The sequence below is a fragment of the Haliotis rufescens genome, unplaced genomic scaffold, assembly GCF_023055435.1.
Source record: "Haliotis rufescens isolate VD_foot unplaced genomic scaffold, xgHalRufe1.0.p SCAF_31, whole genome shotgun sequence".
Taxonomy (NCBI): domain Eukaryota; kingdom Metazoa; phylum Mollusca; class Gastropoda; order Lepetellida; family Haliotidae; genus Haliotis; species Haliotis rufescens.
Genome location: NW_025964013.1, coordinates 6,060,856 through 6,123,290, shown reverse-complemented (window position 1 = coordinate 6,123,290; position 62,435 = coordinate 6,060,856). Strand labels below are relative to the sequence as shown.

Genomic DNA, 62,435 nt, shown 5'->3' with positions numbered 1-62,435 from the left:
TGTGGAGTGTTTTGACTGAGACAGCTGTGTGGAGTGTTTTGTCTGAGACAGCTGTAGTGAGTGTCTTGCCTGAGACAGCTGTAGTGAGTGTCTTGTATGAGACAGTTGTAGTGAGTGTTTTGACTGAGACAGCTGTAGTGAGTGTTTTGACTGAGACAGCTGTAGTGAGTATTTTGTCTGAGACAGCTGTAGTGAGCGTCTTGCCTGAGACAGCTGTAGTGAGTGTCTTGTCTGAGACAGTTGTAGTGAGTGTTTTGACTGAGACAGCTGTAGTGAGTGTTTTGACTGAGACAGCTGTAGTGAGTGTCTTGTCTGAGACAGCTGTAGTGAGTGTCTTGCCTGAGACAGTTGTAGTGAGTGTCTTGTCTGAGACAACTGTGTGGAGTGTTTTGACTGAGACAGCTGTAGTGAGTGTTTTGACTGAGACAGCTGTAGTGAGAAGTCAGTCGGACACCTACCCAGGCTACCCAGCGGTCCTAGGTGCTGTCACATTGGCATTGGCCGATGAGGCCTGTGTGGACGCAGCGTGGGGTGCCATTACATCCGGGGCACTCAAGGGCGCAGACCCTGTCCTCGACACATACGTTAATGGGGAGACACCCACTCTGGGCTTCTGAAACCGGTAGGGAGCTCATTTAACACCAACGTAAGAAGACACACAACTGATCAAACCTCCACGGATCCCAGCCCCGTCTACCTACTGTCCCTGTTGTGCCAGATAATGTTGCTATTTCAATATGAAACTAATCAAATTATACGGAAACATTCGTTCGTAAACCATAAGATCACTTGTTCGCATGCTTTCAAAGACAAATAATTTAACTTTGACTGTTCTGGAGCATGCTCAACAATCCTGCTAAGCAAAGGACAAGTAGGGATAAGGTCTCCTCTTTTTCAACTGAAAACGTCATACTTGATTATTTACAAAAATCTTTGAAATAGTGGTACTAAAACGTACAAATGGACTATACTTTCTTCTGGGATGATAAACGATATAAAAGAATGGCAAAAAATATTGAAAACGGCCGATGCTATTTTAATTTAAAGAGAAAATATTTTCAGAAAATCAACTTGGGTCAAAGATTTCCATGTTCAAATACTATAAAAAATATTCCTAAAAGCCTCTTTAATCAACCTAGTCGAGCCGTTTCAGTCTCTTCTTGGTGTCCATAACATGCAAGTGTTAAATACCAAAATGTATAATCCTTATAACATATATATCTCTGGTAACTTTTCATGGCAATACGTCACTACAGACGTGTAATAATCTTTGACGCGACGTTAAAACCCATTTCCCCTCACCTCATAACAAATTCTGATTCATAACATTTGCTCATTATTTTAATAATTCAAATCGTAAAAAGACCCTTATAACATCTTGTATGATGGGTTAGCCTTTCAAATACCGTTGTTACATATTGGCTGGCTGTAGCCATCCCATAAGTACTATAGAATAAGGTATTCGTCATTGTTATACATTGTATCAGTACATATGAACAATGTATACAACAGCTGTGCAGAAAACACATTAAACGAGCATAGATACATAAATCTCTTATTGTCTAAATAGAAGGAGACACGGACTCACCAACGGCACCAAGGACAAAGAGGGACGCCAGAGCGAGGAAAAAGATAGCCTTCATGTCGAAATCTGCAGTGCTGTGCAGATCCCACGGAGACACCTTTATATGGTTGCAGCGTGGTATCTCAGTAAGTCAGCCTATCCCAGGTCGTCCAATTAACACATAAGTCTAAATTGCGTACTCTGCAATTTTTAACTGTAGTATCTTAGGAAAACTTCTTTGAAGGTAACATTCACCGATATGATCTCTCGATGGAAGAGATTAGCATTTAACGATTAAAGGCCACTCAAAGATGAATTATTTGTTTTAAATTCAAATCGACTTTCTACAAATTACAACATCAATGTTTTCGAGGATTGAAATATTTCGTTCTTTTCTTTTTGCAGATGCTAATGTCCCACGTGACTTCCTGTCCCAGACACAATCATGTACAGGTCGCCATGATGTGTAGCGCTTACTCACAGGCGCTTATTCAGTTTACCGGGGTGTCCTTGTACAAAGCAATCTCAGCGCTTAGGTGATCGTAGCTCCCGTACCTTAACATAGAATTACGACAGTCGTAGCGCTAAGGATGTTTTAAACAACGGTACCCGGGACCGTCATAGGTAGGCATGAACGTGGGAATGCCTACGTGATGTACGTTGTGTCACTCCCATGCCAATCGGAATGTCATGTGTGTGTGTGTTTGTCTTCAAACAGACGTTCACGTTGATCCATAGAATGATGATGCCATGCCTACGTGATGTACGTCATGTTGCCAGGCACACGCAGTGTTTCACGCGTGTTGTCAGGCAAAACGTGGTGTCATGTGTGTGTGTGTGTGTGTGTGTGTGTGTGTGTGTGTGTGTGTGTGTGTGTGTGTGTGTGTGACTACAAACATTGATTTAGTATTGAGATGGATAGAGAAAGATCGATAGACATACGTGACGTTTGCACACGTGATGTACTTCGTGTCGCGATGTGAACGTCAAGTACTTTGTGTGTTGCCATGCAAACGTAGTGTCATGTGTGTGTGTGTCTTCAAATTATTATTATTATTTAATGATACCGAGGTGTTGACACTCGTGTAGGTCTACAGACGTACTGTGACACGTGTTTTCATGTACACGTGATGTTTGACGTGGTGTACTACGTGTCTCTATTTATATATTTATATATCTATTTATTTTATTTTGAGACGTACCATGGTGGTGTCACGCGTAGACGTATGCCTCCAAGAGACCTAGGGGAGGGTGTGGGTTCTTTGTTTCGATTGTTGGGTTGGCAAAGCAAAGGATGAAAGTTGTCTTTTGGGTGAGATGGGTGGCCCTGATAAGGGCCGTTTTTAGGGAAGAAAAACTTTTCTGCTGCTGTCCAAGAAGAATCGTCATGTCCAATCTTATTGCAAGACAAGGATCGTCGAAGCGGTACTTGTTGCCATCTGGGTATACCATCTTTGTATACCATCTGGGTGCCCTACGTGGCACCACTTGTGGGTCCAACAAATAAAATAAAATAATTCTTGAACGGGAACTTGAACGGGAACTTGAACAGGAACTTGAACGGGAACTTGAACAGGAACGCAGGAAACGGGAAATGTCCTCCTAGACAGCCGGCCGTGCTACGTCATTCGTGTTCTTCTGATTCACCGTCTCCTCGCAGAGATAGTGTAGCTGTAGCTTCTTCTTGTGTTTCACCAGGCCGGTTAGTCTGAGGTAGTCACAGTGTGGGGACCACCTGTGATGTTCCACCCAAGGATCGTCGTGGGGCGCCCATCGTCTCAGCCGCACCCCACATTGTAAACAGTACACGCCATCGGCACCCCCTGTGTAGGCAAAGCCCGCATGGGCCATCTCTTCAGCAGTCTGATTCATTTGCGTAGGCCACGTCTCAAACGAAGCGAGCCTTCTTTCAAACCGTAGATAATAGGGCAATGGCGTGTTACAGAGCGGTGACATCGCATCATCAGCATCCGTAAATAAATTTTACAAGTGACACTGGCCCACTCGAATCCACTCTTGTTTTATAGGAGAAGAATCAGATCGAAAATCGCCGCTTCCTGGTTGGTCCAAAACGCAACGCACTGATTGGTTCATTCCGGTGCCTGGCCTGCACCTCGGTTTTCTAAAACGACTCGACCCTTGTGTTTCTTTTCCATAGGAAATGGATTTTACCATGGGAGAGAAAGCATAACTCGGCTCGGGTGCTGTCTTCTGATTGGTTGGTGCTGTCTTCTGATTGGTCGACAACCCAAGCCTCGGATTGGTCAGATGTCGATCCTGTTTTGAGGAAGGGTTGTCAATAAATCAGACGTTCAGTCCATCTCCGCATCGCTATCATGACGAGCAACCAAAGTACGCCCTATCGTTTGGAGAGGAAAGATACCACACGCTCCAGACGATTAAGAACTGCTAATCATACGTATTGTTTGACTTTCAACCCAGACTACTTGGACACCGTACCACCGGACTGTGTTCCCATGGAACTGCCAGCTTTATTTGACACAGTGATCGATGACTTTTATCAACAGATCTCAGGCCAGAAGGGAGATCGTATTGGTCTAGGTATCGATCATCCCGCTTTGAACACCCCCATACGGATTCCCTTTCATCGCTTTGAAGATCTCCATGGGCTAAATATTTTGCATGCTGTGGAAAAAGTCCAACAGTCCAACAAAGCCCTGAACATCGATGCCACCATGGTTGTGACTTTAGTACACGTAGCAGATCCCGACAAGCTAGGATCAGGCAGTGGCCACCTCCGGCTGTAAAACGTGATTGGACTCGAAACCTTTTTAACACGCAAAAGGGGCATTGTACGGATCAAGAACAAAGATCATTCCTGTTTGGCACGGGCCCTGGTGGTGGCACAGCATTATGCCCAGAAGCCCCACCCTCTGACCCCAGAATGGTCCGCCCAGCGAAAGAGACTGACGAGAACGGATCGCGTCGACGTTCAAGGCATATGGGCACGGGACTTGTTTCGACGCCTTGGCCTGTCTGAAGGTCCCTGTCAGGGCCTGGACGACCTAGCACGCGTGGGACGCGCCTTGGCCCACCTGAATTATCAACTGAAAGTCTACAGTCAAGAGGTGGACCAGAGATTGTTGTACAAGTGTGATGAGATTCCACCCCATGCCACCGTGCTGCATGTATACCATCATGATCAGCACTACGATGTCATCATTTCCATGCCAGCTTTTTATGCCTCTATCCATTACTGCAAACACTGCGACCAACGTTACGACCATCCCGAAAAACACCCCTGCACCAAGCAATACCGCTGCCACCGCTGCCTCCACTCTAGCTATTGCGGACCCAAGGAAGAGCACGGGATCCCTTGCTTGACATGTCAACGTTGGTTCCCAAATCAACAGTGTTAAACACGACATCTCCAGTCACCGTCAGAGGGAAAACCCAGCGCCTGTCAATCGATTCACAGGTGTCCGACCTGTTTTCAGCTGGTCCGCGTCTTGGAGTCCCCCATGGCTCACCACGAGTGCTCAGATGAAGAACATCCCTGCTTGGTGTGCCGAGAACCCATGACCCCAGACCATCGCTGTTACATGACGCGTCTCCGTGAAGAAAACGAGGCTGAGGAGGGAGAGGAAGAGGGAGAGGAAGAAGGGGAAGAGGGGGAAGAGGAACAACATCACCTACGAGACAATGTCCAATGCGTCTTCTATGATTTTGAATGCATGCAAGACACGGGGGAACACATTCCAAATTTGTGTGTGGTGCAGTTGGGATGTGGACGGTGCATCAGTGAAGTGAGCAAGGACTTGTGCGAACACTGTCCATGGAGAGAAGAAGGGTATGGTCCCAGCCGTGAGATCGTGTTTCGAGGCCCCACCACGCGACATGATGTGTGTGTGTGGTTGACCACGCTGGAACCAGGAGGAAGAGGAGGACAGCACACGCAAGGGGACAACAGCCCAGCTGGGGAAAAGAAAACGTGATGGAACCCCCTCAAGAAACCACTCTTCAAAACGTCAACGACATTCATCACCCCAGCAGGAGGAAGAGGAAGAGGTGAAGGGGTAAGATGTCATGGAAGTGGAGAAAACAAAGAAGCCAAAGAACAAGAACACCGCCACCAATTTACACTTGATCCTGAAGGGCCTGTCCCCTCTCCTGGTGAAACTCCCCACCAAGATTCGAAATGGTCAACAAATTTTGCAGGTGACCCTCCGACGGTTGTGTTTCGAAGACAGTTTAAATTTCATACCTTACCCCCTGAAAGCATTTCCAAAGAGCTTTGGGCTGAAAGAACTGAAGAAAGGGTATTTTCAATACCGAAGCCAACCAGTCCTACAGAGGTCCCTATCCACCAGCCGTTATGTACGATACCGATGGCATGTCTCCCGCAGAACGCACAGCTTTCCTCCAGTGGCATACCCAAAAAGTGCAAGAAGGAGCTTTGTTCGACTTACAAGGAGAACTTTTAGCCTACTGCCAGAGCGATGTGGACATTTTTAGACGGGGATGCGCCGACTTCAGAACGCCATCAACTCGGTTGGCATGGATCCCTTTGTAGAGGTGATGACAGCTGCTGCGTTCACCATGAAATCCTTCCGAAAACACGACCTGAAACCCAATACCATCGCTATTCTTCCACCTCAAGGCTACCAACCCAAAAGAAACTATTCCCAGGCCTGTATGCACTGGCTCCATTATCTGATGGAAACGGACCCCCATCTGCATCTCCAGCACGCCAGGAATGGAGGTGAAAAAGAGTTCAGGTGTGGAGAGGGTCAACATCCGTACAGGCACCATCTACGAATTCCTGGGCTGTTTCTGGCATGGGTGCCAGGCCTGTCACAAGACCCAACGTGGAGAACCTCATCCCGTCCTGGGCACGTCGTTGGGAGCCCGTTATATCGACACCCACTACCGCTTGAGTCTCTTGAGTCAACACCCTGAGGTGAAACGGATCGTCACCCTGTGGGAGCACGAGTTTACAAAAATGCAACAGGAGGACTCCACTCTGCGAGCTTTCTTGCAGGGGCCCCACTGTATCCACGTCCCTGGGCCGCTCAACCCCCTTGCGACGCCTTCTATGGAGGACGCATCAATGCCACGCGATTATGCTACGAAGCCCAAGAAGGTGAAACCATCAAGTTCATCGATATTTGTTCCCTTTATCCTTACATTTGTAAGACCGTAGCGTTTCCCACGGAACACCCGACCCTTCTCCATCAACTGTTCTGTCCTTCGTGCCGTACGTGTGCCCATATCCGGTCAGACTCCCCCTGCAAGCACACGGATGAAGAGAGGTCATGGGTGGGCACGTACGCCACTGTAGAACTCCAGGAAGCCGTGAAGAAGTATGACTACCAGGTGCTTCAGATCTACGACGTTTGGCATTTTGACACCTTTGCACAGCATGACCCCGACACCCAGCAAGTAGGACTCTTTGACACTTATATCCATCGTCATTTCAAGGAGAAGCTCGAAGCCAGCGGATACCCTGAAGGATGTACGATCACGATGCTTACATCCAGGAGATCTACGACAAAGAAGGCATTCGGTTGGACAAGGATCACATCGAAAAAAATCCAGGACGTCGCACGATTTCCAAAATGCAACTGAATTCGCTCTGGGGCAAGTTTGGACAACGGACAGTACTTTGCCTTGTGGAGGAATGAACCCAATACCATCGAGGATGTCACCATTGTCAACGAACACATGGTGGAAGTGACCTATGCACAGCAGAAAGAATTCCAAACCCCTCATTCTCATTTCAATGTCGCCATCGCTGCTTGGGTCACGGCCCAGCACGTCTCAAGCTGTACGAGACCCTTGCCCTGGTGGGTCGCAGGGTCTTGTACTTTGACACGGACAGCGTCATTTACATTCATCGACCCCACGACGCGAATCCAGAGCTGGGTCATTCGTTGGGTGAGTTTACAGATGAACTGGACGGAAACACCATCAAGACGTTTGTGTCAGGAGGCCCCAAAAACTATGGCTATGGGTTAATGAACCCCAGACCCAATGGAACGCCCACGACCTGCATTGTGCGAGGGTTCACATTGAATTACAGAAACCAACAACATCTCAACTTTGACACCATGAAAGGACTGATACTGGGCCAACAGGCTGGGAAAGAGGGAGAAAAAATCAGTTTGGATTACCCTCATCACATCATTCGAAAAGGACCTCGGTACGAAAACGCTCTTGTGACCCGACCCACCCAAAAAGACTATCGTACCGTGTACGACAAGCGACGTCTTGTCTACGACGAAACCACAGGGCTGCCTGTAGACACGCTCCCTTTGGGTACAGAGACGACTTTCTATAAATTTGTCATGCCATTGTGGTGTTACAACGGATCGAAACTGTATCGACATGGACACCTACAGAAAAAACGGATCGAAATCTGACCAATCAGAAGCCTTGGTTGTCGACCAATCAGAGGCCGCGCTCAGGCCATGGTGGGCTCTGATTGGTCGAACCGAGGTTGTGCTTTCTCTCTCACGCTACAAGCCTAACCCTATGGAAAAGAAACACAAGGGTCGTTCCAGTTTGGAAAAATTGAGACTCAGACCACACACCGGAACGGACCAATCAGAAAGCAGGACGTCCGTGCTTTTTAATACGGCCAACGCTCTCCGGTCATCACTTTTCACTGAACGGACCTAGTCCCTCTGATTGATGTTCCTCACGTTGTGTTGGCTGTTGGCGTTTTATCTGGAAGAAACACGTGTTTGGAGAGAGTACCTTCAAGTGTTGACACACATCCGTGAAGACTTGGAAAGAAAAAACAACGAACAGAAATTCCGGACAACATCATGTCGAAACAGTTGAATGCCAAGACACGGAGCGACATGAGTGGTCAAGCGAGTGGAGATGAGAACGGTGACATGACTGCTGAACTATGGGGTGAAGTGTACGACATGTTGTGTGCCAAGATAAAGGCAGACGACGTGTTCGCCAAGATACGTTCAAAGATGAAGAAACTGACTGAACCCAAGAAGTAGCACTGAAGAAGACGATAAAGAAGATCCAGAAAAAAACCCCAGCAAACCAGCAGCAGCAGCAGCAGCATCCACCACCACCACCACAGCAGCTGTTGTCACCACGGCAGCAGCAACACCCACCACCACCCTCACAATAGCACCAGTCACCACCACCACTACAGCAGCAACAACAGCAGCGGCAACAGACACCGAAACGAAGGGGACATCCTTTTTTAAACCTGCAACACCTGCAACACCTGCAAAAAGACGATCACGGAAGAAATTATCTCTGAAGATCTCTCATCAAGAACAGCTGTAAGTACCATGCTCTTCTTTGTCTCAGTCATTCTTGATGTGATGATGATGTTGATGTTGATCATGATGTTGATGATGAATATGACTATTCACATGATTGACTCTGTCCTATGATTGACAGGACCCCAGATGTCAGTTCAGCCCAGTCCGTGCTAGAACAGTGGTGGGAACAAACCCTTCGGGAGCCCACCTATTCACCGAATGCACCTGTGACGATGACGACCCGTGACAGTGATGATCATGAAGCGCTCAAGCTGGCAACTCTCCCTTCCATGGATCTGGACACGCTCCCCCTGCTTGATGCTTCTTGGTCACCAGCATCACCGGAAGATGTTCATGTCTTCTCCTCAGGTATGCCCATGGTTTGCGACGATGACAACGTTGACCAGGATCCTTATGGAGAAGCTCAACTCACTCCCCTACAACGTGAATGTAGTGCTTGCCGACACAACAACATGTTAAGATACATAAGCTGCAACAGTGGCCAAGTGATGTGTCATGTCTGTTTCAGGGAGGCCATAGACTGTACTTGTTTTACTGATGGGCCTCTCACATGTTCGGGACCTGTTTGGGACAGTATGATGGAGGGCCACATCTTATGGTGATCCTCATCTTCACTCGAAGAGCTTTACAACACGTAAGCTGCAACAGTGGTCAAGTGATGTGTCATGTCTGTTTCAGGGAGGCCATAGACTGTACGTGTTTAACTGATGGACCTCTCACATGTTTGATTGAGGACCACATCTTAGGGTGATCCATCTTCACTCGAAGAGCTTGAAGATAGAAGAGCTTGAAGATAGAAGAGCTTGAAGATGGAAGAGGAAACGTTGTCGTGTTGTTGTTGTTGTTGTTGTTGTAGGGACATGCAAAGCACTCCCTCCTCCATTGTCTTTTCGTATTTCTAATGTATCTGGTTGTCATTGTTCATTATTAAACAGTGAATGATTGAACTGACTCTTTGTGTTTTGATTGATCTCAACTCCAATAGACTGCCGAACCGAGGGTAGAGGTTGAGTTGAGATGTCGTCTACGTTGTCTGTCTGTCTGTCTGTCTGTGCGTCTGTCATGTCAGTGCACATGCTCGTTGTAAAAGAGAAAGATAAAAGTAAGGAATAAAAAATAGATAAAAGAGAAAGGCCATGCTTGAAAGATCAGCTGCCTGGTGTCAGTCATTCCAGTACACATCACCACTACCACCGTGTGTCATGTCATGTGTCATGTCATGTATCATGCCGTGTGTCAGTCAGCCCAAACACAGGATGACGTCACGTGATGAGGTGGATGAGGAGGAGGAGGTGGAGGCTAAGGTTATGACCTTCCGTTGAAGGGGGTAGGGTGGAGAGTATCATAAAAGCAGGCGAACCCTCAGACCTTCTTTCAGTGAAGTCACAGTCATCATGGAGCAAAGACGTTCTATGAATGCCATGTCATCCTCCCGAGATGTCGTCACGGATACCGAGTGGGTGTCTGAAAAGGCGGGAGAACAAGAAGCGAGAAAACGCCCACTCTTTATGGACGACACACTCTTGATGGACGACACATGGCGACTCAGTGACATTCTGGAGAGACCTTTTCCTTCTTACACCTTTTGTCATCCTTCTCATCCCAACTATGATTCATTTCAAGAACGTCTGAGGTCTTTTCAAACGTGGCCTAAACAGATGACCAAGACCCCTTATGACATGGCCATGGCTGGCTATTTCTATCCAGGACGAGGTGACCGTGTTATCTGTTATTGCTGCGGTGTGACACTCTGCCAATGGGAAGCCACAGACCAACCCTGGAAAGAACATCTGAAGCACGCCAAAGTCCCCTGCGAATACTTGTGTGTGTTTTGTCCTGATGGAGAAGTGAACGAAAAATACAGACGTTTGGTGTCCCAAGAAGCACGGAAGAGAAGAGTCGAGTGTCTTGTTCACCCCAAGTGACAAAGTTTCTTTTTTTTCAAAGTGTACAGACGTTCATACCCTCGTGGTCACCCTCGTGGTCACCCCCGTGGTCACCCCTCGTGTTCACAAAAATCACAGGGATGTCCCCCCTCATCCTGTGACTTTTGTTTTGTTGTGTTGGTTCATGTGATCAGGGGAATTAAAAAAAAGTTGAACCAATAGTAGTGTTATGTTGTCTGTAGGATGAAGAAAAAAACAAAACAGGATCGAAATGCACACCTCGATAAAAACAGGATCGAAATCGGACCAATCCAAAGCCTGTGTTGTCGACCAATCAGAGACCGCGCTCGGACCATGCTTGGCTCTGATTGGCCGAACTGGGGTTGTGCTTTCTCTCCCATGGTAAAATCCATTTCCTATGGAAAAGAAACACAGGGGTCGGTCCGTTTTGGAAAACCGAGGTGTAGGCCAGGCACCAGAACGAACCAATCGGGGGTGCTGCCTGGGGAACCAATCAGGAAGCAGGGTGTCAGTGGCTTTCCTATAAAACAAAACAAGAGCGAAGCCACTCACACACTGCATTCTATGAAACCAACCATGCCAGTTCGATACAGTTGTATGAAGTGCCAGACCGACAGTCACAGTTACCTGTACTGCCCTGAAGTGACATGCCTCCAGTGTCACGCTCAAGGTCACCGTCACTATGTCTGTCCGAAGATGAACAGTCAAGAGAAGCAGAACCTGGGCCCCTGTTACAACTGTCAAGTCATGGGTCATTTCGCTGCAGATTGCCCAGAACCCAGTCGAAAGAAGACACCCCAGCGCCCCTGTTACAACTGCCAAGTCGTGGGTCATTTCGCTGCAGATTTCCCAGAACCTAGTCGAAAGAAAACGTCAGCAACACCGTCCACGTCGACACCCGTGGCATCCGTGGCACCCATGGCACCCGTGACACCCATGACACAAGTGCTTCATCTCATAGAAGACATGCATGCCGATGTCCTCGACCTAAAAGAATGCCTCACACAACTCGGTGAAGGCATCACACCTCGTCTAGAGAAAAGAAAACGGAACAGAAGCCCCTCAAGAAAACACGCTTCAAAGCGCCGACGACACCTTCAGTCCGAGGATGAGATGGAAGTAGAGGATGAAGAAGATAGATCATCTGAACAAAGTGACTAACGCATAGGCCATGCTGCTCCACTGTTTTTTTTCCAGTTTCCCATCGTTTCCAGTTTTTCCAGTGTTCCAGTTTTCCAGTGTTCCAGTGTTCCTGCCTTTTCCTGTCGTTTCCAGTTTCCAGTTTGTTTTCCAACGGCCCTTTTCAGGGCCACCCATCTCTCCCGAAAGAATGCTTTCATCCTTTGCTTTGACGACCCTCAAACCCCCAAACCATGAACCCGCCTCCTCCTCCCCTCCCTTCCTCCCTCCCTCCACCACCACCACCACCGCCTTTTCTATGTTTAGAACAACAACAACAACAAAACTCTTTTCTTGTTCACCTTTTACAAACCGCTTCCCTGGTTTTTTTCCCCTTCCCTCCCTCCTCCTCCCCCGGAAAACGGATGCAACGTCCTCTTGGAGGTGCGCACGCCACCGGACACGGAGGCGACGCCCTCTTGGAGGTGCGCTAGACACCGGACACGGATGCGACGCCATCTTGGATGCGCACGCCACCGGAAACGGATGGGCCTCCATCTTAGATGCGCGCGCAGGTCCCATCATGCCCTGATGGGCCCTGACCAATCAGAAGCCAGGAGCGGTCCTGTACCGCTGTACACAACTACTCCCGGGTGTTCGGACTCGGTGACTTGATTGGGAGCTTTGCGGCGTTCTCCGACATGCACTTGATTGTCTGGTTGAGATTCAGTTGTTTACAGGCCGCCGTCGTGTGGCTGGAGTATTGCTGAGTGCGGCACGAGCCAACAGACAAAAAATACTTGAGTGGCGGGTGCTACCGGTACAACTGGACACACTAACCCTTTATGCGAACACCTGGTGTCAAATTGATTTTCAGGGATACATTCATATTATTTTCATCACTGTTTTGCATATTTCGGCAGATATTGAGACTACACATGGTGCACTACGTGTGTAACCCACCTACATTCAGTGCACTGCTCGTGTAACCCATCTGTACTTGATGCACGTGCACGTGTAACCCACCTACACTCAGTGCACTGCACGTGTTACCTATCTGTACTTGATGCACGTGCACGTGTAACCCATCTGTACTTGATGCACGTGCACGTGTAACCAACCTACAATCAGTGCACTGCAGTGTAACCCATCTGAACTTGATGCACTGCACATGTAACTCATTTGTGCTTTGTGCGCTGCACGTGTAACCTATCTACAATTAGTGCACTGCACGTGTAACAAATCTGTACTTGATGCAATGCACGTGTAACTCATCTGTACTTGGTGCACTGTACGTGTAACCCATCTGAACTTGGTGCACTGCACATGAAACCCAATCGACTTGGTGTACTTCAAGTGAAAGATACCTACACTCACTGCACTGCACGTGTAACCCATCTGTATTTGATGTACTGCACCTGAAACCCATCTGTACCTGATGTACTGCACGTGTAACTCATCTGAACTAAGTGCACTGCACATGAAACCCATCTGAACTTGGTGCACTACTAGTGAAACCAACCTACAATTGGTGCACTGCATGTGTAACACATTTGTACTTGGTGCACTGCACTTGTCACCCATCTATACGTGATTTACTGCATGAGTAACCCATCGACACTTGATGCACGGGCACTATTAACCATTAAGACCCTAGGTACACTGAACGTGTCGCCCTGATGAAAATTGTCACAGAAGCAACACTACACATATTTACATCAGAGACGTGGATTTATTCTGTGTACATTCGTACATCAAATATTCACTTTGTCTGCCGGCACCATCAGAGAAAACGTACCTGAAAATAGAGAACAGTTTATGACAACTTAAGCGCGATAGCTTGACGATACACAACTCTTGCCTGATGGTACAACGTTCTTGTCTGATGGTATGACTATAAATAGTTCTAGCCTGGTGGTGTGACGATACATAGTTCTAGTCTGATGGTGTGACAATACATAGTTCTAGTCTGATGGTGTGACGATACATAGTTCTAGTCTGATGGTGTGACGATACATAGTTCTAGCCTGATGGAATGACGATACATTGTTCTAGTCTGATGGTGTGACGATACATTGTTCTAGTCTGATGGTGTGACGATACATTGTTATAGTCTGATGGTGTGACGATACATAGTTCTAGTCTGATGGTGTGGCGATACATAGTTCTAGTCTGATGGTGTGACGATACATAGTTCTAGCCTGATGGAGTGACGATATATAGTTCTAATCTGATGGTGTGACGATACATAGTTCCAGTCTGATGGTGTGATGATACATAGTTCTAATCTGATGGTGTGACGATACATAGTTCTAGTCTGATGGTGTGACGATACATAGTTCCAGTCTGATGGTGTGACGATACATAGTTCTAGTCTGATGGTGTGACGATACATAGTTCTAATCTGATGGTGTGACGATACATAGTTCTAGTCTGATGGTGTGACGATACATAGTTCCAGTCTGATGGTGTGACGATACATAGTTCAAGTCTGATGGTGTGACGATACAGCGTTCTAGTCTGATGGTGTGACGATACATAGTCCCAGCCTGATGGTGTGACGATACACAGTTCTTACCTGATGGTGTGACGATACATAGTTCTAACTTGATGGTTTGACTGTACAACGTGAGTGTTTTGTCTGTGACCACCGTGGGAGTGTTTCGTTGGAGACAGCTGTTGTGGGTGTGTTGTCTGAGACAGCTGTTGTGAGTGTTTTGTCTGAGACAACTGTGTGGAGTGTTTTGTCTGAGACAGCTGTTGTGAGTATTTTGTCTGAGACAGCTGTTGTGAGTGTTTTGTCTGAGACAACTGTGTGGAGTGTTTTCTTTGAGACAGCTGTGTGGAGTGTTTTGTCTGAGACAGCTGTTGTGAGTGTTTTCTTTGAGACAGCCGTATTCATGTTAAACTGCGGCATGGTATCTCAGTGTGCTAGCACTATAAATCGGCATAAGTCCGGACTAGTACAAGCAGCCACACACACACGCGCGTGCATGCACGTCGCTATATAAGTGCAATAATCTTGGACGCCACGTTAAATCCCAATTCACCTCACCTGAGGCAGCTGTAGTGACTATTTTGTCTGAGACAGCTGTGTGGAGTGTTTTGTCTGAGACAGTTGTAGTGAGTGTCTTGCCTGAGACAGCTGTTGTGAGTGTTTTGACTGAGACAGCTGTGTGGAGTGTTTTGTCTGAGACAGCTGTGTTGAGTGTTTTGTCTGAGACAGCTGTGTGGAGTGTTTTCTTTGAGACAGCTGTTGTGAGTGTCTTGGCTGAGACAGCTGTGTGGAGTGTTTTGTCTGAGACAGCTGTGTGGAGTGTTTTGTCTGAGACAGCTGTGTGGAGTGTTTTGTCTGAGACAGTTGTGTGGAGTGTCTTGCCTGAGACAGCTGTGTGGAGTGTTTTGACTGAGACAGTTGTGTGGAGTGTTTTGTCTGAGACAGCTGTGTGGAGTGTTTTGACTGAGACAGCTGTTGTGAGTGTTTTGTCTGAGACAGCTGTGTTGAGTGTTTTGTCTGAGACAGTTGTAGTGAGTGTCTTGCCTGAGACAGCTGTAGTGAGAAGTCAGTCGGACACCTACCCAGGCTACCCAGCGGTCCTAGGTGCTGTCACATTGGCATTGGCCGAGGAGGACTGTTATGACGCAGCGTGGGGTGCCACTACATCCGGGGCACTCAAGGGCGCAGACCCTGTCCTCGACACATACGGTAATGAGGCCACACCCAGTCTGGGCTTCTGAAACCGGTAGGGAGCTCATTTAACACCAACGTAAGAAGACACACAACTGATCAAACCTCCACGGACCCCAGCACCGTCTACCTACTGTCCCTGTTGTGCCAGATAATGTTGCTATTTCAATATGAAACTAATTAAATCATACGGAAACATTCGTTCGTAAACCATAAGATCCCTTGTTCGCATGCTTTCAAAGACAAATAATTCAACTTTGACTGTTCTGGAGCATGCTCAACAATCCTGCTAAGCAAAGGACAAGTAGGGATAAGGTCTCCTCTTTTTCAACTGAAAACGTCATACTTGATTATTTACAGAAATCTTTGAAATAGTGGTACTAAAACGTACAAATGGACTTTACTTTCTTCTGGGATGATAAACAATATAAAAGAATGGCAAAAATAATTGAAAACGGCCAATGTTATTTAAATTTAAAGAGAAAATATTTTCAGAAAATCAACTTGGGTCAAAGATTTCCATGTTCAAATACTATAAAAAATATTCCTAAAAGCCTCTTTAATCAACCTAGTCGAGCCGTGTCAGTCTCTTCTTGGTGTCCATAACATGCAAGTGTTAAATACCAAAATGTATAATCCTTATAACATATATATCTCTGGTAACTTTTCATGGCAATACGTCACTACAGATGTGTAATAATCTTTGACGCGACGTTAAAACCCATTTCCCCTCACCTCATAACAAATTCTGATTCCAAACATTTGCTCATTATTTTAATAATTCAAATCGTAAAAAGACCCTTATAACATCTTGTATGATGGGTTAGCCTTTCAAATACCGTTGTTACGTGTTCGCTTGCTGTAGCCATCCCATAAGTACTATAGAATAAGGTATTCGTCATTGTTATACATTGTATCAGTACATATGAACAATGTATACAACAACTGTGCAGAAAACAAATTAAACGAACATAGATACATAAATCTCTTATTGTCTAAATAGAAGGAGACACGGACTCACCAACGGCACCAAGGACAAAGAGGGACGCCAGAGCGAGGAAAAAGGTAGCCTTCATGTCGAAATCTGCAGTGCTGTGCAGATCCCACGGAGACACCTTTATATGGTTGCAGCGTGGTATCTCAGTAAGTCAGCCTATCCCAGGTCGTCCAATTAACACATAAGTCTAAATTGCGTACTCTGCAATTTTTAACTGTAGTATCTTAGAAAAACTTCTTTGAAGGTAACATTCACCGACATGATCTCTCGATGGAAGAGATTAGCATTTAACGATTAAAGGCCACACAAAGATGAATTATTTGTTTTAAATTCAAATCGACTTTCTACAAATTACAACATCAATGTTTTCGAGGATTGAAATATTTCGTTCTTTTCTTTTTGCAGATGCTAATGTCCCACGTGACTTCCTGTCCCAGACACAATCATGTACAGGTCGCCATGATGTGTAGCGCTTACTCACAGGCGCTTATTCAGTTTACCGGGGTGTCCTTGTACAAAGCAATCTCAGCGCTTAGGTGATCGTAGCTCCCGTACCTTAACATAGAATTACGACAGTCGTAGTGCTAAGGATGTTTTAAACAACGGTACCCAGGTGTTCGGACTCGGTGACTTGATTGGGAGCGTGGCGGCGTACTCCGACATGCACTGGATTGTCTGGTTGAGATTCAGTTGTTTACAGGCCGCCGTCGTGTGGCTGGAGTATTGCTGAATGCGGTACAACTGGACACGCTAACCCTTTTTGCGAACACCTGGTGTCATATTGATTTTCAGGGAAACATTCATATTATTTTCATCACTGTTTTGCATTTTTCGGCAGATATTGAGACTACACATGGTGCACTACGTGTGTAACCCACCTACATTCATTGCACTGCCCGGGTAACCCATCTGAACTTGGTGCACTGCACATGAAACCCAATCGACTTGGTGTACTTCAAGTGAAAGATACCTACACTCACTGCACTGCACGTGTAACCCATCTGCATTTGATGTACTGCACCTGAAACCCATCTGTACCTAATGTACTGCACGTGGAACTCATCTGAACTAAGTGCACTGCACATGAAACCCATCTGAACTTGGTGCACTACTAGTGAAACCCAACTATTCGCAGTGCACTGCACGTGTCACCCATCTGTACGTGATTTACTGCATGGGTAACCAACCTACAATTGGTGCACTGCATGTGTCACACATTTGTACTTGGTGCACTGCACGTGTCACCCATCTGTACGTGATTTACTGCATGAGTAACCCATCGACACTTGATGCACGGGCACTATTAACCATTAAGACCCTAGGTACACTGAACGTGTCGCCCTGATGAAAATTGTCACAGAAGCAACACTACACATATTTACATCAGAGACGTGGATTTATTCTGTGTACATTCGTACATCAAATATTCACTTTGTCTGCCGGCACCATCAGAGAAAACATACCTGAAAATAGAGAACAGTTTATGACAACTCAAGCGTGGTAGTTTGACGATACACAACTCTTGCCTGATGGTACAACGTTCTTGTCTGATGGTATGACAATACATAGTTCTAGTCTGATGGTGTGACGATACATAGTTCTAGTCTGATGGTGTGACAATACATAGTTCTAGTCTGATAGTGTGACGATACATAGTTCTAGTCTGATGGTGTGACGATACATAGTTCTAGCCTGATGGAATGACGATACATAGTTCTAGTCTGATGGTGTGACGATACATAGTTCTAGTCTGATGGTGTGACGATACATTGTTATAGTGAGATGGTGTGACGATACATAGTTCTAGTCTGATGGTGTGACGATACATAGTTCTAGTCTGATGGTGTGACGATACATTGTTATAGTCAGATGGTGTGACGATACATAGTTCTAGTCTGATGGTGTGACGATACATAATTCTAGTCTGATGGTGTGACGATACATAGTTCTAGCCTGATGGAGTGACGATACATAGTTCTAGTCTGATGGTGTGACGAAACATAGTTCCAGTCTGATGGTGTGACGATACATTGTTATAGTGAGATGGTGTGACGATACATAGTTCTAGTCTGATGGTGTGACGATACATAGTTCTAGTCTGATGGTGTGACGATACATTGTTATAGTCAGATGGTGTGACGATACATAGTTCTAGTCTGATGGTGTGACGATACATAGTTCTAGTCTGATGGTGTGACGATACATAGTTCTAGCCTGATGGAGTGACGATACATAGTTCTAGTCTGATGGTGTGACGAAACATAGTTCCAGTCTGATGGTGTGACGATACATAGTTCTAGTCTGATGGTGTGACGATACATAGTTCTAGTCTGATGGTGTGACGATACATAGTTCTAGTCTGATGGTGTGACGATACATACTTCCAGCCTGATGGTGTGACGATACATAGTTCTAACTTGATGGTTTGACTGTACAACGTGAGTGTTTTGTCTGTGACCACCGTGGGAGTGTTTTCTTTGAGACAGCTGTTGTGAGTGTTTTGTTTGAGACAGTTGTAGTGAGTGTCTTGCCTGAGACAGCTGTGTGGAGTGTTTTGTCTGAGACGGCTGTGTGGAGTGTTTTGTCTGAGACAGCTGTGTGGAGTGTTTTGTCTGAGACAGCTGTGTGGAGTGTTTTGTCTGAGACAGTTGTAGTGAGTGTTTTGTCTGAGACAGCTGTAGTGAGTGTCTTGCCTGAGACAGCTGTTGTGAGTGATTTTTCTGAGACAGCTGTGTGGAGTGTTTTGTCTGAGACAGCTGTGTGGAGTGTTTTGTCTGAGACAGTTGTAGTGAGTGTTTTGTCTGAGACAGCTGTAGTGAGTGTCTTGTCTGAGACAGCTGTAGTGAGTGTTTTGTCTGAGACAGCTGTGTGGAGTGTTTTGTCTGAGACAGTTGTAGTGAGTGTTTTGTCTGACACAGTTGTAGTGAGTGTTTTGTCTGAGACAGCTGTGTGGAGTGTTTTGTCTGAGACAGTTGTAGTGAGTGTTTTGTCTGAGACAGCTGTGTGGAGTGTTTTGTCTGAGACAGCTGTTGTGAGTGATTTGTCTGAGACAGCTGCGTTGAGTGTTTTGTCTGAGACAGTTGTAGTGAGTGTTTTGTCTGAGACAGCTGTAGTGAGTGTTTTGACTGAGACAGCTGTAGTGAGAAGTCAGTCGGACACCTACCCAGGCTACCCAGCGGTCCTAGGTGCTGTCACATTGGCATTGGCCGATGAGGCCTGTGTGGACGCAGCGTGGGGTGCCATTACATCCGGGGCACTCAAGGGCGCAGACCCTGTCCTCGACACATACGTTAATGATGCCACACCCAGTCTGGGCTTCTGAAACCGGAAGGGAGCTCATTTAACACCAACGTAAGAAGACACACAACTGATCAAACCTCCACGGATCCCAGCACCGTCTACCTACTGTCCCTTTTGTACCAGATAATGTTGCTATTTCAATATGAAACTAATTAAATCATACGGAAACATTCGTTCGTAAACCATAAGATCCCTTGTTCGCATGCTTTCAAAGACAAATAACTCAACTTTGACTGTTCTGGAGCATGCTCAACAATCCTGCTAAGCAAAGGACAAGTAGGGATAAGGTCTCCTCTTTTTCAACTGAAAACGTCATACTTGATTATTTACAGAAATCTTTGAAATAGTGGTACTAAAACGTACAAATGGACTATACTTTCTTCTGGGATGATAAACAATATAAAAGAATGGCAAAAATAATTGAAAACGGCCGATGTTATTTAAATTTTAAAGAGAAAAAATCTTCAGAAAATCACCTAGGGTCAAAGATTTCCATGTTCAAATACTATAAAAAAACGATTCCTAAAAGCCTCTTAAATCAACCTAGTCGAGCCGTTTCAGTCTCTTCTTGGTGTCCATGACATGCAAGTGTTAAATACAAAAATGTATAATCCTTATAACATATATATCTCTGGGGTAACTTTTCATGGCACTACGTCACTACAGAAGGGGCCTGAAGTTAGCAGCGGATTCGTTATTCGTTATTCGTTTTTCGAATAACGAAAAACAAGCCAGCACCGGGTTCGTTATTCAAAGGCTGTATATTAAACTACAGTAATGTGGTCAAATACACTGAAACTCATTTAATATATGACAGCAGGTTCGTCTTACATCATCATTCAAAAGCTGTTTAGTTATTCAGTACTTTTGAATAACGAAAAACAAACCAGCACCGGGTTCGTTATTCAGACTTGGTATAACAAATACATTGTATAAGATACCGTATTTCCAGTGGGTTCGTTAATCGTTTTTCGAATAACGAAAAACAAGCCAGCACCGGGTTCGTTATTCAAAGGCTGTATATTAAACAACTACAGTAGTGTGTTCAAATACCGGGTTCGTTATTTAGTTTATGTCCAACAATTCTATTAAATATAAGATAGTCTATGGTCAATCTCCCAACAACTGTTAAGCTATTCAATACTTTTGAATAAGGAAAACTAACCAGCACCGGGTTCGTTATTCAGTTCATGTCCAAGAAAACATATAAATAAATGGAATAAAGAATCTGCTATTGTTTTTATTTATGAACGTATTTACAATAAAGACTTAAATTGTGGGAAACCCTTTGCAGAAGTAGCCCTGATTAAATATTGACTGTATTTAAGGTCAAATTAACAAATATAGGAAAATCTAATTGTATAATGAGTGTGGCCTCTGCACGTAGACCCTGCCACTGTATCTGCAACCACACCACCTATATCCGTTCCCACAGAAAAAAACCGCTTCTGGTCAGTGTCCATCATCACCCACTATAGAACAGAGTCTTACAATGTATCTATGTTTTCATTATTACATGACTGGTCAGTAAATGGTGATGACATATCACACAACTGCAGTAAGATGTCTTACTACTCTCCGAATGTCTGATACTATGACATTAGATTTGTTTGGGTTTGTAACTTTGATCGTTGACTACGACCTGGAATGGATCCCATGATTGTATTCATCATATAGGTGACACGTTAACCTCACGTTTGTTTGCACAGTTCTAGACAATTATTTGCATAGTGCAGTAAACTTAGATTATTGTTCAGTAGAGTTCAAGACTTCAGTAAACATAACTGTACATTGTCTGTTTAGATACATTGCTATTAAGTATTATAGCAGTCAGATAGATCAGTTTTGCATTGTGACGTATATAACTTTATAACAAATTTAACTATAGAATGAACATAACTGCAATCTTACGAAAGACATTTTATAGAAAATACTGTCTGGGTAACACACTACATTTAACTGTAATGAAAATTATCATACAAGAGTGTAAGTGGTATTATAACCCTTTCCTACAAACAAATTGAATACAGTTTGATCTATCCCCTTTTAGTTCGTTATTATTCATCCATAAACTGCCGGAAAGAATCCGACTGAATAGTGTTTTTGACAAAAGATGAGTGGTGCTGTTTAGATTCCAGTTGGTGGACAGCACTTAGTAACTAAAAACTGCTTGAACAGAAATAAGACTACCTCACATTCGTCAATTTGTTGGATATGAACTGAAAACTAAAATGCTGCAGTTTAATTTTTCGTTATTCAAAAGTACTGAATAACTAAACAGCTTTTTGATGATGATGTAAGACGAACCTGCTGTCATATATTAAATGAGTTTCAGTGTATTTGACCACATTTCTGTAGTTTAATATACAGCCTTTGAATAACGAACCCAGTGCTGGTTTGTTTTTCGTTATTCGAAAAACGAATAACGAATAACGAACCCGCTGCTAACTTCAGGCCCCTACTACAGACGTGTAATAATCTTTGACGCGACGTTAAAACCCATTTCCTCTCACCTCATAACAAATTCTGATTCCAAACATTTGCTCATTATTTCAATAATTCAAATCGTAAAAAGACCCTTATAACATCTTGTATGATGGGTTAGCCTTTCAAATACCGTTGTTACATATTGGCTGTCTGTAGCCATCCCATAAGTACTATAGAATAAGGTATTCGTCATTGTTATACATTGTATCAGTACATATGAACAATGTATACAACAACTGCAGAAAACAAATTAAACGAGCATAGATACATAAATCTCTTATTGTCTAAATAAAAGGAGACACGGACTCACCAACGGCACCAAGGACAAAGAGGGACGCCAGAGCGAGGAAAAAGATAGCCTTCATGTCGAAATCTGCAGTGCTGTGCAGATCCCACGGAGACACCTTTATATGGTTGCAGCGTGGTATCTCAGTAAGTCAGCCTATCCCAGGTCGTCCAATTAACACATAAGTCTAAATTGCGTACTCTGCAATTTTTAACTGTAGTATCTTAGAAAAACTTCTTTGAAGGTAACATTCACCGACATGATCTCTCGATGGAAGAGATTAGCATTTAACGATTAAAGGCCACACAAAGATGAATTATTTGTTTTAAATTCAAATCGACTTTCTACAAATTACAACATCAATGTTTTCGAGGATTGAAATATTTCGTTCTTTTCTTTTTGCAGATGCTAATGTCCCACGTGACTTCCTGTCCCAGACACAATCATGTACAGGTCGCCATGATGTGTAGCGCTTACTCACAGGCGCTTATTCAGTTTACCGGGGTGTCCTTGTACAAAGCAATCTCAGCGCTTAGGTGATCGTAGCTCCCGTACCTTAACATAGAATTACGACAGTCGTAGTGCTAAGGATGTTTTGAACAACGGTACCCAGGTGTTCGGACTCGGTGACTTGATTGGGAGCGTGGCGGCGTACTCCGACATGCACTGGATTGTCTGGTTGAGATTCAGTTGTTTACAGGCCGCCGTCGTGTGGCTGGAGTATTGCTGAGTGCGGTACAACTGGACACGCTAACCCTTTTTGCGAACACCTGGTGTCATATTGATTTTCAGGGAAACATTCATATTATTTTCATCACTGTTTTGCATTTTTCGGCAGATATTGAGACTACACATGGTGCACTACGTGTGTAACCCACCTACATTCAATGCACTGCCCGTGAAACCGATCTGTACTTGATGCACGTGCACGTGTAACCCACCTACACTCAGTGCACTGCACGTGTGACCTATTTGTACTTGATGTACGTGCACGTGTAACCCATCTGTACTTGATGCACGTGCACGTGCAACCCACCTACACTTAGTGCACTGCAAGTGTTAGAAATCTGTACTTGACGCTCGTGCACGTGTAACCCATCTGTACTTGATGCACGTGCACGTGTAACCCATCTACAATCAGTGCATTGCAGTGTAACCCATGTGTACTTGATGCACTGCCCGTGCAACTCATTTGTACTTTGTGCACTGCACGTGTAACCTATCTACAATTAGTGCACTGAACGTGTAACAAATCTGTACTTGATGCAATGCATGTGTAACTCATCTGTACTTGGTGCACTGTACGTGTAACCCATCTGAACTTAGTGCACTGCACATGAAACCCAATCAACTTGTTGTTCTTCAAGTGAAAGATACCTACACTCACTGCACTGCACGTGTAACCCATCTGTATTTGATGTACTGCACCTGAAACCCATCTGTACCTGATGTACTGCACGTGTAACTCATCTGAACTAAGTGCACTGCACATGAAACCCATCTGAACTTAGTGCACTGCACATGAAACCCATCTGAACTTAGTGAACTACAAGGGAAACCAAACTATTCGCAGTGCACTGCACGTGTCACCCATCTATACTTGATGCACTGCACGTGTAACCAACCTACAATTGGTGCACTGCACGTGTAACACATTTGTACTTGGTGCACTGCACGTGTCACCCATCTGTACGTGATTTACTGCATGTGTAACCCACCTATACTTGATGCACGTGCACTATTAACCATTAAGACATTAGGTGCACTGAACGTGTCGCCCTGATAAAAATTGTCACAGAAGCAACACTACACATATTTGCATCAGAGACATGGATTTATTCTGTGTACATTCGTACATCAAATATTCACTTTGTCTGCCGGCACCATCAGAGAAAACGTACCTGAAAATAGAGAACAGTTTATGACAACTTAAGCGCGATAGCTTGACGATACAAAACTCTTGCCTGATGGTACAACATTCTAGTCTGATGGCATGACAATAAATAGTTCTAGTCTGATGGTGTGACGATACATAGTTCTAGTCTGATGGTGTGACGATACATAGTTCTAGTCTGATGGTGTGACGATACATAGTTCTAGTCTGATGGTGTGACGATACATAGTTCTAGTCTGATGGTATGACGAAACATAGTTCTAGTCTGATGGTGTGACGATACATAGATCTACTCTGATGGTGTGACGATATATAGTTCTAGTCTGATGGTGTGACGATACATTGTTCTAGTCTGATGGTGTGACGATACATAGTTCTAGTCTGATGGTGTGACGATACACAGACTGTTTTGTCTGAGACAGCTTAAGAGAGTGTTTTGTCTGAGACAGCTGTAGGGAGTGTTTTGTCTGACACACCTGTGTCGAGTGTTTTGTCTGAGACAGGTGTAGGGGGTGTTTTGTCTGAGACAGGTGTAGGGGGTGTTTTATCTGAGAAGTCAGTCGGACACCTACCCAGGCTAGAGGCCCTAGCTGGTGTTACACTCGCAGTGGCCGAGGAAGCCGGTGTGTGCGCAATGTGGTGTGCCATTACATCCGGGACACTCGAGAGAGCAGATCCTGTCCTCGACACACACTGTGATGGGGCCACACCCAGTCTGGGCTTCTGAAACCGATAACAGTCATGTAGAAAGCTCATATAACACCAACGTCAGGAGGCACACAACTGATCAAAACTCCACCTGTCCCAGCTCAGTCAACTGTACCTGTCGTGGCCGATAATATTTTCTATTTCAATGTGCAACAAACTTAAGCATACGGAAACATTCGTTCGTAAACCATAAGATCCCTTGTTCGCATGCTTTCAAAGACAAATAACTCAACTTTGACTGTTCTGGAGCATGCTCAACAATCCTGCTAAGCAAAGGACAAGTTGGGATAAGGTCTCCTCTTTTTCAACTGAATACATCATACTTGATTATTTACAGAAAACTTTGGTATTAAAACGTGCAAATGGACTACACTTTCTTTTCGGATGATGAACGATATAAAACAACGGCTCAAATAATTGAAATCGGAAGATGTTATTTAAATTTAAAGAGACAATGTCCTAAGAAAATCAACTTGGGTCGAAGATTTCCATAAATACATAAATATCTTATTGTTGTCTAAATAGAAGGAGACACGGGCTCACCAACGGCACCAAGGACAAAGAGGGACGCCAGAGCGAGGAAAAAGATAGCCTTCATGTTGAATCTGTAATGCTGTGACCCCGCGGAGACACCTTTTATAGGGCTGTAGCGTACGAAAGCCTGATGGTGCCAACCTGGTTGCATTAAAAAAAAAAAATCGAAATTGTGGTTATTTCAATTATTTTCTTCAAATTCGAGTTCTTTCTCTTGTCTTCGTGTTTTTTCTCGTTACTGCGATTATATTCTCGTTATTGTATTATTTTCTCGAAATAACGAATTTTTTCTTGTTATTTCAAGTTCATCTCAAAACCTCGAATTTGGAATTTTTTTTTCTCGTAATATCGAATATTTTCTCGTTATATTGATTATTTTCTCGTTGCTTTGAGGTGTTTTTTTATCGTTACTTTGATTTTATTTTCTCGTAGTTTTGATTATTTTCTCGTGCTTTAAAGTTCACTTCAGAAACTCGAAATTTCTTTTTTTTATTTCGTCATTTCATTATGTTTTCGAAATAATGTTTTTTATTCTCGTTACTTCGATTGTTTTCTCGTTATTACAAGTTATTTCAAAAGATCAAAATTTCGACTTTTGTCTTGTTACTTCGGATATTATCTCGAAATTAGAATTTTTTCTCTCGTTACTTTGACTATTTTCTCTTTATTTCAAGTTTATCTCAAAAACTCGAAATTTCGAGCTCTTTCTCTTTACTTTACTTACAGTTTTTTCTCGTTATTTCGTTTGTTTGTTCGTGATTGAATTATTTTCTCGTTGCTTCGAGTTCTTTTGATCGTGATTTCGATTATATTTTCTTGCTTTCAAATTTATTTCAAAAACTCGAAATTTTTCACTTCAATTATTTTCTCGAAATTGTATTTTTTCTGGTTACTTTGATTATTTTCTCGTTATTTCAATTATTTTTCGAGTTGAGAAAAAATTTGAGTAAAAACGAGTAATGAGAAAATACTTAAAATTTTTTTTAAATAATTGAAATAGCAAAAAAAAATCGAAATAACGAGAAAATAATCGAAGCAGTGACAAAATAATTGAAATTTCGAGTTTTTGAAATATACTTGAAATAACGAACGAGAAAATAATCGAAATTACGAAAATATAATCGCAGTAACGAGATATATACAAAGTGGCACCATTAAGTTTTCGTAGTGTCGTGTTATCTAAGGAAGTCAGCCGATCCCAGCACCTCCAATTAGCTCCACATGTTTTTCAACTGACCTTAGAATATCCTTGGATAAGAGTTTGAAGGTAACATTCAACTGAAATTATCTCTCGATGGAAGGGATAAGCTTTAAAAGGTCACTCAAACAGGAATTATTTGTTTTAATTCTAGGTCGACTTGTAACAAATTACGTCAATGTTTTTGAAGATTGAAATATTTCGTTCTTTTCTTTTTGCAGATGCTAATATCCCACACGACTTCCTGTCCCAGACACAGTTATATATTGGTCGCCGTTATAGGAAGCGCGTACAGGCGTTTTCTTTAATTTGTCGGGACTTGGTTGATAGCGTGGCGTCCGATGGTGTCGGCCATTGCTCATTTTAGCAATCACCTGATTGTTTGACTCAACTGTTTACAGGCCGCCGTCATGTGGCTGGAGCATTGCGCAGTGCGGCACTTGGCAACAAACAAACACTTTAGTGTTAACCACCACGTAAAACAACAAACAATTATTTTTTTTCATAATCTTTATCACAATAATAATATTTAAAAATAAGGTTTTATTTCTTTTTCCCGAGTGTGAAGCCCATTTCTGGTGTCCCCCGCCGTGATATTGCTGGAATATTGCTAAAAGCGGCGTAAAACCAAACTCACTCACTCACTCTTTTGTCGAGCCTTAGAAAACTGAGGGGGAAAAGAAAGTATACCGATTTTGTTTCTTATGTAATTGTTAAATTGGATTATGTCTATATAACCATCACGCATTCCTGCAATAGTTTGTAAAAAGCAGTCTGTTGCTTATTAATGCTGTTTCAAAACTAAATTGGTTCAATGAAAACTGAGATAAGAAATGAATTTGCAACCACGTGACCCCTACCATGTATAAAATGTTATAAATTTGTGCCACAAAAAGCGAATTTATTTACCTTCACAGATAAGATGTATAAAGTACCTATCAGCGGTTGCGTTTTGTGCGAAAAAATCTTTTCTGGTTTTTTAAAGTAAAAAAATATAACCATGAAGAGTCGCTATTACATCCCGCCTGCTTACCATCACCTAATTGCTAAATCCCTATGTCCATCCAATTAATCCACTGGCTTCCATCATCTCTATCAGTCTGCTTGCTGACTCTGTGTCCATTAGTCATCCACTGGCTTCCAATTATCTTAATCAGCTCTCTGTGTCTATCAATCAATTTACTGTATAAACTCTGATGTTAATAAGTATATATACCTATATTGTTTAGCACTATTTATCACTTGCTTGATAAAGGTGTTAGGATCTACACCGAAACGTCGCACTAATTGTAATAAAGAAGTTGTTCATCCATAGAACTCGTCTTACTTCAGTCGCTATATGGCTGAAATAATGCCGATGCGATGTTAACTCACTCACTTTGAATGCTGACTAAGCGCCAGAACAATTCACTTTTTGGGATATAATATCGCTAACTTAACACATTTTCAACTGAAAATCAAACATTTACTCTGCAAAAAAACACACACACGCATAAGTAGTAAAATCGTAAATATCTGACAGAGACATGCACACAAAGTTAATACCAAAAATGAATGGTCATTTCTGCATGGATTGGGATTGATATGCGTGGAAAGAATAAGGTACTGGGATATCAGCCCGGACATTGAGGAACGTGCTTTACGTGCTGAATGTATTCGCGCGAAATGACCAGTTAAAGGGGTCATTTTGACGGATCTGCATCATCGGCTGCGACGGTTTCAAGGTCACAGAGTATGGCCACAACTGCGATGGAGACAAGCTTGGTTCAGTGACGAGTCACGTTTTATGCGTCTCCATGCGGATGGTAGACGTAGTGTTCATAGCGTGGAACGTTATGCACGAAACTGAAAACCGGGAAGTGGACAGATTTGGTGGTGGTAGTGTGATGATGTGGGCAGACATCGCCTACACTGGTAGAACAGACTTTGTGCAAGTTCTTGGGACTTTAACGGCACAACGTTACACGGATGAGATTCTTCGGCCACACATCCTTCCCATTATGTAACAAGCGAACGTCGTTTTCCAACAAGACAACGCTCGACCTTACACGGCAAGACTGACAACAGCATTTTCAGGAATCACAACATCCAGGTCCTGCTATAACCCTTCAGGTCTCCAGACTTAAACCCAATCGAACATTTATAGGATGCACTGGGTCAACGCCTGCGAGCACGTCAGCAACAACAGTTTGCACAAGCACTGCAGGCAGAGTGGGAGAACATTCCCAAGGCCACAATTCGGGATCTGATTCCTTCCATTGGACGACGATGCCAGTCAGGTTAGGACTTGAATGGTGGCTATACCAGATATTGAAAACAGAAGACCTTTACCTTGGAAATCTACTGTTCCATGTGTTCCACATGGAGCCAAGGTCAATGACAATGATGTGAGCCAATTTTGAACAATCGATTACCAACTGTTGATTATTTAAATGATATATAAAATATAAATTCACTTTTGCGTTTCTTTTTTGCAGAGTATATGATAAAATAAACTGAGAATTTTAGTTCTTTTGCTGCACAGTATATATTTGGTTAGTTTTACACAATACAAGTACAATGGGTTAAAATCCGATCAAAAAGTTACCAATGGTGTTAAACGCGACTTGATATCACAGTATACATACAATTAATGAAATACCTGGCTTTGACAGGTTGATACTTCACTGCGATATTAATCGAGGTATTGCAGACGGTTGATCTTCTAAAGAGTATGCAATAGACACCGACATATAGTTTGTTGGTTTATTTGTTGTTTATATCCGCACCCTGCAATATTCCAGCTATATGACGGCGGTCTGTAAATAATCGAGTCTTGACCAGGCAATCCAGTCATTGACATCATGAGCATCGATCCACGCAATTGGGATCGATGGCATGCATCCACCAAGTCAGCGAGCCTGACCACCCGATCCCGTTAGTCGCACCTTACGACAAGCACAGTCGCCTCTTATGGCAAGCATTGGTTGCTGAAGATCTATTCTACCCCGGTCACCAATCTCCAACATTGTCATGTCTTTGGCATGTTCTCTAGGTGTTCGACGGTAACCATCTTTCAATATCAGTATACAGAGACTCTCTCTATAAATAATACTGCTTGCCATGAATACATGTCGGTTTCTCTTGCATACTCTCTAGACCAACCATCTTTTATTATTACTATATACATGTCGGGACCCGTGAAGATCCGGGGTAGAATAGGTCTTCAGCAACCAATGTTTGCCGTAGAAGGCGACTGTGCTTGTCGTAAGAGGCGACTAATGGGATCGGGTGGTCAGGCTCGCTGACTTGGTTGATGCATGTCATCGTATCCCAACTGCATGGATCGATGCTCATGATATCAATCACTGGATTGTCTGGTCCAGACTCGATTATTTACAGACCGCCGTCATATAGCTGGAATAGGATGGATCTGTTGATGTACAGGAAGCTTCCGGTTATTGACATAGTGACGTGGTGCCCGGATGAAGGCTTGAAGTCGATTCTGAACCAGTCTGGACGTACATTTTGACAAGTAAAGTAAAACTGACGCATGTATAGGTCGTTATACAAATCATAGAGACATCTGATATCAACCAAATGTGGCTTAAGTCGGAGAGATTACTCAAATCTTTCGATTGTTCGAAGTAGTCTTTCTACACACTGACACTATTAGATTCACAATGGTCTAGTAGCTTGGACTTCATGAGAATCGTTATCGCTTATCTACACCACACACACGTAGTCCAATGAGACGGCACACCCGCTGCATAGATAGTTATATATATATATACAGAAGTAAATCAACTATATGTTGAGAAAACAACACATGGAGAGTTGGTGTGAGATGTCTGATAACGACTGGCTGGGATAGGTGCATGTGAATGAGTTGTTTCTGCTTTCCATTTTTGACCCAACACCACTACCTGATGTGTGGTATTAAGTTTAGTTATACACCACCCACCACCACCATTATTATTATTATTATTTGGGGCGTTGGGGTAGCCCAGTGGTTAAAGCGTTTGCTCGTCACGCCGAAGACCCGGGTTCGATGTGGGTACACTGTGTGTGGAGCCCACTAAAAGCGGCGTAAAACCATACTCACTCACTTACCCGTTATCACTATTCACACATCATCACCCCCCCCCCCCACACACACACACACACACCCACAACCCCACACCACCCCCACACACACGACCCCACCATCCCCACCACACACCCACACCACCACCACCACCGCCACACCCACACCACCCACACACACATCCACACACCTCAACCCCACCACCCACACACACCCACACACACCCACACACACACACACACACACACACACACACACACACGCCACCACCACCACCACCACCACCATCCGTGGACATCCGTCCGGGTTAAAATTGGTCTTCAGCAGGTGGTCAGCATCGCTGGTCAGGTGGTCAAAGATGGCTGTCTTGGCTGATGTATGTCATTGTATCCAAATTGCGTATAACGATGCTTCAGATGTTAGTCACTGGATTGTCTGGTCCAGAATCGACTATTTACAGGCCGCCGTCATATAGCTGGAATATTACCGAGTGCGGGGTAATAACAAACACACACGTGACAGTACCCCCTCCCTCTATCGCCTACTGTGTTGTGTTTCCGCAAAGCGGATTTACTAAACTGAACAAAACAGTGCATTGTGAATATTTGGGGGGATATGTTTTGTAGTGAAGACTCGGCACACAATTTCATATTTTACATATAAAAATAGTTCATGAACTTTTTTAATCAGTGTAGTTCTATCTGTGTAATATCTGGCCGTCCAATAAATGTCAGTGAACTATGGCACATTATGTGTAGATAACGTTAGGGTTCAGTACAAGTTTAACCGATTTATGTGATTTTCCCAGGTGTTGTTTGATCGTCATGAAGGCAGTTCTACTTGTGTTTGTCTGTCTGCTGGTGGCAGCACAGGTTGCCTGTAAGTATGTGGGTGGGGTATGGGTGGTAGGTGAGGTGAGGTGAAATGGGGTTTAATATGATTCCTATAACTGCCTGTTATTTACTCTTTAAAAAAGTAGGGGATCACGAAATATAATGTTAATACCAAGTATTAGAACAAAGATAAGTGTTGACGACTAACATCCTATGCAAGAACGTTATGTTTGAAATACTTAACACCAAGACACGTCCTATAATTTGTACGTGCCTCACGCAAAGCGCCAAACACGTGCATAGGGCGTCATTCCTGATTTTGACACTTTCAAGGAAGGTCGATTAATCACTGTGAATAATTAATTCTGTGAATCTTATTGATAGTGCTTAGCATACCGTTGTGATTTACTTGATTTTGTTCATTGTTTGTGTATGAACTGGCGATCTGACGTCCGCACGGGGCGTCTACGGGGTATTGGCGTGCTGGAAACTGGCAGAAGTCAGCGTGCAGTGGCCAATACGTTCCATGTGTCACAATCTGTGATTAACAGACTATGGAACAGGTACAAACACATGCAAAATGTTAAGGATCGACCCTCTTCGGGGCGTCCCAGGTCAACAACAAGAGTACGGGATCGGTAGATCCGAAACTAGGCTCTACGAAATCAAGCTCAAAAGGCGAATCAAACTGCTGCAAACGTTCTTCAGGCTTCTGGAGTACGAGTTACGGGTCAGACGATTAGAAATCGTGACATGAAGCTAATCTCCATGCTCGTCCGCCACGTGTTGTGCAGTCCCTTACAAGTCGACATATTGCCAACATACGTCGACACTGGTGTAATCGTCGCTGGCCACGCGCCAAGGTTTCAGATGAGTCCCGATTCATTTTGTACTTCCTTGACAGACGTGGTCGTGTTTGGCCAAATCAATTTGAGAAATCATGACAGATTGGGCGGTGGATCGGTTATGGTGTGGGGTGGCATCTCTGTGACTGACCGAACCCCACTTCTTATAGTGCAGGGACGGTCACTGGACAGTGCTGTCGGGACAACATACTAACACCCTTTGCTGTCCCGTTTGCAAGGCGTGTGAGTCGACGTTTTGCCTTTCAGGAGCTCACAGTGCACAAATCGTCAGTGCTTACATCGAGCAGCACACCTTCCAAAGAAGGCCATGGCCACACGATAGCGAGACGTGTGCGTCAAAGTCAAAGGTCGCCGACCACGTTGGCTGAACTTGGCAAAGACTTAGAAAGACTGTTCCACAGTATGCCTCGTCGAGGTAATGAATGTTTGACAAATCGTGGCGGTATTACGCACTACTGATCCAAGAACGCCAACTTTGACATTTCCCGTCTTACCCCAATCGCCTTTCAACATCGTTGGCGGTCATAACACCAGAGTGAGTGAGTGAATATGGTTTTACGCCGCTTTTAGCAATATTCCAGCAATATAACAGCGAGGGACACCAGAAATGGGCCTCACACATTGTACCCATGTCGGGAATCGAACCCGGGTCTTCCGCGTGACGAGCGAACAATTGAACCACTAGGCTACCCGACCGCCCCCATAACACCAGAATATATATATATATTACAACTTTGGAAATATTTATTTATTTCCGAGTATCCCTTGCCTTTTTCGAAGATTATATTTACGACTGCATTTTTCCTATCTGGTTGCATGAACCCTTCGATAAAAAAACAATAAATATTTTAAAAAGTAACTCATGGTTGCTCTTACTTTTCTCTTGGCCATTTTAAAAATTGAATTTCCGTGGCAGTTCTGCAATATGTTCCTATATGACGGAAACGGGGGGCGAATCAGGTTTTGTACTGATATACACTCTTCAAAAAAAGAAACGCACAGGTAGTACGTAGTTCATTGAACCTGACTACACAAAAAAATCCGGTTTATAAATTGGATATATGTTATATGAAAATGTTGATGGCCTGATATTCGACAAACGGTCCGTCAAAACGCAGCGATTGTCGATTTGAATGTCTTAAACGGTATTGTTTTCACACTTGTTCAGAAATGCCATGGAGGAAAACAATAAAGCAAAATGCGCGTGCAAGTTATGGCATTCGTAACTCGTGGTAGTGGCTATAAAAAGGCAAGCATAAGCCAATAAGTTGTCATTCAATTGTCAACATTGTTCAATTTTGAAAATGCCGAGACTCAGCGCTGCCGATCGGAACATTGCCATAGGACGTATCCAAAGAGGGGAAACGCAGTCTTCGGTTGCACGCCACTTCAACGTCCACCCCAGCACCATTTGCCGCCTTTGGGACCGATACGCACAGTTCAATTCCACTGCAGACCGCCCGAGAACCGGCCGACCAAAAGTTACCACCCCTGCACAGAATCGCTACATTCGACTGTTCCACCTACGCCATAACAATGCCACAGCTACGGAGACTGCTGGACGCATCCCTGGTTTGAGGAGGATATCGGACCAGACTGTCAGGAACCATCTTCGCGAGGCTTCGCTTATCATCCCTGTTTTGGGGGCACGGGTGGCCCAGTCGTCTAAGGCGCCGCGATTCGCTGTGCAGAGTTGCGGTCCCTTGGGCACGCCAGAAACCTATGATTGTGGGTTCGAATCCCGGTTCGCCCCAATTATGTTTCTAGGTTTGTCAGCACCATACCCGTGCTCGTGGGTTTCACCGAAGTGGTAAACGTCTGAGACCTGCATCACTTCGGGCTGTCCTCCCACATTAAGCTGACACGCCGTGATATAACTGGAATACTGTTAAAAGCGGCGTTAAACCCAACTCACTCACTCACTCACTCATCCCTGTTTTGCAACAGATCCATCGACAGCGACACTTGCGTTGGTGCCATACCTTACAGCCTTCGAATTTGAGAAACTGGAGATGAGTGTGGTTTAGCGACGAATCACGATTTCTTCTTCACCGGCGAGATGGAAGACAACGTGTTTATCGTCGCCGAATTGAGCGTTTTGCCCCACATTGTGTACGTGAATTCGACAGTGAATTCGGTGGCGGTAGTGCCATGGTGTGAGGGGCCATATCCTACACCACGAGATCTGACTTGGTTGTGGTTCAGGGAAATTTGACAGCAGATCGCTACATGAATCAAATTCTTCAACCTCACCTTCTTCCAATCATTGACCGCCAGAGGGAGCTGTTTCAACAGGACAACGCTCCACCGCACACAGCTCGTGTCACTGTCGACTACCTTCATAATGCCAACATCAACGGTTTGTCCTGGCCGTCGAGATCTCCAGATCTCAACCCAATCGAACACCTCGGTGATGAACTCGAACGTCAACGTCAGAACACGCCGCAGACACTCCCACATCTGGCCAACGCGTTACAAGCAGAATGGAGCAGAATTCCGCAGGACAGAATTCGTACACTTATCCAGTCAGTGCCGAGGAGATGCAGAGCCGTGATTGCTGCCCGGGACGGTCACACGAGTTCAGCGCAACCTTCTGGCCTTATGTGACATGACAATGAATAGATTTCAATGCCTTTGTATAACGACAACATGTGACTATTGAGATCCAAAATTTCATATTTGTATCTATGATATTTAATTAAATATATCGACTTTATTAGGTACAATACATTTACTAAAAATCTTCCGTGCGTTTCTTTTTTTGAAGAGTGTATTACGAACACATTACAAGCCTGGTTCCCTGGGTATGCTACGCTGGCGCTACACTGGGCGCCAGTGCATCATACCCAGGGAACCAGGCTGACGCATTACTTCTAGCTAACACTGACTGATGTAAACCCGCGTATGTGGCGTCCTGTACGTGTAGCGTTCCCCCTGCAGGGTGCCAGACGACGGGAGAGTCATGTGGCCAGTTCCCCGAGTGCGCAAGTCATGGAGTGTGTAAGGTCACGTGTCCACACTGTTCCGGTCACACTGAGTGCGTGACAGACACCAGTCACAGGCTGTTCGGCAACTGTGTGTGCGTCCATCAGGATCGCGACTAAGCAAGTGAGTATTTGCTGATAGTATTTGTTTTGGTGTTTAACCCCGTACTCAGCAATATTCCAACTATATGGCGGCGGTCTGTAAATAATCGAGTCTTGACCAAACAATCCAGTGATTGACATCATGAGCATAGGTTTCGGTACCAAGAACATGGTATGCTTCGTGATCGACCCAGGAACTTTCATACCGCTACGTCATTTGCGGCAAACGCGTACAGCACCATCCTCTACAACAGCAGCAATTCCGGGATTGAGAAGGAGGTTTTCGTGAGGCTTGTCTCAGAGCTTGACGGCCTGTCAGTAGTGTTGTTTAGACGTCAACTGCGATTCCTGTAGTGTTAAACATAAGATGACCTATCCCGCGATGGACAGCTGGTCGGTGGGGGAATCTCCTACACTGGTAGATCACACCTGATGAAAGCCAAGGCAACATATTGGTTCCGCGCTCCTATTTCAAAGCCAGAAAGCATCCTGATGCTAACTTGACAATTATGTGTGAAGCCCATTTCTGGTGTCCCCGGCAGTGATATTGCTTGAATTTTGCTAAAAGCGGCGAAATACCATACTCACTCACTAACATGACAATCATGTGTGAAGCCAATTTCTGGTGTCCCCCGCCGTGATATTGCTGAAATTTGGCTAAAAGCGGCGTAAAACCACACTCACTCACTAACAGGACAATCATGTGTGACGCCCATTTCTGGTGTCTCCTGCTGTGGTATTGCTGGAATATTGCTAAAAGCGGCGTAAAACCATACTCACTCACTAACATGACAATCATGTGTGAAGCCAATTTCTGGTGTCCCCCGCCGTGATAGCTGAAATTTGGCTAAAAGCGGCGTAAAACCACACTCACTCACTAACATGACAACCATGTGTGACGCCCATTTCTGGTGTCTCCTGCTGTGATATTGCTGGAATATTGCTAAAAGCGGCGTAAAACCATACTCACTCACTAACATGACAATCATCTTCAACATGACAATGCCAGACCGTATAACAGCAGCATTCCTACGGAACCACAATCCACGTGGCCTTGTCTGACAGACACTTGAACAGATTTCACATGTTCTACAGGCCGAATGGACTCGCAAACGTGTAATCCGAACTCGCATTTTGTCAATCATCAGGTGGACAGAGGAGATACTGAGGTCTCATGACATTGTCATTTACTGTTTAATGTCTTCATATTTATTTTTCGTGTCCTTTGTTGTCCTGTCTGCCACTATGTCATCACTCCTCAAGTGTTCCGATGTGTAGTCAACAGGTGTTACCTGACACACCCAAACTCTGGTTATGCATTTTTGTTTTTGAGGAGTTGCGTTTCTTATTTTGACTATATGTTGCAAAATGAGATCATAAATGTGACGTTCTTACATGAGGTGAGGTGAGGTGAGGTGAGGTGAGGTGTGGTGAAATTGGGTTTAACGTCGCGTCAAAGATTATTGCACTTGTATAACGACGTGCATGCAGGTGTGTGTGTGTGGCTGCTTGTACTAGTCCGGACTGATGCCGATTTATAGTGCTAGCTCACTGAGATACCATGCCCCAGTTTAACATGAATACCCCACTCAGATACAGTACATTGACACCGAACCGACCTGTCCTTGTTTTAGACCCTTAATGCCGAGCGCCAGACAGGGTAACAAGTACCATCTTTTATCGTCTTTTGGTATGACACGGCCGGGGATCAAACCCCGGACCTTCCTCTAGACCACGGAGGCGGTCCGTTCTTACATGAAATCGCTTAACAAAGTCATAGAGAACGGAAGGGGTTAATACTGGTCTTTCTTACATTTCAGAGGAGAATCAATTACAGACAGTCCAACTAAACTGAAAACTCACGAATGTTCCTGTTTCTCGAACTTCATCAATAAAAGCATTTCTGCCCTGTCTAGCCACACATTAGTTGATACCAGGCCCAGTATGTGAGTGAGTGAGTGAGTATGGTTTTACGCCGCTTTTAGCAATCTTCCAGCAATATCACGGCGGGGGACACCAGAAATGGGCTTCACACATTGATCCCATGTCGGGAATCGAACCCGGGTCTTCGGCGTGACGAGCGAAAGCTTTAACCACTGGGCTACCCGACCGGCCCCAGTATGTGACACAGTACAAGTATCGCTATGAAATGAAATCCAAAAGCAGACTGTGAAATGAGTTTGTAAAGCCGTGTTGCTCTCGTTAAAATTAACATTAACAGACAGGTGGTTATACTTTTAACGGCCCAAAAAACTTTCGAAGTGTAGACATGTTACCATGTTTAATTACGTTACAAGGACGTTACGCACGCGAACCTATAACTGGCTTTGGTTCAGAATTGTACATTGGCCATCGCCTGTTAGCCACTTCACGTTTAGCGAAACACACTAAGCTTTCTGCCGGAACCAACAATTTTAAAGGCTATTCTCCATTACGCAATCATTATATCCACTGTTATTGCAGGGCGCCAGGCGCCATGTCTTCTGTGTTATCGGTTTGTGAAAATTACATGGGGGCATGCACTCTCCTACCCAGAGTTCCATTCGACCAGCATAGTACCTCAGCCCAGAGACCATATATGGTCTCTGCTCAGCCACAGGCTAGCGCCGTATGACGATTCGTCACATCTTACACAGTCCATTCAGGATGTTGCATGTTTTTCATCAATTTCATTTTTTAAAAAGTCTACATATTCAGCTAAACATGTCATAGAATGGTTAACTTTCATTGAGAAAATATCCTAAATCGTGAAAAACTATTTCCATTTGCGTAGTTATCCTATGTTTACATTGGTTGTACGGCTCCACGTGCTGTCATCGAAGCCCTACGGAGAGCCAGCGATACGGTCACTTTGATGCGTAAATATGAATTGTCATGCAACTCACTGTCGCAGTTGTAGTAGCATTTTTATATAATTATGTAAAGCGCCCCTAAATACTTGCATTAGTCCATTCTATTCTGATTTCTGAAAAAGTCTGGTCATGTGATATGCAAATTAGCCTGTGGCAGTGGCAGTGGCAGTGGTGTTACGTTCCGGAACTGGAGGGGGGGGGCACTGGTATACCTAGACTGGTATACCTGACCAGGGCCCACTTGCACAAAGCGATCTTAGTGCTAAGATGATCGTAACTCCCATACTTTAACATAGGCTTACAATAGTTGTAGCACTAAGATCGCTTTGTGCAAGTGGACCCTGGAGTGCTTGCGCTCCACGCAAACAGCCGCTAAGAGGCGAAGGGCAGGGGACGCATTTCGCCGCGGTAAAACGTTGACCCATTTCCGGGTATGTATGTTGAGAGGGACGGAGACAGGTCGACAGCATATCGCTATGCGGGAAACGTTGACCCATTTCGGTGTAGGGACATATTAGCACTTTCGGACTGTTACGAATAACTGACGTGTCAGGCTACTGGAATAAACATATTACCATTAGGTAGGTAACTCGCATAGAGAAGTATGGTTCATGGTAAAAAATAACAAACGCACTCACAGAGTTGTGGGTTTCAATGTAAACAATATCTGTATGTCTCCATGTGTATATTCCAACATTGTAGCTATTACTTTGAAAAGATTAATTATGAAACAAATATTAATAACTTTACCACTGTAGATATATCAATGTCAACAGCGTCATGTATACCACTATGATTGTGTCAACCCCGTGTTCATTGAAAACAATAACAAATGTTTCAGGAAGTCATTGTTGTGTAAAAATATTACTAGTTTTGTTTTTCAAAATATGTTTGTTTTCTACTTTTATATTACATAAATATTAGAACTGAAATGTGCCATTCCTGATTCTAAAGGTACGCCATGCAAATTACAATTTGTTTCATCTTCTGGGTTACACATGTAGGCTTTGAAAGAATAGGTTCTTGCATCAATAGTGACGTATGCTACAAAATTTCTTTGGAACGTGTTGATCCTCAAGATGGAAGTTGTCTTGTGATAAATACAGTGGACCCATCGCTACAACAGTGTTCGTTAGCCAGATTCGACTGGCACAATGATATAAATTGCCATCGAATCAAATAACTCGCACATGAGATGAGCACCGATCCATGCAATGAACGTGGGGTTCATGGGTGAACTGTGGCATCTTAGATGACTGGTCTAGACCAATATCAGTGAGTGAGTGAACTGTGGCGCCTTAGATGACTGGTCCAGACCAATATCAGTGTGTGTTTGTTGGTTGTTTAACGCTGCACTCAGCAATATTCCAGCTTTATGATGACAGTCTGTAAATATATTCGAGCCAGGACCAGAAACTCATGACATCATGAGCATCGATCCATGCAACTGGGATACAATACCATGCATCAGCCAAGTCCGCGAGTCTGACCATCTGGTCCTGTAAGTCGCCTCTTACGACAAGCATGGGTTGCTGAAGACCTATTCTATCTCTACAGTTCCAATATCAGTGAGTGAGTGAGTAAACTGCAGTTCCTTAGAAGACTTTGTCCACGGACACAAATGTGACACTTCAGGCCTAATGATAAACGATTGACCCATCATAGAGGAGAAAGCACAACAGGACACATGCATTCATGAGTTTTAATTAGTTTAAATGTAAAACAACTTGTCATTGATAACTAAAATAAAATCAATAATCATAATAATCATAACAACAATTTGATACAATGATGCAATATAAATAGTTGTGGAAATAAGAAAACTGCCACTGTAATGCACCATGACTGAGATACAGACACTGGGATTGAGCTAGCACACAGCATTACGAGGGCTTACAGTTTTACTATGGGCTTACAGCATTACGAGGGCTTACGGTTTTACTGTGGGCTTACAGCTTATATTGCTACTATGGCATAAATAGTGAGTGATTGACATGGCATATGGTTTTAATATGTCAGCTGTAAGGTAGCAAACAGTTTTCTCGTGGCATAGCATAAATCTGACACACAGTGTATATGTGGCGTACAGTGGCTCCGACATCAACCGGTGAACAACATTAGACATTGCATAAACCTCTCAAAATGGAGGACGTGGAAAGCCTGGCACTCCTACACAGTTGCTGACACTGTCTAAAAATGAACACTGCCTAATACAGACACTGTCTAATACAGTGGCACGTCTACGTAGATACTGGCTTCATAAATTGTATCAGCACAAATATTGAACTGGGTGCTGACTGCAGGACCTACACTGTCCGACATAACGTCTCCGTCGACATGGGCAAACAGGTAGCACCTGTCTCTCAAAGGTCGGGTCAGTAATGTCCAGAAGGTGTCGACATTAATATACAGTTAGTGAGTGAGTAGGGTTTAAGTCAGTTTTGGCAATATTCCACCCGTACCACCCAGGGAAGAGGGATATGGTATGTGATGAGCGAAGAATGTTTGAAGAACTAGGCTACCTCCACTGCACAGCTGCCTCAGTTCAACACATCTAACAGCTCCATGTCCTAATAGTACTATCAGTCCTAATAGTTGATACACATGTGACCCATAGGAGATGAGGGACCTTATGGGTGATAAATCACATTTTGACTTTTCATTTTATTTTAAAACTACAGCATCTTCGTAACACAAAAATACAATTCACAAGTTTCACTTCATAATGATTACAGAGATACATGACATCACACATGGCAATCTTCACTGAAGTAAGCTGACGTCAAACATCTTTATGACGTCACAGCACAATTGTATCCCAGCACCCATAAGGTCCCGTTTCTCCTGGTGGTCACATATATTGTTATCCTGACTAAAACTGTGGGCAGAGTGGAGCTATAATTACCACACTATGATAGAGACATGGTAGTCCTAGCACTGTAATCTCCTCTAGCAAGATAGCATTAACCTACACTTACTTATCAGGCCTGACCCAAGGACTGGGTGCTGTCCTGACAGTTTGGTGGCAATGTGTGTGGTGGGATGTCGGGGTTGAGCGTACTCACGGTTGGGCATGTATGTTGGGATGTGTGTTGGAGATGTGTGTTGGAGATGTGTGTTGGGATGTGTGTTGGAGATGTGTGTTGGAGATGTGTGTTGGAGATGTGTGTTGGGATGTGTGTTGGAGATGTGTGTTGGGATGTGTGTTGGAGATGTGTGTTGGGATATGTGTTGGAGATGTGTGTTGGGATGTGTGCTATATCCAGCAATCACTGCAATATGCACTTACTGGCCATAAAAAAAGAAGATTGTATAAGATGTTTCTTTCAAATTTGAAATCCGTGAGTGTATTAGATCCATGTACAAGTTCACCCAGTGAAACTGAATGTTTGTTGGAAACATAATACCTTAATATACCTTAACAGACACTAGCAATACACCAGTAGCACAGTCACATGACAGTCACGTGATAGGTTCAATCACAGTCACAACTTACTATTCAGACCATCACTTGTTGCATTCTCTGCCCCGACAGCAGCAGAAGCCTAGCAATGACAGGTATCAGGATGTACAAATATAGGTACTTGGCTCTCTTCACCAGCACTACAGAAAAATAGGAGTGCTTGGGAGATGTCCTGATGTCTCCATACAGTATGTGTGTCCATGTGTCACGCACATCCAGACCATCTGCAAACACAATCCAGGTGACCACATGCCTGTCCAAGCCATCTGCATACCCAGTTCATCGTGGTGATACCTGATATAGTGTTCATACCATGTGGAGTATTCCTTGAGCATAGCCAGTGGTTGTTGTACAGTCACTGGGCTTCCATGTCATAGAGTGGGTTAGGACTGACGTCGAAGGCATCTGAGGCCGAGCTGTGTGTCTGCACCGTGTTGCTGCTCTGACTCCCGCTATCAGACACAGTGGACTCCACCATTAACTGAGGCCCACCAGAAGTATAACTGTCCTTGGATGCAACACGCTTCCTCAGGAAATTGTCCAACTCATAATCTTTGCCCTGAGGATGAGAGACACCATTAAAGGAGTCCGGGGAATCTGCTGCCTCGGAGTTCTCCTCACTACTCATGTAGAACAGTTTCTGCCGCTTGCCTTTCCCGGAATGTTTGCCGGCTCCATGCTGGTGGAAGGAGCCTGTCATGGAGCTTGTCATGGAGCCAGCTATGTCTGACTCCGGTGATGTGACTAGTTCATCCTTGTAATAGTTGTCACTGATGGAAATTTCATCTTCATCCAGCAGGTTCTGGGAGAAGCGAAGGGTGCCGTTGAGGACATCTCTAACCTGCAGTCAAAGAACGAACATGATTCACTACTCATCAGCAGCCATAGAACAGTCAAGGTCCCTCAAGGTCACTCATCGTCCTTCTACAGAATATTATCTTCAGGCACTCATTGTCCCTCTACCGGACATTAACTTCAGGCACTCATTGTCCCTCTATACAGGACATTAACTTCAGGCACTCATTGTCCCGACATTAACCTCTGGCACCCTGTCCCTCTACAGGACATTAACTTCAGGCACTCATTGTCCCTCTACCGAACATTATATTCAGGCACTCATTGTCCCTCTATACAGGACATTAACTTCAGGCACTCATCGTCCCAACATTAACCTCTGGCACCCTGTTCCTCTACAAGACATTAACTTCAGACACTCATTGTCCCTCTATACAGGACATTAACTTCAGGCACTCATCGTCCCAACATTAACCTCTGGCACCCTGTTCCTCTACAAGACATTAACTTCAGGCGCTCATTGTCCCTCTATACAGGACATTAACTTCAGGCACTCATCGTCCCAACATTAACCTCTGGCACCCTGTTCCTCTACAAGACATTAACTTCAGACACTCATTGTCTCTCTATACAGGACATTAACTTCAGGCACTCATCGTCCCAACATTAACCTCTGGCACCCTGTTCCTCTACAAGACATTAACTTCAGACACTCATCGTCCCTCTACAGGACATTAACCTCAGGCACCCTGTTCCTCTACAAGACATTAACTTCAGGCACTCATCATCCCGACATTAACCTCTGGCACTCAGTCCCTCTACTGAACTGAAGACGCCCTATAGGAACTGGTTCCCGGCAAGTGTTGATTAGTAGACATACCTGCTTGACCCCGGCCAAAGCCAGCATGACCTCATCATCTGCATCCAGCTCCAGCTTCATCAGCTCACTCTGCAGGCGTTCTGGAACAGAAGGAGGGTCCATACAACCTACTCTCACACTGCTGGGGATGGTTCAAGGTATATGCACTGATAATAACACACATAGGGAACTATATTCACCTCATATTGAAATGTAGATTGACCTATTCGTGTGTACATCTAGTTGGTGGGTTGAATTGCCATCGTTATTCTATGGCATTGAGGTTTCATATGTACCTATATGTTATATCCAGTTTGGGTGAGATGACTTGTCTATGTGTAGACCCAGTGGTGGGTGCTACTTGTAGGGCAGTACATGCTTACCCTTTTCAAGAACACATGACGTCATCACTGATTTTTAGTGATCCATTCATATAATTTTCACCACTAGTTTGCTTTTTACGCCCAATAGAATCTGTTTTTCTACAGATAATCAATACTGATTATTCTCTGGCATTTACGTTCTATATTTACCTATGTGTATATCCAGTTTGGTTGAACAGTATCTACACATGGCTGACTTGTCATTCATCTGGCCCTGAAGTTTGGACACTTGGAGCTGCATCTCTTGCTCCTGGTGAAAAAAGGACATACCTTCTTCATCAGAAGAGATCAGAAGAGTATATCACTGATGTTGAATATGGCATGACAGAGTAACTATCGTCATATGAAAAAATAGGGTGTTCTTTAACTTCTTTTGAGTAGTATATATCAGGGATCTGTTCTACAAAAAGTGTAAGTTATAGTACGGACATTTGTTTCTTTCAACCATTTCGATGAAATGCCTCATATAAAAGTCAACACAAGAGCTTTTTGAAACCCATACCTAAACGTAGTTCCATTTTACATGTTCAACAGTTGTTCCATAAAAAGACTCAATACTCTTCTTCCCAATGCATACCCTGAATTCTTCATTCTCTACAATTACTTGCAATCATAATTAACCATTAATTAATCACGGCAAACATCTTTTGGACCTTCTTCGTATTGGCATCATCTCCCTGGACATGTGTAAATCCAGAAGAAATCTGGGACTATGGTCAACCTTGGAAACTTACAGCTCTTGAAAATTTTTTGCCTTTTGCTTTTGACCGTCCTGGCAGTGATGAGTATTTAGTGGGACTACTGTGTGTAGAGCCTTCATCAGCAGAGAAGCCTACAGGGCTGCGGGCTGCAGGTGTAGACTGGGTAGACCTGTTGATGACCTCGAGGCGAGCAAGGCTAGAGGACGAGGGAGTGTGGCGGAACATCTGGTCCTCCAGCTGGGACAAGCTGGCAGAGGACCCGCGCTTCACGTCAGGGACCACCGGGCTTGCTGCAGGACAACACAGAGTGACAGAGTGAGTGAGTGAATGAATGCTGTCTTACTCTACAGTAATCTCCGACTACATTATAGTAGCCAGGGAGTGAAATCATTAGCAATGATCCACAACATCCACAGTGATTTGACCACAGTTTGGTCATTCTAACAAGCAACAGACCACACGGTACCCACAGGAGACACTGCGCATCACTGACTGGAGTCTTACATGTGCATAGCTGTGCAAGGGAGGGCCTAGAGAATCAGCATGGCTGCAGTTATGAGATTAGGACCATTAGTCTTCACTGAGGATTTCATGAAAACATGTATTGAAGGTCATGACAGCACATTATCAAAGGATGCAAGCAAGTGAGTGACTTTTGGAAAGTCAGCTTGATGATAACCAATCTGCTAGTATACAATCAGATGATAACCAATCCACTAGTATAAATCAGATGATAACCAATCTACTATTATACAATCAGATGACAACCAATCCACTAGTATACAATCAGATGATAACCACTCCTCTAGTATACAAACAGATGATAACCACTCCACTAGTATACAATCAGATGATAACCACTCCACTAGTATACAATCAGATGATAACCACTCCACTAGTATACAATCAGATGAAAACCAATCCCCAAGTATACAATCAGATGATAACCAATCCACTAGTATACAATCAGATGATAACCAATCTGCTAGTACACAATCAGATGATAACCAATCCACTAGTATACAATCCGATGATAACCAATCCCCTAGTATACAATCAGATGATAACCACTACACTAGTATACAATCAGATGATAACCAATCCACTAGTATAAATCAGATGATAACCAATCTACTAGTATACAATCAGATGATAACCAATCCACCAGTATACAATCAGATGATAACCAATCCCCTAGTATATAATCAGATGATAACCACTACACTAGTATACAATCAGATGATAACCACTCCACTAGTATACAATCAGACGATAACCAATCGCCAAGTATACAATCAGATGATAACCAATCCACCAGTATACAATCAGATGATAACCACTCCACTAGTATACAATCAGATGATAACCAATCCACTAGTATACAATCAGATGATAACCAATCTGTTAGTATACAATCAGATGATAACCAATCCCCAAGTATACAATCAGATGATAACCAATCCACTAGTATACAATCAGATGATAACCAATCTGCTAGTACACAATCAGATGATAACCAATCCCCAAGTATACAATCAGATGATAACCAATCCCCAAGGATACAATCAGATGATAACCAATCCCCAAGTATACAATCAGATGATAACCAATCCACCAGTATACAATCAGATGATAACCAATCTGCTAGTACACAATCAGATGATAACCAATCCACTAGTATACAATCAGATGATAACCAATCCCCTAGTATACAATCAGATGATAACCAATCAACTAGTATACAATCAGATAACAACCAAACCACCAGTATACTATCCGATAACAAATCCACTAGTATACAATCAGATGATAATCCAGTGCTTAACTATTCACGCTAAACTAAAAAACTAAAATACTTTCATCAGTAAACCCACAATCATAGGTTTCTGGCATGCCCAAGGAACGCAACTCCACACAGTAAATTGCGGCGCCTTAGGGGACCCGTGCCCCCAGGAGCTTGATGAGGAGTCTTAAACTTTTATCAATGAGTGTTGATATATTTAATATCAAAAGACACAAGAGTGAGATTGTATTTATCATCCAAAATCATTCTTTAGTTTGTAAACAGTAATAACCAGTGTCTTGAGTGTGTACAACACAGCTTACTAGCTGAAGTGGCGAAGACATTACTGATGTCATGTTATTATGACGTCACAATGGTCTGCAAAATATTGTGATGCAATTTCATTTTCCCTGCATGTCCAGGAGATAAAACTGACTTCACCCAAGCCTCCTGTGGTAGCCAGTTTTGACGATATTATTTGGTTACCAATTATTAGTAGATCCTTAAACATATAATTATAGCTTAAACCATTGTTCAAGTTTGACCAAAATTACAAAAGTATTGAAATGAACTCAAAAGAAAAGTCAATAAACAAATATGAAAGAATCAGAATTTGATCAAAGCAAAGTAACAATACAAAACGCATGAAAGGAAGGGGGGGGGGGCAAGTTGGGAGGGACACAGGTGATCTAAAATACACACCCATCTGTGTGCTGGAGTCATGGCCTTGCTAAATTAAATATCAAACATCTACAAGTGGAAGAAATCATAATTCTGGACATGCCACTTATAAAAGAAGATAAAACTTCAAGCCAAAACCCCGTACCTAACATGCACAGACGTTACCTCAACACCATCAGACAAATCTGGATCCACAGCCATACAAACTGATGACTGCCACAAAAAAAATGGAGAGCCAAGAATGGTAGGACAGTCTCTCGCGCAATGGAGTCAGCTCACCACCAATGGAAGCTGTCTTATGACATGAGATACCATAACACCAATTGTATGAAATATCAATAAATCAGGAAATACCGGTGAAGTAACTGCTACCACAACACCACACTGGGTATATATCGAGGAGACTGAGAGACAGTCTACCAAGGCGACCTTGAGGCGTGGGGCGACCATGTAGAGCTGTCAGGGACACAGTGATGGTTACACAAGCAGTTATGGATTATGACTTACTGAGGTCACATGCAAACTTGACAATTGACATTACAGTGTTTGGGAAGTGTCTCAAGGGACCTTCAACAAAGGCCAGTTTACATTAAGACACATCATCAAAATAAAGTTGTAACTCTATAAAATATAAGCAAGAAGTAAATGCTGTTATTTTACACACAAAAATCAGAGATTGGCTTATTGCATGGCAAGACAGCAATACCATGTGTCAGAAACGCGAGGTAGGACATAAAGCAGAGATAGGAGACGAGAGATGATATGGAATAGAGAGAGGACATAGGGCAGAGACATGAGATGAGAGGACATAGGACAGAGATGAGAGAGGGCATAGGGCAAAGATATGAGATGAGAGAGGACATATGCAGAGAGATGAGATGAGAGAGGATGTAGTGAGATAAGAGATGACATGAGAGGACATAGGCAGAGATATGAGATGAGAGGACATAGGACTGAGAGATGAGATGAGAGAGGACGTAGGGTTGAGATATGAGATGAGAGGACATAGGACAGAGATGAGAGAGGACGTAGGGCAGTGATATGAGATGAGAGAGGACATATGCAGAGAGATGAGATGAGGGAGGATGTAGTGAGATAAGAGATGACATGAGAGGACATAGGCAGAGAGATGAGATGAGAGAGGACATTTGGGCAGAGTTATGAGATGAGAGAGTACATAGAGCAGAGAGATAAAATGAGAGGGGAGAAAATATTCAAAGAAAAGATTGTGATATATCTAAATGCCTCAAAGATCAGTCTGAAAATAATGAAACTGGAACTACACATATTAATTACACAGAAGCACAACAGTTTAAAAAAAGAAGCAACTTTTAATTCTAATACTCTTGGCAAGAGAGGAGGACCAACCAAAACTGCAGGACATAGGATGAGGATTCACAGGCACACAGACATGACAACACCAAGTGCAGGACTCGGAGCTGAGCATCTACAGAGCATACTGGTCAGCCACTGAGTGTAGACACAAAGCTGGAATCCAGCACCCAACAAGACAAGGTACCTGGTGAGATGTCAGTCTGCAGGTTCATGGGCTCACTGGAGGATTTGGGCAAGTTCTTGCTAGAGAAGGCAAGTGTTCGGGGTCGGTTAAACTTGCGTGAGAAGGAGGAGAACCCTCCATATCCATGTCCGTGGCGTTTGTTAGTTTGGTTAGCTGCAGACAGAGTGAGAGGAGAGGTTAGATGGTGGAAGGTGTGTATGGACCAGCTTAATACAGAGCCCTGGTCACAGTGGTCAGTCAAGCACACAGGACCCAGGAGGTGTGGACCCACTTGCACAGAACCATTCTGAACACAGCAACTACTGTAAATCCTATACATTAACATAGATTTACAAGAGTATTAGCTTGAATGCTATAGTAACTCCTGGACATTAAGATAGTTTTACAAGTGTATCAGCTTTAATGCTATAGTAACTCCTGGACATTAAGATAGTTTTACAAGAGTATTAGCTCTAAGGCTATAGTAACTCCTGGACATTAAGATAGTTTTACAAGTGTATTAGCTCTAAGGCTATCGTAACTTCTGTACATTAAGATAGTTTTACAAGTGTATCAGCTTGAATGCTATAGTAACTCCTGGACATTAAGATAGTTTTACAAGTGTATCAGCTTGAATGCTATAGTAACTCCTGGACATTAAGATAGTTTTACAAGTGTATTAGCTTGAATGCTATAGTAACTCCTGGACATTAAGATAGTTTTACAAGTGTATTAGCTTGAATGCTATAGTAACTCCTATACATTAAGATAGTTTTACAAGTGTATTAGCTTGAATGCTATAGTAACTCCTATACATTAAGATAGACTTATAATAGTCTGTGCAAGTGGGTCCTGTCAATAGAAATGTTATTGCAGAAGAGTAAAAACTGTGAACTTCACCATGGCACTCTTCTAGTGCATGAGAATATACATGGGCAGAGTGAGTGGACATGGCTGGCAGACCCTGCAGAGCCAGGAGAACACAGGCAGCAAGGAAGCAGGCTTATTGTACACATGTTGAACACTACCTCATCTCTACTTCCTTCACATGACAACAGCGTCAAGAAATGCTGTGAGTTTCTGGAGTTAGATGAGGTACGATTACAACTGTTATTGATCAGACTGAGAGTTACACTTGTACCTAGTTCTGCTTGTTGCCTTCTAGATCGGTGAAGGAAGCTACTTACATCTGCTTCTGCTCCTGGCTGCTGTTGTGTTGACATTCTGGTAAGTATAGTTGGGTGGCCGTGGGTATTGCTGCAACAGAACCAGATCTCTGCTGTATAAGAGTGAGTGAGTGAGTGATCTGGGTTATACACCACTTTGAAAAGTATTCTAGTTATATCACGGTGTGTCAGCTTAATGTGGGAGAAAAGCCAGAAGTGATGCAGGTCTTTGATGGTTACCACTTTGGTGAAACCCTATAGCATGGGTATGGTGCTGATAAACCTAGAAATATAATCAGGCGAACCAGGATTCAAACCCACAATATAGGTTTCTGGAGTGTAAAAGGGAGGCAACACAACACCGGCGGTCCCTGCCATATCAGCCTTCTTAATGAGTTGATGCAGCAGCTTTTGAGAGCCTTTTCAATGACTACATACTTATGTCATAGTGAAAACATGTCTAGAAGGTTATGATTGAAAATGTAAAGATTTGAGATTGCAGTCTTTCCGCTATTTGAAAAACCTTAAGAACAATAGGATGATGTCACAAAAGGTGTTTTAAGGTGATAGACGACAGAGGATCTTCTCAATGAGGTGTTACTTACATTGGGTTCCCGGAGATAGAGGGCCTTCTCAATGAGGTGTTACTTACATTGGATTCCCAGAGATAGAGGGCCTTCTCAATGAGGTGTTACTTACATTGGGTTCCCGGAGATAGAGGGCCTTCTCAATGAGGTGTTACTTACATTGGGTTCCTGGAGATAGAGGGCCTTCTCAATGAGGTGTTACTTACATTGGGTTCCCGGAGATAGAGGGCCTTCTCAATGAGGGTGTTACTTACATTGGGTTCCTGGAGATAGAGGGCCTTCTCAATGAGGTGTTACTTACATTGGGTTCCCGGAGATAGAGGGCCTTCTCAATGAGGTGTTACTTACATTGGGTTCCCGGAGATAGAGGGCCTTCTCAATGAAATGTTACATTGGGTTCCCGGAGATAGAGGGCCTTCTCAATGAGGTGTTACTTACATTGGGTCCCCGGAGATAGAGGGCCTTCTCAATGAGGTGTTACTTACATTGGGTTCCCGGAGATAGAGGGCCTTCTCAATGAGGTGTTACTTACATTGGGTTCCCGGAGATAGAGGGCCTTCTCAATATGGTGTTACTTACATTGGGTTCCCGGAGATAGAGGGCCTTCTCAATGAGGTGTTACTTACATTGGGTTCCCGGAGATAGAGGGCCTTCTCAATGAGGTGTTACTTACATTGGGTTCCCGGAGATAGAGGGCCTTCTCAATGAGGTGTTACTTACATTGGGTTCCCGGAGATAGAGGGCCTTCTCAATGAAATGTTACATTGGGTTCCCGGAGATAGAGGGCCTTCTCAATGAGGTGTTACTTACATTGGGTTCCCGGAGATAGAGGGCCTTCTCAATGAGGTGTTACTTACATTGGGTTCCCGGAGATAGAGGGCCTTCTCAATGAGGTGTTACTTACATTGGGTCCCCGGAGATAGAGGGCCTTCTCAATGAAATGTTACATTGGGTTCCTGGAGATAGAGGGCCTTCTCAATGAGGTGTTACTTACATTGGGTTCCCGGAGATAGAGGGCCTTCTCAATGAGGTGTTACTTACATTGGGTTCCCGGAGATAGAGGGCCTTCTCAATGAGGTGTTACTTACATTGGGTCCCCGGAGATAGAGGGCCTTCTCAATGAAATGTTACATTGGGTTCCCGGAGATAGGGGGCCTTCTCAATGAGGTGTTACTTACATTGGGTCCCCGGAGATAGAGGGCCTTCTCAATGAAATGTTACATTGGGTTCCCGGAGATAGGGGGCCTTCTCAATGAGGTGTTACTTACATTGGGTCCCCGGAGATAGAGGGCCTTCTCAATGAAATGTTACATTGGGTTCCTGGAGATAGAGGGCCTTCTCAATGAGGTGTTACTTACATTGGGTTCCCAGAGATAGAGGGCCTTCTCAATGAGGTGTTACATTGGGTTCCTGGAGATAGAGGGCCTTCTCAATGAGGTGTTACTTACATTGGGTTCCCGGAGATAGAGGGCCTTCTCACAGAGGTGTTACTTACATTGGATTCCCGGAGATAGAGGGCCTTCTCAATGAGGTGTTACTTACATTGGATTCCCAGAGATAGAGGGCCTCCTCAATGAGGTGTTACTTACATTGGGTTCCCGGAGATAGAGGGCCTTCTCAATGAGGTGTTACTTACATTGGGTTCCCGGAGATAGAGGATCTTCTCAATGAGGTGTTACTTACATTGGGTTCCCGGAGATAGAGGGCCTTCTCAATGAGGTGTTACTTACATTGGGTTCCTGGAGATAGAGGGCCTTCTCAATGAGGTGTTACTTACATTGGGTCCCCGGAGATAGAGGGCCTTCTCAATGAAATGTTACATTGGGTTCCTGGAGATAGAGGGCCTTCTCAATGAGGTGTTACTTACATTGGGTTCCCGGAGATAGAGGGCCTTCTCAATGAGGTGTTACTTACATTGGGTTCCCGGAGATAGAGGGCCTTCTCAATGAGGTGTTACTTACATTGGGTCCCCGGAGATAGAGGGCCTTCTCAATGAAATGTTACATTGGGTTCCTGGAGATAGAGGGCCTTCTCAATGAGGTGTTACTTACATTGGGTTCCCGGAGATAGAGGGCCTTCTCAATGAGGTGTTACTTACATTGGGTTCCCGGAGATAGAGGGCCTTCTCAATGAGGTGTTACTTACATTGGGTCCCCGGAGATAGAGGGCCTTCTCAATGAGGTGTTACTTACATTGGGTCCCCGGAGATAGAGGGCCTTCTCAATGAAATGTTACATTGGGTTCCTGGAGATAGAGGGCCTTCTCAATGAGGTGTTACTTACATTGGGTTCCCGGAGATAGAGGGCCTTCTCAATGAGGTGTTACTTACATTGGGTCCCCGGAGATAGAGGGCCTTCTCAATGAGGTGTTACTTACATTGGGTCCCCGGAGATAGAGGGCCTTCTCAATGAAATGTTACATTGGGTTCCTGGAGATAGAGGGCCTTCTCAATGAGGTGTTACTTACATTGGGTTCCCGGAGATAGAGGGCCTTCTCAATGAGGTGTTACATTGGGTTCCTGGAGATAGAGGGCCTTCTCAATGAGGTGTTACTTACATTGGGTTCCCGGAGATAGAGGGCCTTCTCACAGAGGTGTTACTTACATTGGATTCCTGGAGATAGAGGGCCTTCTCAATGAGGTGTTACTTACATTGGATTCCCAGAGATAGAGGGCCTCCTCAATGAGGTGTTACTTACATTGGGTTCCCGGAGATAGAGGGCCTTCTCAATGAGGTGTTACTTACATTGGGTTCCCGGAGATAGAGGATCTTCTCAATGAGGTGTTACTTACATTGGGTTCCCGGAGATAGAGGGCCTTCTCAATGAGGTGTTACTTACATTGGGTTCCCGGAGATAGAGGGCCTTCTCAATGAAGTAGTGAACATCTCCTACAGGTACATACTTCATGAGGCAGCTGAGACTGGCTGCGTAGTCACTGGCCAATACTGGAACAGACATGGAGAGATTTCAACTCACAACTGACGGCAACCATGATGAATGTGTGCCATCTAGTGACCATTTGTCACTCAGACGCATTGCTATTGTAGGAAAAGCTGCCAATTTCTATTATATACACAAAAATATGTGAAAGCTAAGTAGTTTTCAGGGAACAGGCTACATTGACACGGGCAGATCAAGTCTGGAAGGTGTGTGGCATGTGTAGAGTAGGGTAGAGTGCAACCTCTTTTCAGAATCCTGGCTCCGCCTCAAAGTGACATTCATGTCAAAATGGTCAAACACTAGCAATGACAAGTTTACATCTGTGGAAAGATTTCTACAGTATACTCACACAAATCTCTAATATAGAGCAACATTGAAACAAATACATAGTCCACCAGGTCGAATCCAATTCCATCTGCAAAGATGGCGTCCCATATCACCAGCAGGTCTTGCATGGGAAACTCTCGTCCAAACAGCAGCCGCACCCACCGACTGCAACAAACAGGGCACAGTTACAAGTCAATCTCATTACTCGTGACCCGTAATGGGATGTCCTCAGATCTTTGTTTAGCGATAAAGAGAACTAAGATCTGATTTTAATGAGATTGAGTTACAAGTACTCTGTGACGGCACCAACACATGACAACAATCAACAGTGTGTTTAAACCTCTATTTATGGGCATCATCAATACGTTTGTATACATGACGTTCCAATATTTCTATACTCACAAGAAATATATATTTGTGGTGTTATACTCACAAGTCATATATCTGTGGTATTATACTCACATGCCATATATCTGTGGTGTTATACTCACATGCCATATATCTGTGGTGTTATACTCACATGCCATATATCTGTGGTGTTATACTCACATGCCATATATCTGTGGTGTTATACTCCCATTCCATATATCTGTGGTGTTATACTCACATGCCATATATCTGTGGTGTTATACTCACATGCCATATATCTGTGGTGTTATACTCACATGCCATATATCTGTGGTGTTATACTCACATGCCATATATATTTGTGGTGTTATACTCACATGCCATATATCTGTGGTGTTATACTCACATGCCATATATCTGTGGTGCAATGTCTAATCGCTCTAGATGGAGATGTAGTTCTGCATCAAACTTCTTCAGCAGGTAGTCCTGGATGCGGGTTAACTTGGTCACTATCACATTGGAGGGGTTCAGGTCCTGTGGTCGGGAGAACGGCTGAGCCACCATGTACTCTCTGCCCTGAAAACACAACCCCAAAACTACATTCCAAGATACATTCCTACACAACATTTCAGCAGCCAACCAATATGTGTGCCTTGTCCACTATTTGGAGGAGGGGGAGCCTGAACAGTATTCCCCATCCATAGAGTGAGAGATACACAATATTCCCAACCTGTACAGTGAAAGCTACACAATATTCCCCACCTGTACAGTGAAAGCTACACACTATTCCCCATCTGTACAATGAAAGCTACACAATATCCCCCACCTGTACAATGAGAGTTACACAATATTCACCACCTGTACAATGAGAGCTACACAATATTCCCCACCTGTACAGTGAGAGCTACACAATATTCCCCACCTGTACAGTGAGAGCTACACAATATTCCCCACCTGTACAATGAAAGCTACACAATATTCCAGACCTGTACAATGAGAGTTACAGAATATTCACCATCTGTACAATGAAAGCTACACAATATTCCCCACCTGTACAGTGAAAGCTACACACTATTCCCAATCTGTACAATGAAAGCTACACAATATTCACCACCTGTACAATGAGAGCTACACAATATTCCCCACCTGTACAGTGAGAGCAACACAATATTCCCCACATGTACAATGAGAGCTACATAATATTCCAGATCTGTACAATGAGAGCTACACAATATTCCCACCTGTACAATAAGCTACACAATATTCCCCACCTGTACAGTGAGAGCTACACAATATTCCCCACATGCACAATGAGAGCTACACAATATTCCAGACCTGTACAGTGAGAGATACACAATATTCCCCACCTGTAAAGTGAGAGCTACACAATATTCCCCACCTGTACAATGAGAGCTACACAATATTCCCATCTGTACAGTGAGAGATATGTAATATTCCCCACCTGTACACTGAGAGCAACACAATAATCCCCAACTGTACAGTGAGAGCCACACAATATTCCCCACCTGTACAATGAGAGCTACACAATATTCCCCACTTGTACAGAAAGAGCTACACGATATTCCCACCTGTACATTGGGGTATATGTAACATCCCCCACCTGTACAGTGAGAGCTACACAATATCCCACCCTGTACAATGAGAAATATGTAATATTCGCCACCTGTACAGCGAGAGCTACACAATATTCGGCACCTTTACAGTGAGAGCTACAAAATATTCCCACCTGTACAATGAGAGATATGTAATATTCCCCACCTATAGAGTCAGAGCTACATAATATCCCACCCTGTACAATGACAGCTATGTAATATTCCCCACCTGTACAGTCAGAGCTACATAATATCCCACCCTGTACAATGACAGCTATGTAATATTCCCCACCTGTACAGTCAGAGCTACATAATATCCCACCCTATACAATGACAGCTATGTAATATTCCCCACCTGTACAGTCAGAGCTACATAATATCCCACCCTGTACAATGACAGCTATGTAATATTCCCCACCTGTACAGTCAGAGCTACATAATATCCCACCCTATACAATGACAGCTATGTAATATTCCCCACCTATAGAGTCAGAGCTACAAAATATTCCCACCTGTACAATGACAGCTATGTAATATTCCCCACCTGTACAGTCAGAGCTACATAATATCCAACCCTATACAATGACAGCTATGTAATATTCCCCACCTGTACAGTCAGAGCTACATAATATCCCACCCTGTACAATGACAGCTATGTAATACTCCCCACCTGTACAGTCAGAGCTACATAATATCCCACCCTGTACAATGACAGCTATGTAATATTCCCCACCTGTACAGTCAGAGCTACATAATATCCCACCCTATACAATGACAGCTATGTAATATTCCCCACCTATAGAGTCAGAGCTACATAATATCCCACCCTATACAATGACAGCTATGTAATATTCCCCACCTGTACAGTCAGAGCTACATAATATCCCACCCTGTACAATGACAGCTATGTAATATTCCCCACCTGTACAATGAGAGCTACACAATATTCCCCACCTTTATCATATGTTCTTTTGTTGTGTACCAGGGCTCCACAGTCTCCATGATCTGACAGAACATAGCGCTGTAACACAGAAGGCAGGAATATACACTTAAGTCTCTATTAAGACTCTTTTAGTAATGCATAAAGCTGTATTTCCTACATGGTGCGTGCTTATGGTTTAACGCACACTCAGCAATATTCCACCTAACAGTATGGTGGACAATGTTGTGGCGTCCCTGATGCACAGTGCAGTCCATTATCATCACTTGTTATAAAATCCAGCTACCTGTCTGGCCAGTCACTGTCATGTAAAATCTACCACAAGTCGGCTGGCTCATCTGTGCAGCCATCAGGACATCTGTTGTTACGTTAAATGCACTTTGAGTTATCATACTGAGAGTGTGATGGCAAGCATAAGGAAGATATAATAGTTTCACACAAATATTTTACTGAAAATGAGCCTTTGAAGTGGTGCTGAATAACAAACAAACAGACAAACAAAGTTATGTCTACAAGAGAAGTTGTGTCTCTACTCACTAGGCATCATGCTCCAGATGGGTGGGACTCATGATTTCCTTGACGATGTCCCTGAAAGTAAATGCAGACAAGATGACAATGAGGTGCCACAACATACACTATTACAGTGTATTCAAGTCCGGATGCTGTTTGTGTGAGTGATCCAGGGAGTTCAGCCACACTTGAAACAGATTGGGGTGGGCAGGCATGGTAGGGTGATTCTCTTTCCTCTGCTGACTATTACATAATATTTAGTTCTACTCATGTATTTAAGAAAATGAATTAAGAATTCATGGCAGTGATATTGTCTCTCTGTGTCATGGCATCAAACAGCGGTTTCAGAAGAAGCAGAACTACTTGTCAGCATTGATAAGCTGCATGGTTTCAGAAGAAGCGGAACTACTTGTCAGCATTGATGAGCTGAATGGTTTCAGAAGAAGCGGAACTACTTGTCAGCATTGATAAGCTGAATGGTTTCAGAAGAAGCGGAACTACTTGTCAGCATTGATGAGCTGAATGGTTTCAGAAGAAGCGGAACTACTTGTCAGCATTGATAAGCTGAATGGTTTCAGAAGAAGCGGAACTACTTGTCAGCATTGATGAGCTGAATGGTTTCAGAAGAAGCGGAACTACTTGTCAGCATTGATAAGCTGAATGGTTTCAGAAGAAGCGGAACTACTTGTCAGCATTGATAAGCTGAATGGTTTCAGAAGAAGCAGAACTACTTGTCAGCATTGATGAGCTGAATGGTTTCAGAAGAAGCGGAACTACTTGTCAGCATTGATGAGCTGAATGGTTACACCTGATTGCAGATGGATAACAAGCAAAGACAAAGGTGAAACTATATTATGTATATCTTGGTTCTATAAAGCTCAAAATACAAATAGAAATCAAGGCCCGAGCACACGCTTATTCTTCTACAAAGTAGACACCATGTACAACTTCTTAATGTACTACTACAGCGATATATATTGTGTCAACTGTGTCATCTGTCAACTTCTAAGAAATGCCTATCAAAACATTTATTGTTCTACACATTGGATAAGGTTGGAGGAAATGTAGCTGATTGTGAGTTGTTTACACTGTATACTTAGAAATTTAATTAGAGACACATGATGATATGGACTTGTTCTACACATTCCAAGGTTCTTCATGTCATCACATACATTCATTCAGAACATGCCAGGTGACATACGCATGGCTGCCCATGTCCTTCAGGCCATGAGGTAACCAAGGACCTCCAGGCCATGACATAACCAAGGATATCCAGGCCATGACATAACCAAGGATCTCCAGGCCATGACATAACCCAGGACCTCCAGGCCATGACATAACCTAGGATCTCCAGGTCATGACATAACCCATGTTCTTCAGGTCATGACATAACCCAAGATCTCCAGGCCATGACATAACCCAGGACCTCCAGGCCATGACATAACCCAGGACATCCAGGCCATGACATAACTCAGGACACCCAGGCCATGACATAACCCAGGACCTCGAGGCCATGACATAACCCAGGATCTCCAGGCCATGACATAACCCAGGTCCGACTGGCCATGACATAACCCAGGACCTCCAGGCCATGACATAACCCAGGTCCAACTGGCCATGACATACCCAAGGACCTCCAGGCCATGACATAACCCAGGTCTTTCGGGCCATGACATAACCCAGGTCCTACTGGCCATGACATAAACAAGGATCTCCAGGCCATCACATAACTCAGGACCTCCAGGCCATGACAAAACCCAGGTCTTTCGGGCCATGACATGACCCAGGATCTCCAGGCCATGAGATAACCCAGGACCTCCAGGCCATGACATAACCCAGGACCTCCAGGCCATGACATAACCAAGGACCTCCAGGCCATGACATAACCCAGGACCTCCAGGCCACGACATAACCCAGGACCTCCAGGCCATGACAAAACCCAGGACCTCCAGGCCATGACATAACCCAGGACCTCCAGGCCATGACATAACCCAGGTCCTACTGGCCATGACATAACCAAGTATCTCCAGGCCATCACATAACTCAGGACCTCAAGGCCCTGACAAAACCCAGGTCTTTCGGGCCATGACATGACCCAGGATCTCCAGGCCATGAGATAACCCAGGACCTCCAGGCCATGACATAACCCAGGACCTCCTGGCCATGACATAACCCAGGACCTCCAGGCCATGACATAACCCAGGACCTCCAGGCCATGACATAACCCAGGTCCTCCAGGCCATGACATAACTCAGGACTTCCAGGCCATGGCATAACCCAGGTCCCCCAGGCCTTCTCAGTCCTTCAGGATATGAATATCAGTATTTGGACTTTCTGATATTTTTCATGCTTTGTTTGTCAGTACATGGAGAACTATATAATTAAGAATAGCCTATAATGAAAGAGATCCCAGCATGCAAGAGTTTGTAGAGTTAGGACCCAGCCTACTGAATGAGATCAAGCGGTATAGAGAGAGATTTGTGGGCTGACCTGTGATTGATGTGGAGGTAGCTGAAATCAAGTCATTTCTCTATGAACAGGCATTGCTTGCACTGCTGGGCTTCCAAATACACAAAACCATTGCTTGCACAGCTGGGCTTTCATATATACAAAGTCAGTACTTACACAGCAAGGCTTCCATATACACAAAGTCATTGCTTACACAGCTGGGCTTCCATCCACACAAAGTCAGTACTTACACAGTTGGGCTTCCATATACACAAAGTCAGTATTTACACAGCTAAGCTTCCATACGCACAAAGTCAGTACTTACACAGCTAGGCTTCCATACGTACAAAGTCAGTACTTACATGACTGGGCTTCCATACACATAAAGTCATTGCTTACACAGCTGGGCTTCCATACACACAAAGTCGATTTTTCTGAATTATTGCTAAAATCAGCTTAAACAAATACTCACTCACTCACCCACTCAGTGACAAGCCCTGAGGATGCCACAACACATAGATGTACTTACTGAAGGGTCTCGATCTCCGAGGCATGCAGGAATGCTTGATGATCACAGTGTAGAACAAAGATCAATGGAGCCAACAACTCATGCATCCCCTGAGAAAGAAGGCAAATCAAAGGTTAAACATTCTGCTTCTATGCACAGGAAAAAAGGAAAGGAATGTTCCGTTTTAAACTTCTGAAGAAAGGAAGCTACTAAACAGACATTTTTACAAGTAATCATGGGCTATATTAAAGGAACTCTGGGAACATTGACCAAAAGTAGATATTCTACATCTAGTCATGGTTACTTGGGATTATGGGAACTTCTACATACGACGTGATTTGAAGTAGGGTTTAACATCATGTTCAAGACTATGGCTCTTGTACAGCGGATATATATATTGGAATCCCACTCAGACGAAGTATGCCGACTCTGAGCCAAGCTTGTTTTATCCTTGAATGCTTAGCGTCATCTTTTAACGTCTGTTGATATGACGCAGCCTGGATTGACCTACTTACCGTCTGCTTCCGGCAGATGCTGTCTCCATTAGACCATTTACTCACAGTAACAAGGAATCATGGGACATGGTAAAGGATTCTGGGAACTCGGCATCATGGTCACAAGGCATCATGAGACAAGTTACCTCAATAAAGCCAGCACTTTTGTGTATAATGGACCATGCATGGCCAACATGAAAAAATTCAATATACCTCACTGCTGAATTTACAAAGTCTAGGCATGACCTCAGGCAACATTCTGCATCGTTTATTATTGGGAATCATTAAGTGAGTGAGTGAGTGAGTTGGGTTTAACGCCACTTTTCACAGTATTACAGTTATATCGCGGCGTGTCAGCTTAATGTGGGAGCAAAGCCCGAAGTGATGCAGGACTCAGACGTTTACCACTTCGGTGAAACCCATGAGCACGAGTATGGTGCTGACAAAGTAGAAACATAATTGGGGCGAACCAGGATTCGAACCAACAATCATAGGTTTCTGGCGTGCCCAAGGGATGCAACACTGCACAGCGAATCGCCACCTGTGCCCCCAGGGAATCATTAAGGTTCAACAGATGTTAGACACGGAATATTGAATTGTGCAGGACTATTTCGAAGAATTGGAATATTATAGCTGTAAGATTCCTACAAGTTTTCTTTTTAAATATAGAACTTATAGTTAAAAATATATGAAATTCATGCATGTATTGCTTTTTTTTAACATGGTGTGATCTCAGGTCAATCAGTAACCAAGTGGATTCTGATGAAGACACAGCATACATGCTATATTTGTCAAATACAGAAGTCAAGTCTTCATTATTAATTTACTTAGTTCCAATCATGCATGAACTAGGTAAAATGCTTTGTAGTGCAACTGACCTGTCTATAGCCTATTTCCCTGTTTGTGCGACAATAGCAAAACAACACATTGATCATCATGTCACGCAACTCTTCAGATTTGAAAAACTCAAGTTCTGGAAAACTAAAACAACACAGACAACATAAGAAAGATAAATGAAAAGAGAGCATGTACAGGCAAGAGCTAACATGACTAGGGGTCTGTGTGTGTCACTCATGAAGTACAAGTCATGCAAATCCACATCTACTGAAACACAAGCAGCATCAACAGCAGCAGCAGCAGCATCACCCTAGCTCACCTGACCCTGGAATATGCACACAAAGATAATTTGATTTTGATTTTATTTGTTACTTTATGCCAGTCCCCAAAATGTAAACCATATCGCAGTGGCTATTAAAAAATCAAATCTGGGCCAGACAAACCAGTGGTTGATATCATGAGCATTGTCCCACATCAAGTCTAACCCCCTAATCCAGTTCAGCCGCTCTTCTGACAGTCTATGAAGGGCTGTTCTAAACTGGATCCACAAAGAGTCAAACAGAGATGAAGTCATGCAAATTCTAATTTAGGCAGAGGACACCTACTTAGCAGCCTCTCATGTGTTGACAATCTGAGTTAGGTGAGCTACGGTACCTGTACCACCACATGCTACACACGGCACACATGCTAAACTCATGGACACACTGAAGTAAGAGAGAGCTGGAAAAAATAGGAATGTGGAAATTACTTTCAACACACTGGTAGTCTTTGTCTTTGATACAAGGTAACTCATTTTGTCTGCAACTTAGTTGAAAAGACATGTTCCCTTTCTATGTACAAAAACCTGAACCTAGGTCACATTACTGAGGCAGTGGACGTCACAAGTCAGCCA

The 62,435-nt window shown here is 43.8% G+C and overlaps 1 protein-coding gene and 3 long non-coding RNA genes across 17 annotated transcripts in view; 1 reads left to right on the top strand and 3 right to left on the bottom strand.

Annotated features, from left to right (window-relative positions):
* Positions 1 to 13,583: 13,583 nt before the first annotated feature.
* Positions 13,584 to 22,804, bottom strand: LOC124128412. 2 transcript variants are annotated; one of them, XR_007217776.1, is made up of 3 exons: positions 22,650 to 22,804; positions 19,716 to 19,870; positions 13,584 to 13,665 (listed from the first exon to the last, which is right to left on the bottom strand). It is a non-coding gene; the product is annotated as an uncharacterized LOC124128412 (long non-coding RNA). The 2 variants fall into 2 exon arrangements; XR_007217777.1 differs by lacking the exon at positions 13,584 to 13,665 and adding an exon at positions 17,930 to 18,015.
* Positions 22,805 to 24,440: 1,636 nt separating this feature from the next.
* Positions 24,441 to 25,888, bottom strand: LOC124128409. Its single transcript, XR_006860149.2, has 3 exons — positions 25,771 to 25,888; positions 25,092 to 25,242; positions 24,441 to 24,526 (listed from the first exon to the last, which is right to left on the bottom strand). It is a non-coding gene; the product is annotated as an uncharacterized LOC124128409 (long non-coding RNA).
* A 5,903-nt stretch (positions 25,889 to 31,791) lies between these two features.
* On the top strand, positions 31,792 to 37,725 carry LOC124128410. Its single transcript, XR_006857892.2, has 3 exons — positions 31,792 to 31,904; positions 35,665 to 35,832; positions 37,631 to 37,725. It is a non-coding gene; the product is annotated as an uncharacterized LOC124128410 (long non-coding RNA).
* A 2,625-nt stretch (positions 37,726 to 40,350) lies between these two features.
* Positions 40,351 to 62,435, bottom strand: part of LOC124114742 (TBC1 domain family member 5-like) — a 73,120-nt gene continuing 51,035 nt past the window's right edge. For 4 of the 13 annotated variants that reach the window (XM_048380560.1, XM_048380563.1, XM_048380567.1 and 1 more), the window contains 15 exons: positions 61,585 to 61,687; positions 60,234 to 60,322; positions 59,747 to 59,767; positions 57,284 to 57,334; positions 56,761 to 56,827; positions 54,600 to 54,769; positions 53,868 to 54,010; positions 53,417 to 53,523; positions 50,013 to 50,082; positions 48,847 to 48,999; positions 47,682 to 47,783; positions 44,897 to 45,153; positions 44,313 to 44,412; positions 43,801 to 43,880; positions 40,351 to 42,966 (listed from right to left, as the gene is read on the bottom strand). In XM_048380560.1, the coding sequence (XP_048236517.1) occupies positions 42,481 to 42,966; positions 43,801 to 43,880; positions 44,313 to 44,412; positions 44,897 to 45,153; positions 47,682 to 47,783; positions 48,847 to 48,999; positions 50,013 to 50,082; positions 53,417 to 53,523; positions 53,868 to 54,010; positions 54,600 to 54,769; positions 56,761 to 56,827; positions 57,284 to 57,334; positions 59,747 to 59,767; positions 60,234 to 60,322; positions 61,585 to 61,687 (1,999 nt within the window). In that variant the 3' untranslated portion in view covers positions 40,351 to 42,480. The remainder of the gene's footprint in view (positions 42,967 to 43,800; positions 43,881 to 44,312; positions 44,413 to 44,896; positions 45,154 to 47,681; positions 47,784 to 48,846; positions 49,000 to 50,012; positions 50,083 to 53,416; positions 53,524 to 53,867; positions 54,011 to 54,599; positions 54,770 to 56,760; positions 56,828 to 57,283; positions 57,335 to 59,746; positions 59,768 to 60,233; positions 60,323 to 61,584; positions 61,688 to 62,435) is intronic. The other 9 variants (XM_048380561.1, XM_048380564.1, XM_048380562.1 and 6 more) reach the window with 7 other exon arrangements.